The following is a 72,089-nucleotide window of genomic DNA, read 5'->3' on the forward strand; positions in this document are numbered from 1 at the left end:
TTCAATCTCATCTGCAGGGTCTGACATTCCATCTTCATCACAGTCATTACATCAGCCTGCTACGAAAGACAAGGACTAGTTCCCCAGAGGACAAGAGTGGCGAAGCTTTTAGTACACTCACCATATTCACAATGCAGTATGTATTTAAATTGCTATGGGTGAAATGTTACTTTTCAAGCTCCCAAAGCCCTGCTTGATCAGAGGTACTTACTGATTAGTTTCTGCATGAGACATCATTGCTCAGGCTATATCTCCCTCTCCCCTTTTATTAGGCTGTTCTCTTTTGAATGACGGCAGTTTGAAATACTCTGGCCAGAGTTTTATAGCTATGTACTGCTGATAGAAAAATCAAACATTGCTGCCTTGTTTAACACCAAAGCGGCAATTTGGCCATATAGAATGCTAAAAACAGAAGTTACGGAACAGGCAGCATGCAAAGAGGAGTCCTTTACTTCCACTGCATAACTTGGGGCTTTCAACAGTAAAGAGTTTGTCTATGGCAGTAGTGCAGTACTTGGGTTCCTTGCTTTGTGGGGCAGTTGCATCACCCAGCAGTTAGACGTAGGGGTCTTGAAGGGTTTCCAGGAATAATGCTCAGGCAAACCAAGGTCGCCAAAGAGGAATTATATAGGAAGATACAGCCGGAAGAGAACCTAGTGCAGAAGTTTATTGTGATGGGGCGAACAGAGCCCCATCTTTCACTGGAGGCCATTCAGCACCCTGGCCAGCATCGGGGACAGTGGAGAGGGCCTCCAAGAAGGGCAGAAGGGCAGCTGGCCTTGCAGCCAATCAGGGTTCAGCAGCCTGGTATATAAGGAGCTACTGAGTGATGGTCAATTAGTTCCTTCCTGGAGCTCAACCTGGCCAGAACTCTGGGCTGGCTGGGAGCATCCGCATGTGGGCCAACTCAGAGTGGGAGCTGGACCTTTTCAATGAACCAAGGCTAGATCCTGCAACAGGAGGCTAGCCTGTGGTGGTGTGGAAGAACCCCAGGCAAGAGGGGAATCCTGGACCTCGACCACCAAGTGGACTGTATCTCACCCTGAATGTGCGAGGTCATTGTTGTGAGCCCCCTGTAGCCGGTAAGGGGCTCTCACTGACTGGACTGAACCTGTTACACTTATACAACAGAAGTTACAGCTATTTGGGCATACCTGCAGAATGAACAATGTGCAAAAAGTTAAGACCCTGGTATTTGGCATAATGGATGGTCTGAATAGGAGAGGCAGACCCCACAGAGAATGGGTAGATGGTGCAGAGCTAGTCTACAGAAACTAAGCCACTCTGCACTGGACAGAGAAAGATGGAAGGAAATAGTGAGGGAGGCATCAGACACCAATGGGCGTTGAGCCCATGGTTGTTGATGATGATGATGAAACCCTAAATTAAGATAATGCAGAACAAAACAATTTAAGAAACAAACCTTACTAAACTCAGGGTGTGTCTACACAGCACCCTAAACTTGAAAGGAGATACGCAATTTGTGTTATGCAAGTTGTGTATCTTAGTTTAAAACAATTTCGAAATAGCTTATTTTGAAATTTGGAACGTCTACACAGCACCAAATTTCAAAATAACATGCTATTTCGAGCCATCCCTTAATCCCTGGTACAATGAGGTTTACCAGGATGGCAAAAGAGCGCGCCCGTTATTTTGAAAAATATTTCAAAGTAACGGGTGGCATGTGTAGATGCGGGGTAGCTATTTCGGGATACCAAAGATATCCCGAAATAGCCATGCAGTATAGATGTACTCTTAATCAAGATAAACTATCTACCTAGGATATTGTGAGATTTTAGATATAGTGGTTATTAACTGAAATTGTGATTCTGTCATTTACTGGGGGATTTCTTTCTTTCGCTCTCTCTCTCTCTCTCTCTTTTTTTTTTAAGGCTGTGAAATGTGTTATTTAAAGTGACGTCTGGCAAAATGGAAAACATACAGCCACTTTTTGTTTCTCATTAAATATCACAGAAACAAGATAAAGAAGATTCAAAGCAGTTTTCTAAGGACACGGGATGAATTTTCATCTTTGAATATGAAAGTATTTCAGTCCCAAAGGCCTAAATAGAACATGTTCCAATTAGTTCCAATTCTATAGCATGTTGTGAAATAATTTTGGGATATGAAAAATGCTACTAATATATATATTTTTTCTTTTATGCAACAACACTTAAATGTATCTGCTGCAATGAAATTATTGAATCACCATGGAAAGGGGAGATGTGAATTCTAGGGTGACAATTTGACCGTGTAGTTATACCCATTCATCACCACAGGAGAAGAAACAGGGTTACACCTAAAATGTCATACTTAATTCATTAACTGGGTGTTCATAGGAGTCTCCAAGTTATGAGTCATCTTCTGTTACCTATATGAGCTATCCAATACAGCTGTTATGGCTGCTGGACACTGAACAACTGATAGATTCCAGTGGATTGCAAATATTTAGATGGGGGAAGACCACTTTCTAAAAGACACACTCCATTACCATATTCAAAATGATCCAATAGGTTTATAACTTTATATTGGACATAGGGAATGTTTTGACCATAATGCTTAAATTGTAAGACAGACACAAAGCATTCTTTCAAATGTAATCAGGGAAAGGCATGCGGGGGCAGGAGGAGAGGGGAGGAGGAGGAAGTTCTAAAAGCATAAGACCTATTTACATACTAAAGCAGTGTTTCTCGACCTTTTTTTTTATAAAGTACCCCCCCTTTTTTTTAAAAAAAAAAAGGTAAGTACCTATAGTTTTCAGACACACAATTTTTTTCTACCATTTCAACACATTTGTTTAAACAACTTAATCGTAGCTGGGCGGGCAATGAAATTTTTGGGTGTAAAAAGTACAAACATAATAAAGCACTGTAAAGCTTAAAACAAAAATTCAGTTTTCTACAAATTTCAGTTGTGTTGACGTACCCTCCCAGACTTCTCTCGAGTACCTCTGAGGGTACTCATACCACCGGTTGAGAAACACTGTATTAAAGCAACCAAATGTGGAATTGGCCTGGCCAATTTGTTTGGGAGACCAAAATGTGAGAAGGTGGCCTGCATATATATTGGTACCACTATGGGAAACAAGTATTGAGGGTACAACTGGACTATGACTGTTTTCGTACTGAATGAAGATCTTGAGCAACAATGCAGTTGATAGAGGGAGAAGTACAGGAGTAAATGATACTTGCAAAATCTCAAACAAAATGGTAAACCCAGCAAAATGGTAAAGCACATTCAGTGTAACCCCCTTTGCAAAGGGGAAAGAGAGCCTTTGAACTGTATCTGAACAAGGGCCACTGCCCTACAATTAGGGTTGCCAGATGGCTTAATCAAAAGTACTGAACACCCCTCTTCCCCCTCCCCCCCAAAAAAAAACTGGAAAAAAAATTTGGTTGAAGAAAAAAAAGGGGGAGACCAAAGTTGTTGAGAAAAAAAAAGACCCCGAGTGTTATTAAGCAAAAAAATTAAATTAAATTAAACAGCATTAAAACACATTAAAACAGCATGGCCCCTTTAAGAAAAGTCTTTAGGCTTTTTGCCAGTGGACATTTTGTTTTATTGATCGGAGCCAGAAAGCAGCTTCCCTGCAGAACCAGGTAAGCAGGGTGTGGGGGAGACCCGGAGGGGCAGAGGCTGGGTCCAGTTGCTGAGTTTGTGTAGTGTTGCCAGGTGTCTGGTATTTTCACCTTCTGGTAGAGAAAAAAAATCAGAAAATACTGGACATTTTAGGTGTCTGGTATTTTCTGAATTTTTTTACCGGACAGGAGGCAAAAATATCAGACTGTTCACGTCAATAGCGGATACCTGGCAACCCTACTTACAATAGGCCACTGAGTTTCTTAATAATATATATACTTAAATATAAATATAAATACTTAATAATTAACATATAACCAACTTCTCAGCATTGCATTGCTTCCAATGCTGCAAAACCACCCCATTCCTCTGGGGTATTACAAGTGTATCAACATTTCAGCTTCTTTGGGAAAAATAAATAGCTTGCCTTTTAAAAAAAAAAATCTTGTATGAATTTTAAAAACAGATCATATGCTTTCAGAGCTCAGTTTAATAAGGCCACTCCCTACTCTCCAGTGATGTCAATACTGATGATTCTGCTTTATTCTATGAAAGATAAAACACAAAAAAATTCAATGTGCTTCTTCCCCTTTAGGAATTCATTTGGTGATAAATGGCTGGTCTGCCAAGAGTTATAACAGTGTAAGGAGACATCAGAAGAATTTTTTCAGCTTTCTTCCTTTGCAGGGAGTACACTTGTAGTGACTGGGCTTGGCAGGCTGTTGTTGGAAAATAAGTGAGAAATCACACCATGAAGGGCAAGTGTTGTGATTTTTTGCAGTGTACACAGCAGTGCCATGCTGTGTAGCACCTTCACAAGGGACATACAGGCTACATCTACACTACGAGTTTTGCCAGAAGAGGCAATGCAAATGAAGGAGGCATGCAGGCACTCATCCTTATGCCTCAAAAAAGGAGGTATAATGATCTTGCACAAAAGGGGGCTTTTGTGCAAAAAGGAAGCATCCACACTGCTTGGTTTTGCACTAAAGGGGGCTTTTGCACAAAAACAGATTGGACGAGATTATGCAAATTAAGCACGAGAACATGCTAATCCGTGCTTCATTTGAATTGCCTCTTCCGGCAAAACTCATAGTGTAGTCGTAGCCTCAAATAGAAATTGGTGCTAGCCAACCCTAACTTCAACAACAACCCCTGTTCAAATTCTCTAATGGGTCAGCCTTCTCCACACCTCCGAACCCACTGCCACACCCTAAGGTACTCCTCAGGCAGCTTTATTTTACCAAAATAGAAAAAATTATTAAAGCCACTTCCTCATCCCACCCTGAGGCTTCTCTTCTCAGTCCTCCCTGCTTCAGGGCTTCCTGCTGGAATTTTACACATTTTATTCACTAAGCACTGCCAATCAGGCAGTCCTTCCCCCCTGCTCTGCCATCAAGCTAACAATGTCTCCACACCTATGGAACTCCCTGCTCCTGGAGGCACACTAAGTCCCTCTCTTCTAGGTGAGTGAGGTTTCCAAATATTTGGCAACCTAGCCTTTTTTGCTTCTCTGCAAACAATAACGACAGATTCTACGATCTGTCACGCTTCGTCAGTGAAGATGTGCATGCAAATTACCCTAATGTTTCTGGTAATCAGAATTTAGAATAAATCTACAATATTCTGCCTCATTCAACTGAAGGAGTTCCCACACATAGAACGCTTTTCATCTTAATTAACGTGTGAGAATATAAAGACATGAACAGCTTGAAAATTAAAAGCACTGTTAAAACATTTTACGAAGGAGATAAGCATCATTATCCCCACTTTGCAGATGGGGCAATTGAGGCACAGAGTGATGAAGTGACTCGTCCAACATCACCCAGCAAAATCATTGGCAGAGTCAAGAATAGGGTCTGCATGTCCTGAGTCCCATTCTACTATGGCAATGGGTTACCAGATATTTAGAACAAAGACACTATGGGTATGTCTACACTACAAAGTTAATTCGAACTAACAGACGTTAGTTCGAATTAACTTTGATAGGCGCTACACAGGCAAACCGCTAGTTCGAACTTAATTCGAACTAGCGGAGCGCTTAATTCGAACTAGGTAAACCTCATTGTATGAGGACTAACGCCTACTTCAAATTAAGTAGTTCGAATTAAGGGCTGTGTAGTTGCTTAATTCGAACTAGTTGGAGGCTAGCCCTCCCCAGCTTTCCCTGGTGGCCACTCTGGGCACCACCAGGGAAACTCTTCTGCCCCCCTCTCGGCCCCGGAGCCCTTAAAGGGGCACGGGCTGGCTACAGTTCCCGTGCCAGGTGCAAGCCTGCCAGCACCCAGCCAGCAGACCCTGCACCTGGCACGGTACAAGCCAGCCACCCGCTGCCACCCAGCCCTCCGCCTCTTCCCGGGACCAGGCAGGCGGCTCCCAGGAGCCTGCCCAGGTCCGCAAGAGGCAGGCGCCTGCCTGGTCTAGTGCAGACATCGTGGACCTCATCCACGACGTCCGCACTAGACACAGGAAAGTGGCCATCTAGGGCAGGATATCTGCCAGCCTGGCCACCCAGGAGCAGGTTTACATGAAAATCAAGGTGGTCGAGTGAGACCCCCGACCCTGAGACCTGAGCTTAGAATGGCCGTACTGGGTCAGACCAAAAGTCCATCTAGCCCAGTAGCCTGTCTGCCGACAGCGGCCAACACCAGGTACCCTGCAGGGGATGGACCGAAGACAATGACAAAGCCATTTGTCTTGTGCCATCCATCTCCAGCCTTATACAAACAGAGGCCAGGGACACCATTTCTACCCGCTGGCTAATAGCACTTCATGGACCCAACCTCCATGACTTTATCTAACTTCTCTTTAAACTCCCTAGCCCCCCTTCCTGATGTAAAAAATAAAGGACAAGGTTTTTCAAAAATATAAACTCTCCTTTTATTTAACAAAACTGGGGGGGGATGAAACTCTGGGGAGACTGGAGAAAGGAGGTGGGAGAGGGGAGGAGGGCACCTGGGAGGAGGGAGCTGGAAGGGGGAAGCAAGAGGAAGAAGGGGGAGGGGAAGCTCATGGGTGGGGGTCTCGCCGGGCCACATGTCTCCCAGCACTGTGGGTGCAGGGGCCTCGGCATCCCCAGAGGGATGGGGAGGAGGATGTGGAGGCTGAGGTGGGGGTTGTGGAGATAGAGGAGGAGGAGGTTGAGGAGGCAGAGACGGGGGGGGGGGAGAAGAAGTGGGACGAGGAGCATGCACTTCAGCGGCATGGGCCAGCATATTCTGCACCACGGTGTGCAGATCTTCAAAGAGGGCACGACCCTGGGCAAGTAGCTCCTGGTGGAATTCCCTCTCATCTTGTGCCCACTGCTCAAGGGTGCAGTGCATGGGTCTCAGGGCCCCCAGATGCTGTTCACAGTATACCTGGCATGTGGCGGTGGATCTGCTGAACCCTCTGGTGCGGAAGGAGGTCCCGGGCGGGGTGGTGCACCCTGCACCCTCAGCTGGTGCAGCTGTGGAGAAAGAAGAGAAGTGGTCAGTTCTCCCTGGGGACAGAGTGGGTGAAGCGCTGTACCGTCAGAGCCGGCGTGCTTGCACAGAGGCCCTGGTCGGGATGTCTGGCTCTCCCTGGGAGTGGCAGCTGCCCCAAGACTGCACCCAGACCCCTGTGCCATGTATAGTGCGGCCAAGGCGGGGGGGGAGACGTCCCCACCTCTGTGTAGACGGGGCGTGTGAAGGGAGGGCGTCCTGCTGGGTCCTGCCCCGCGGTCGGGAGCGTGTCAGGTCTCTTCACACACACGTGTGGCTATCGGGCCATGGCCCCTGTGTGGCACGTAGCTGGAGCCACCTGGCTAAGGGTGGCATGGCACATGCCTGCACATGCACAGGTGGCTGCATGATCCGTCGGAGGCATGCCCACGCGTGTGGTCCTTGGTTTCCCCTGCTCCTCCTGGTAGGGGACACTTACCTGGTGTGGCCTCTCCTGACAACCCTGCTGACTCCGGTGCTGGGACAGCTCGGGGGTCCCGGTGGCGTGGCACCCTCCATGCTGGCTCCTCTGGTCCTGGCTTGCTGGCCCTCGGGATGGTGCGGACCGTCCTGCCCCCCAGGATGCAGTCGAGGGTGAGGAAGTAGGGGCAGGTGTCAGCCCCTGCAGCGGCACCACCCCTGGTGGCCCTGGTGAACTCCTGCCAAAGTTCTTTTATTTTGATGCGCACCTGATCCTGCGTCCGCCTGTGGCCCTTTGTGGCCATGGTGGCCGCAATGCGGCGATAGACGGCCACGTTCCTCCACCTGGTGAGGAGATCATGGACATTGGGGGCCTCCCTGCAAACCTCAGTGAGGTCCACAATCTCCTCACCAGTCCAGGTGAGCGCGCACCATCTACGGCCCCTGGCTGGCCCCTGGGAGCTGGGGAACTCGGGGGGGGGGGGGGGGGACACACTGGGCTGGCACTCCCTGTGTGGCTCATGACGGGGCTGGCAGTGCTGGCTCGCTACAGGCAGGCCTCTGGCTCACATGTGCCCAGTAGCCTGACTCTACCCCTTGAAGGGCTCCGGGGCTGGGGGAGAGGAGAGTAAGTTTTCCTGGTTGTGCCCAGAGTGGCCACCAGGGTACCCTGGGAAGGGCTGGAGGCCAGCTAATTTGAATTAAGTGTCTACACAGCTCATTTGAATTTGGCGTTACTCCTCGTAGAATGGGGTTTACCAAATTCGAATTAAGCGCCCCGCTTAATTAATTTAATTTGAAATAGCAGTTTGCATGTATAGACGCTATTAAAGTTAATTTGAAATAACGGCTATTATTTCAAATTAACTTTGTAATATAGACATACCCTTAAAGTCCTGGCACTTAGACCACTAAGGCTGTGTCTAGACTACATGCCTCTGTCGGCAGAGGCATGTAGATTAGACACATAGGCAAAGGCAAATGAAGCCGCGATTTAAATGATCGCGGCTTCATTTACATTTACATGGCTGCCGTGCTGAGCCGACAAACAGCTGATCAGCTGTTTGTCAGCTCGCGCGCTAGTCTGGACGCTCCCCTGCCGACATCAAAGCCCTTTGTCGGCAGCCCCGTTATTCCTCGTGGAATGAGGTTTACCGAGGCTGCCGACAAAGGGCTTTGATGTCGACAGGGGGAACGTCCAGACTAGCGGCGAGCCGACAAACAGCTGATCAGCTGTTTGTCGGCTCAGCGCGGCAGCCATGTAAATGTAAATGAAGCCACGATCATTTAAATTGCGGCTTCATTTGCCTTTGCCAAAAAAACAAATCTACATGGCTCCCTCGACGGAGCCATGTAGTCTAGACATACCCTTACAGACAGAGAGAAAGTCCAGTGATTTCAATGGGGATGAGGGATAGGTGTCCAAAAGCTTTTGAGGATCTGGGTTTCCCTGTCTGGTGGATTAGAAATACCTTTATGGGTGAAACACACTCCCATGGAGAAAGAGTCAATACAAGGCCAACGAAATCCTGAAATCTCATGCCAGGCCTCACAATATTTTAAGACAGACACATAGGCTTGTGCCACCCTCTATGCAGGACACAGTCTCACTCTAGTAGAATTAATGGCATGGTGTCTTGCACAATTTATAGTGAAATAAGATTAATGGCTCCAATCACTTCCTATTAGGACCAATGCCCCTGCATCATACAGATCTAAAAAAAAAATAACTTCATCAAGGAAAATTAAACAAGGAGTGACAGCATTTGAAAGAACAACAAGAAGTCCTGTGGTACCTTATAGACTAACAGATTTATTGGACCATAAGCTTTCGTGGGCAAAGACCCACTTTGTCAGATGCATCTGACGCATGCCTCTGATGAAGTGGGTCTTTGCCCATGAAAGCTTATGCTCCAATAAATCTGTTAGTCTATAAAATGCAACAGGACTTCTCGTGGTTTATGCAGATTCAGACTAACACGGCTACCCCTCTGAGCATTTGAAAGGAAACTTGTCTTTCACTTTGTTAGACTGATTCGGGTATTGCATTTAATGTGAACAATTTCCTTGAGTTTATACTATGAAATATCTGAGACATACAACATATGCCTTAATCGAGTGGATCAGCAGCACTTTAGAATTATTACTTTGGAAAAGATAATTAAAACGACAGCTGTGTTCTCTAACCCAGCTTTTGCCCCACTCTCCCTGTTGTAATTTTACTGTTCCATATCCATTTCTGATTCATTATAGACCTTTCAATCATAGAAAAAAGGTGCACATAGAGGCACACTAGTTGAGAAAAGAGTAATAAAAGGTCAGGGAGCTGTACATTTTAAAAGCTTAGATTTAAAAATGTTTCCAAGGAAGCTTTGATATCAGATAAAATTTTTCTTATCAAATTCAGCTCCTCGATGAAGTGCGTCTACCAATGAAAAGTGACATAGGGAATATTTGACAAAGAGCCAGGACTATCCCTACATGTCAGAAATCATGTGATTCATATTTCACAACATATCAAGAATGATTACTTCATTATACATTTTAAAATATCCTCTGGTTCATACAGTCTTACCACCAGAAGGGATATATTCATCCAGAATGATGCAGACCCTAACTGCTTACATCTCTTATAATTTAAGAACATTGAGTCGTGCATTAGTGTTTAAAATGATCTCCATTTGGTTTAATAGAGAAAGAATCATAGAATAGGAGGACTGGAAGGAACCTTGAGAAGTTATCAAGTCCAGCGAAGCACCAGCTAGATCATACCGGATAGGTGTCTATCCAACCTGCTCTGAAATATCTCCAATGATGAAGATTCCACAACCTCCCTAGAAAATTTATTCCAGTGCTAGAGCACCCTGACAGTTAGGAAGTTTTTATTAAAGTCCAACCTCAGCCTCCCTTGCTGCAATTTAAGCCCATTTCTTCTTTGCTCTATCAAAGGTTAAGGAAAATATTTTTTCTCCTTCCCCCTTTTAACACCCTTTGAGGTACTTGAAAGCTGTTATTCCCCTCCCCTCCATCGTCTTTCCTAGACTAGATCATCCATTACTAAGTTGACATGTGTCAGAAATTCATTATTATCCACTTGTATTTAATTTTCCTTAAATGGTATTGAAACGTAAACATCCTTGAACATTCTACAGCAGTGTTTCCCAAAGTGTGGTCCACGGCCCAGTACCGGTCCTTAGAAAAAAAATACCGGTCCTCAGAAAAATTTGAGTGCACGATTCTTGGGAGAGAGTCTGCCGCCCGCAGCATCTCTGCCAGGCATGCTGCCGGGTGGCGGGGCTAGCTCCTGCAGGCGCTAGGACCCAGGGAGAAGGCCGGGTGCACCGATGCAGAACAGGAGCTGGTGCCGGCCGATAAAGTGGCCAGGATTGGGGCCAGCAGGGGGGCGGCCGCGCTGATGCTACCTCCAGGGGCCATGGAGGTATCGCAGGCTTCCTACGGAGTTGGGGGGCAGTTCTGCAGCTGAGTGCCAGGTCCTGGAAGTGCACGGGCTGCTCTCCCCCTTGCCCCAACAGCCGGCGCAGTACCTAAAACACCGCTCCATCACGCACTGGGAAGGGGGTGGGGATCTGGGACTGCGCCGGCTCTGGCTGCTCGGGTGGCACATACTGCCATGGGGAGTGGAGGAGCAAGGCGTGCACTGTCCCAACAGTTGGGGCTGGCGCAGTCCAGGACTCCCCTTCCTCCTGTGCAGGAAGGCATCAGGCGTGCGACAGACCCACATTTCAGGTACTGTGCTGCTGTTTGGGGGACAGGGGAGCAGCCCGCGCACTTCCTGGGGCTTGGCATGCAGCTTCAGAATCCCCAGGTATCGGTCCCTGTCCCCTCCCACTAGACCCCTATGGGTACTCTGCCCCAGCACCCACCGGCACCCTGTCCTAGCACCCATTGGCACCCTGCCCCAGAACCCTGTCCCAGTACCCACAAGCACAGTTGGGGCCACACTAGTGAGGTTTGAGGGGTTTGGAGAGGTTGTGTTTTTGTATCTCAGGGTATGTCTACACTACAGCACTAATTCGAACTAAATTAATTCGAATTAGTTAATTCGGACTAAGCTCATTCGAATTAGTGCATCTAGACCTAAAAACTAATTCAAATTAGCATTTTGCTAATTCGAACTAGCATGTCCACATTGAGTGGACCCTGAACTGAAGTTAAGGCTGGCCAGAACCAGTGCCGGCAGAGCACCAGGTTAGGACTTAGAGTGTGGAGCTGCTGCCTCAGACTAGCCGAGGGCTGTGCTTAAAGGGACCTGACCCCTCCCTGGACAGACAGTTCTCAGGGTTCCCCCTTGCTTGTCTACCTCGATGAGGGACAGCAAAGCAGTCCTGTCTTGGAGTGCCCTGAGTGCCCACACTCGGCACATCACAGCACTCGGCCATCAGCCCGGCTGCACTTGCCGCAGGCTGCCATTCCGAGGGTATGTGTGTCAATCGGGGGGCTGTCAGGATCCAGGAGGCCCTACAGGAGAGCTTCCACCCAAAGGAGCCCGCAGAGCCTCCCCAGTCCACCCCATCGGGGGCTCGTGCCCCATTCCTCCCTCACCTCCTTCCACTTACCTTTCCCTAGCTCCCCTTCCTGATGTAAAAAATAAAGGACACGTGTTCAAAAATAGAAACTCTCTTTATTTAACAAAACTGGGAGTGGAATTAACCACTGGGGAGACAGGGAAAAGGAGGTGGGAGAGGGAAACAGAGAGCGTGGGAGAGAGGAGAGGGAAACCTGGGAAGAGAGAGCTGGAAGGGGGAAGCCATGGGAAGAAGGAGGAGGGGAAGTATAAAACTATGGTACGCCATATCTTCAGTACTGTGTACAGATGTGGTCTCCTCACCTCAAAAAAGATATTTTGGCCTTGGAAAGGGTTCAGAAAAGGGCAACTAAAATGATTAGGGGTTTGGAATAGGTCCCATATGAAGAGAGGCTAAAGAGACTGGGACTTTTCAGCTTAGAAAAGAGATTGAGGAAGGATATGATAGAGGTCTGTACAAGCATGAGTGGTGTGGAGAGGGTGAATAAAGAAAAGTTCTTCATTAGTTCCCATAATAGAAGTACTAGAGGACACCAAATGAAATGAATGGACAGCAGGTTTAAAACTAATAAGTGAAAGTTCTTCTTCACACAGCACATAGTCAACCTGTGGAACTCCTTGCCACAGGAGGCTGTGAAGGTTAGAACTATAATAGAGTTTAAAGAGAAGTTAGATAAATTCATGGAGGTTGGGTCCATGGAGTGCTATTAGCCAGGGGGTAGAAATGGTGTCCCTGGCCTCTGTTTGTGGAAGGCTGGAGAGGGATGGCACGAGACAAATTGCTTGGTCATTGTCTTCGGTCCATCCCCTCCAGGGCCCCTAGGGTTGGCCGCTGTCAGCAGACAGACTACTGGGCTAGATGGACTTTTGGTCTGACCCAGTACGGCCATTCTTATGTTCTAAGCCCAGGGCTCTGGGTTGAGGGGTCTCACTGGACCGACTTGATTTTCATGCAAACCTGATCCTGGGTTTTCATGTGGCCTTTGGTGGCCAGGCTGGCAGCTATCCTGCCCTAGATGGCCGCATTCCTGTGCCTACTGCGGAGATTGTGGATGTTGGAGGCCTCCCCCCAAACCTCGATAGGTCCACGATCTCCGCACTAGACTAGGCGGGCCCCCGCCTCTTGCAGCCCTGGGCAGGCTCCTGGGAGCCACCAGCCGGGTCCTGGGAAGAGGCGGAGGGCTGGGTGGCAGCAGGTGGCTGGCTCATGCTGTGCCAGGTGCAGGGTCTGCTGGCTGGGTGCTGGCAGGCTTGCAACTGGCACGAACACTGTAGCCAGACTGTCCCCTTTAAGGGCTCCGGGGCCGGCAGGGGGGCAGAAAAGTTTCCCTGGTTTGGCCCCCAGGGCAACCTGGGAAGGGCTAGCCTCCAACTAATTTGAATAAAGTGGCTACACAGCCCTTAATTCGAACTGTTTAATTTGAACTAGGCGTTAGTCCTCGTAGAATGAGGTTTACGTAGTTCTAATTAAGCGCTCCGCTAGTTCGATTTAAATTTGAACTAGCGGTTTGCATGTATAGCCGCTATTAAAGTTAATTTGAACTAACAGCTGTTTGTTCGAATTAACTTTGTAGTGTAGATATACCATCCCTTGTGTGGCCCCAACTGATTTTTCTGTGGGCCAGTGACCCCTGACTCAAAACAGGTTACCTGTCTGTCTCATAAATAAAGATGATGCTGAAACCTTTTGGCTACGTCTACACTGGCCCCTTTTCCGAAAGGGGCATGTTAATTTCACAGGTCGTAATAGGGAAATCCGCGGGGGATTTAAATATCCCCCGCGGCATTTAAATAAAAATGTCCGCCGCTTTTTTCCGGCTTTTAGAAAAGCCGGAAAAGAGCGTCTACACTGGCCCCGATCCTCCGGAAAAAAGCCCTTTTCTGGAGGATCTCTTATCCTACTTCAAAGGAATAAGAGATCCTCCGGAAAAGGGCTTTTTTCCGGAGGATCGGGGCCAGTGTAGACGCTCTTTTCCGGCTTTTCTAAAAGCCGGAAAAAAGCGGCGGACATTTTTATTTAAATGCCGCGGGGGATATTTAAATCCCCCGCGGATTTCCCTATTACGACCTGTGAAATAAACATGCCCCTTTCGGAAAAGGGGCCAGTGTAGACGAGCCCTTTTGTGTTTGACAATATTTTATTTAAAAATGAAGCCTGGCCAACAAGCCCTCAATTGGGGCCAAGTCATCATCTGGCTACAGCATCATAACACTCCTGTACTCTCCACCCCGACTCCAAATCTGAGCCTATCATACACTGGAACCCCCTGTCCTGAGCCTCTCTCATCTCCAAACTCCTGCATCCCCATATCCTCAGTCTTCTGCCACAACACTCTTGCACCATTCACATACTGCAAATCTGTGTCCTGAGCTCATCAGTCTCCCAACCTTTCTGCCCTGAGCCCCTCACACCCCCAACCCAAACTCCTGCACCCTCACATCCACAAGTCTGTAGCTTGCTCAGGACCCCAACCCTCCATCTGAGCCCAGCACTCCCCAGCCTGGAGCCCCCTCCCTGAGCCAACGTCCCCTTCTTCACATCCTCCTGCATCCAAATTCCCTCCCAGAGCTTGCACCTCTCACTCTTTCCTATACCTAAATCCCTCATTCACACCCCAGATCCCACACCTCCTGTCTCAACCCAGTTTATATGTGTTTATATTTTTGGGCTGCAAAAAAGGTACTAAAAAAAAAAAACGGGTTCCAACTATATAAAGTTTGGGAAACCCTGGGCCCGACAGTCTCTAGCCAGCTTTCTATCCATCTTACAGTCCATTTATCCAATTCATACTTCCTTAACTTGCTGGCAAGAATACTGCGGGAGACTGTATCAAAAGCTTTGCTACAGTTGGCACTGGGGGCTTTGGGAGGACCAGAAACAATTTATTTGCATATTCATCATTTGCTTAATGAATATGTAAATATGCAAATACATGTTACTGGTCCTCCAAAAGCTTGTGAATGGGTTTACTGGTCCCCAGTATCAAAAAGATTGGGAACCGCTGTTCAATAGGAATTTGGCTGAGGCATAGTGCTGAGACCAACTGTAAGGATGTCATTGTCAAGGTTTGCATCAAACTGGGAGCCAGCTCTAGGCTGAATCTGTGGCTCAGTGAAGGACCTTAGAAAACTCCTTGATGTCTCTCTGCCTCAGCTTCCCCATGAATACAGGGGTACCTATAGTTCCAAAGCATTTAAGCCTTAAGGAAGGAAACAATCATTTTAGCTGTCAAACTAGCAATTTTATTTTTGCCCCTCAAAATAATGCTCCAAACTCTTTCTAGCAGATATGAGATAGGCATCATCTAATGTATTACAGAAAAGTTATTATATCCACTGAAACACGCCACCATCACAAGTAGCATTAATTTGCAATACCTCATGATAACATGCATGTGTTGACCCAGAAAACAGCTAAAAATAATTGTCACTCCTGTGACTCCTTCACATGTTTTATGCTCTTTAGATGTAATCGAAACAGCAATATTTTTTGCTGAATGTACATCAGTGTTATACTTATGCATAAAAGATAAAGTCAAAGTATTTTCTGATTGGAGTGCACTTCAAATTCAATCTCTCTCTATACAGGCTTTAATGCTTCTCTTGAGGACAAGTGAATTAATCTGAGGCTTCACTGTGTTGGTACTGTACATGTAGCCAATATAAAATAGGTGATGTGGAAAATAATTCTCATGTTCTAAAGTTATATTAAGAGAATTTGAATAGTTTCAATTGTTTCTGGATGTGTAAAACCCCAGTTCTGTAACTGAGAAATATTATCTGTTACTCTGAAATGACTTTAAACCACAGCAGAATCCAAATAAGTGTAGCAGTGTTATTTCCCAGGTTCAAACTCTCAGCCCAAAAGTGGTACTGATGTAGGTAAATATAGTTCCATCACAGAGCATCCTCTGAAACAGTCCATGGGTTCTGGTACTTAGAGAGGAAGTGATTGAAACAGCATGACATGCAGGCTGCGTCTACACTGGCATGATTTTGCGCAAATACTTTTAACGGAAGAGTTTTTCCGTTAAAAGTATTTGCACAAGACAGCGTCTATACTGGCATGTGCCTTTGAGCAAAAGATTTGCTTTAGCACAAAAGCATCCGTGCCAGTGTAGACGCTCTCTTGCGCAAGAAAGCCCTGATGGCCATTTTAGCCATCGGTCTTTCTTGCGCAAGAAATTGATGTTACCTGTCTACACTGGCCTCTTGCGCCCTGAGCAGGAGCGTCAGAGTATTTGCGCAAGAAGCACTGATTTTATACAGTACAACATCAGTGTTCTTGCGCAAATACTCACGGCCAGTGTAGACAGGCGGCAAGATTTTGCGCAAAAGCAGCCACTTTTGCGCAAAATCTTGCCAATGTAGACACAGCCTGAGGGTTCATCTACATTGCATCCATAGCTCGAAATAAGCTATGCAATTTGATCTATGCAAACTGTGTAGCTTATTTGAAGTCAATTTTGAAATAGCTTATTTTGTAATTTGGCGCTGTCTACGCAACAACAAATTTTGAAATAACCCGCTATTCTGAAATGTCTCTTGCTCCTCATGGAATTAGGTTTACAGGGATGTTGGAACAGCGAGTCCATTATATTTCGAAATAACAGGCTTGCTGTTAGGACACGGGATAGTTATTTTGGGATACGTCCGGTATCCCGAAATATTGCTGCAGTGTAGACGCAGCCTGAGTGTCAACTCAGCTGGTTCTGATGGCCAATGATAATTTTTTGTGTTCATTCCATCGTCAATGAAAAGCACATCACATTCAGCACCATATCAGAGTAAGCCTTCTCTTTCAGATTCTGCTGACTCACAACACCTAGTCCTTGAAATCTTCTGCAGGTTGTGAGAGCAATTTGGGTGGAAGGAACCAACCATACATGTGATGTAGGGAGATGACAATACAGCCGGTCCCCAACTTACGAACGAGTTACGTACCAAACACTAGGTCGTAACTCGATCTGTTCGTAAGGTGGATTACATTCACTTACGGATGGCCGCGCTGTTCATAAGTGCAGATTTCATTCGTAACTTGGGTTCCGGCTGTATAGGAGGCTGATCGTAAATATGAACGGTTGTAAGTTGATGCATTCGTAACTCAGGGACCAGCTGAAGTCTGTCCTCACTGTCCGTGACTCCTAACTTTTAAGCGATGAATAAGCAAAGTCAGCAAACAACTCTGTAGCTGCAGAGTGTTCAAGGCTCTTATTCACAGAAGCTATTTACAATGGCCTGTGGTTCATACTCTGTCACAGATTAATTTTTCCCCTCTACAGGATAAAAATACAGGTCAATTTTAAGGTTCATGGCAGAATCACCAGGCAGGTTTGCTTTATGGGTTGTTGAAGTTTCTCAGTCTAATAAATAAAATTTTAGCCAAGTAGGTGTGAGCTAAATAGCCAATTCCCTTCCCAAAATGGGCATGCATATTGGATGCAATGTTTCAGTTCAAGCCCATCATAAAATATTGTGTAAGTGCATCACTTCCCTCTACCAGCAGGGGTATGAAGTGGTCTAATGGATACATGTGGTCATTTCAGTAACTGTCTGCTCTGTGATTCTGGAGCAGAAGCACCTTGAGTTGCATACTGTCCCAGTGCTACTTGCCACACCCGGCTTCTGTCTAGCCACGGACCTCAGTTTCTCTTCATTCTGGGCAGGTGATTGGACCCTGAATCTACATCATGTGTGAGGTGCAGGCCTGTCTCCCTAGCCCATGAAGGACATACCGACTTTCTCAGTCTTTCAGGATCTTGCTCCAGGGCACTGTTTTGTTAATTCAAACAAAACTCACCAAGTAACACCTCCATCTATGCTAACAGCGCCCAGAAGCCTTTAACTTGGCTTCCCACTTCCCACCTACCTCTGTGCTCCCGGGTTAGTCACACTCTCGCATACAAAGCCCCTCAAATATTATAGGGAATATCTGATCCCTTCCCAACTGGGTCTGATCATCAAACAGCAGGGCAGGCCCACACCATCTGGCCCTTTAAAGGAGCGGGCTACCCTGTTACACATCCGCTGTATGGCTGGGAAGTTCTGAGCGGCTGTGGTGTACATTAGTATCTCAAATGTGAGTTCTTAGGTAGTCTATGATTTGTTGCCATATAAAGTTTTCTTAAACTTTAGTGTAAAAAAAATTGTATTAAGTACAGCAGGGAAGGGAAAAGTGAATGCGTCCCACAGTGCTCACTTCCTTAAATATAATGGACCCTGTCGGCTACACTGATTCACATTTCTATTAGCTCTGTAAGTAGAGCTGCCAAAAAGATGCAATTTGTGAGCATCTAGATTCATTGTAGTCATCTGTATTCAGTCTATAGGGTTCAAAGAATATCCCATGTGGCTTCTGAAATGCCACAGAACCTATGTTAGTTGGTAGGATTATCTAGCTAGTGAAGGAAGTCTATAGTATTTCTTTGCATACAAGAGATCAACTTTGAACTTTAGGACCTTATTTTCTGCAGTTGCAGCTGACTCACTATTTCCTACATTACTTTAAGTTCTAAAGCATTTCTGCAGGTGATACAGCTGCTCTAATTGTTTGTTTTCTTGACTAACAAGGCAATATTATTCAAAGTCAGCATGGAACGTAAGAAAAGCAAAGGCCTAAACATATATGTAGTCGTGTCACGGAGCGGCCTTTCCTGCCCCCTCCAGAGGGCGGGAGTAGGACTCCGAGTTTCTATAGACAGTCACGGGTCGGCCCTTTAAAGCAGGTCCCGCTGGTCCACTGGCCAGAGTCTTTAGGCAAAGCTGGTGACTGTCCCTTTAACACAGGGCCCACTGGCCTGAGTCTCTATAATCACTGGTTGGCCCTTTAAGGTAGGGCCCGTTGGCCCACTGGCTGGAGTCTTTACACCAAGCTGGTCTTTTAACGCAGGGCTCACCAGCCCAAGTCTCTATTCCCCAACACTGGTTGGCCCTTTAAGGCAGGGCTGAAGGGCCTGTGACAACTAGTTGCTGGAGGGACAGCACACCTCATAAGGGGACCCAGGCCCACCCTACTCCACTGGGTCCTGGCCCAGGGCCCTGTGAGTGGCAGGACAGCCCACCACTCCCTCAGTGGGGAATCCATCCAAAACGCACAGAGGTTCCCGGGATGGGAGAGGCTGCTTCTGCACCCTCCCTGGGGCACTTCCTACCTGGTCCAATGGGGTATCTTCCCATGTTCTCGCAGGGTTCTCTAATTCCGGGGGGCTGTTCCTTCCACGTAGGCAGCAGTGGAGACGTCCCAACTCGCACGAGCGGTTCTGCTGTCTCCCCTCCATGTGCCTGGCTAGTACTGGTCAGGAGCTCCCCTCTGAGGTCCTTCTCCTTTGGCAGTCAGTCCAGACTGAGCTTCTCCACAGGCTTTTATAGCTGGGCTACAAACAGAGCATGCCCAGCAGAGTTGTGGGGGCAGGGCTCCTTTAGACAGAGTAACCTGGCTAAACCCTGTGGCTGTGTCTAGACTGGCCAGTTTTTCCAGAAAATCAGCCGCTTTTCCAGAAAAACTTGCCAGCTGTCTACACTGGCCACTTGAATTTCTGCAAAAGCACTGACTTCCTACTGTAAGAAATCAGTGCTTCTTGCGGAAATACTATGCTGCTCCCGTTCAGGTAAGAGTCCCTTTGCACAAAGCTTTTGTACAAAAGGGCCAGTGTAGACAGCTCAGATTTGTTTTCCGCAAAAAAGGCGATTGGGGCTTTTTTGCAGAAAAGCACATCTAGATTGGCACGGACGCTTTTCCGCAAAAAGTGCTTTTGCGGAAAAGTGTCCGTGCCAATCTAGACGTTCTGTTCCGAAAACAGTTTTAACGGAAAACTTTTCCATTAAAAGCATTTCCGGAAAATCATGCCAGTCTAGACACAGCCTGTGAGTTCAGTGCAGGGTTGGTTTGCCCCGTCACGAGTCCCCTTACTATAGGAGCCTCTGACTTTTACTGGGAGGATCCTTTGTGCTGCAATCTAGCCCTAGAGACTACAACTCCTTTGGTCCTTGGGGAAAAGGAGGGGAAAACTCTTGCTCTCTTCCAGGGAGGGAGAGAGAGGGTTGATGGGCTCCATTTTTGCAGGAGAGGAGCCAGATTGCTGGTGTGGAGCCTTTTCTAGTCCAGGAGTTGCTGCTGGAAGCTAATGCTTGCTGCCGAGAGCCTGCTGGGGCTTGGATCTAGCAGGCTGCTTCAGGCTGTGCCTGTGGCTGAGAAGGGCCTGCATGAACCTGCATAGAAGGTATTGTGTATTGGCTGCTTGGGAAAGTGCTGCCTGGGACAGAGCACAGAAAACAGACTGACTCTGGGTCCATAGAGAGGCAGAGTGATCTGCCCAGTGAACCTGAGCCACTGCACCGCCTTGCCTGGCTGCTCAGCTTGGACTGACTCACACAGAACCTGCCCACTGCTGTCGCCACTCCAGCTGCAGACCTTCAAGCGTGCCCATGTAAGCATCTGGGACTTTGAATCCAGAGGAGGACACGCTCAGGGATGGGATAAAGGGGGGCAGTGTACATGCCAGGTAGATACGTTTCCTTTCTTTCTGTACTTTGATAATTGATTTTATTCACTTTTAATCATTAAGCCCTGTTTCTTTAAGTTGTTGAGTAAAGGTGTGTTAATTCTAATTTAATCAATTAGATGTATATTATTTATAATTGTTGTTTTGGAGTTAGATCCAGATTATAACTGGAATCATTTTATTCCTGGAGGCTCCCAAGGCACACCAGTAAGTATGTACTGGGCCAGCCTGGTCAAGGCACTGCAATTGTATATTCCTTTAGGAGCAAGAGACTGCAACAAGCGGGTGGATAGGGAATCCCCAACTATACAACATCACTACTGGGGTACTCAGGATCTCCTTTTATATTAAAAACATCAGGCACCCTGGCACACGTGACCATGGCCTGCTCCAGAGTAACTATGGGAGGAAAGAGGGGGTTACATATTTATGGCTATGTCTACACTAGAGTTTTTTCAGCAGAATATATGCTAATGAGATTTATGCTAATGAGTCCATCATTAGCATATTTTCTGCTGCAAAAACTCTAGTGTAGACAAAGCCTATGGGAACACAAAAGGAAAAATAAAGACAGCTAAATGTTTGGCAGTATTATATGATGGTACATAAAGCACTTACATTAAAAATCACATGCATCACTTAAACATTAATGTCCTATGATTTGCTAACATATAAGCACATACAACCCCATAACATCTAACAGGGATACTTGTAGTATATAATGCTAAGTACAGAAAAAGGTTTTGTATGGTCAGGTCCTAAAAGTTAAAAAGGGACTTACTGGAGCATATGGCCTTGAGAAAACGTCTGCTCTGGGGTTAATCTCACTCAGGGTATTCCACTTCAGCAAAAAATATAAACTTCCACTGTGTTCCTTTTTGAAATCTATAGTGTACAATTTCTACACAGCCTATAAAAGACAAAAATATACATGGAATTTAGTAAAGGAAGCCAAATATTTTTCTTCAACCAGTTCTTATGTTTAAAGGGCAAAATTAAGAGCAAGTGTACAAGTGGCTGATACATGAGTGAATAGGAATGGTGTGAAAATTTTCAGGGAAGGTACCCTATCTTTCTGACTTTGATGTCCTTATTGTGCCCTTTTTTTCCCTTCACCACAGCCCCTATGCTACGCATCAGTGGGGACTGTGTGTCTTTATGCCACCCAAGTATTTCCCTGCATTGGGGGAGACCTCCACCAGCAATTAGTTATTTTGACAATATTTAGTTCAGAAAGCAAGATACTCTGAAAAGAAATACTTTCTAGATAGCATCCTTTGAAACACAGTGAATAACCTTGTTGGCTTTTGTAATGCACTGAGGTTAAGTGTGACAAAATAAAATGGTGATTTACTTAATCTAAACAAATATGAAGTCTCTCCTAATGTAGACGGATGAGAATAAAACAGACATCCTGACTATTTTGTTTATTAAAGCTAAGATGACATGTTTTGCTAGAACAAGTGCATTAACACCAGTGTTGAAGCCAGATATAAAAATAAAATAGTTCACATCTAATCACATCAAACACGTGAAGATTTATTCCTTATTAGCTGGCAGTTCAGAGGATCATTCTGTACTTCATTCAGATTATTAGAGTGGATGCTCCAATTTCTTCAGCTGTTCCTGGAGTAGACTTGCTCTAAGTATGGTCTATTTACTTTAATCTTGAACCAGTGAGATGACAAAAGGATTAACTGAGTATGTTAAGCACTGCTTTATGAAGGACAATGTAATTCTACATAACACATTTGTAGCTCTGTCACACCTATGCTAGATCAAACAAAATAAAATGAGATAAAAATAAGAAATGTCAAGTTTCATGAGTCTACAGGGACTGGAAAATAATTTCCTTCCATCTGTTCTAACCGTAGGATGGTATAAATGACCCAGCATACAATGGGTTTCTCTCACCCCCTCCCTCCTCTATCTACCTTTTTTTGAAGTTCTCAGCCACTGCTGGAGGGAAAGTAATGTATTAGAAACACTCATCTCTAGTGAAGTTCCTTTTTCTTCCTTAGATATGAAGCTTGAGGTCTTATGTGAGCATTAACTGGTGCATATGAAAGCCAGCTTTGGAAAACCCTACCATTTAATTTGATAAATTTAATGGGTACAGGAGATGCCTGAAAAAGGTTAACTAACAATGGTTACCATACATTTACTTTAGATATAACATTGTTCTATTTGTACAACAAATAACTGAGGTATTTGAGAGACAACAGTGTGATAACATTTCTTAGATTTGATTTTTAAATGGTGACCACTGACTAATAACTTGGTAATGAAACCAAAGAGAAAAAAGGGAAGAAATAATCTTTTTCCTTGTATTTATTTCCCCCGGGAAACTAATATGGTACAGAAGCTGTAAACAAAAATATAACATTTCTGCAGTGGTAATTCTTCACAAGTTTATTATTATTTAAGCTAAGCCATTATATGAAAAATAAAATGCTGAAAAAATCAATATGGTTCTTCTATTTATTTGCTGATAAATGCTTATTCTGTCAAGAACTAAGTTAGTATTAGGAGATATCAAAGGAAACCATTTAAGCTTTTCTTCATGGTGGGTTTACAATGGCCAGTACAGTTTAGAAATATATATACCCAACATACTGGAGTACATTGCTTATACATCTCAAAATATCAATGCAATACAAAAGTTGTCAACATGAAATGTTTGGATTAAATGTGAAAGGAATCCTAACACTTTTCATAATGGAAATGTGTACTTACTTGGAGCTTGTAATACGGTCGCACTCACCTCTCATGGGTCCCTGTGCCAAGTGCGCATGCCTGCACACTTACTGTCTCTCCTTGTGGTGGGTCTTTGGTGACTCAGTCACACAATCTGTCTGTGATAAAAACAAAGCAAACCCCCTTTAGGGGTACAAGTCCAACAGGGGCCTCTCCAGTGCTCTAAGTAATGTCTCCCACCAGTTGTTCCAGCTCCAGGACAGAGCAGTACCCAACGCCCCATCCCTGGTGACAGGCCTTTCTGGCTGCAGCTCACTATCTGGGCCGCTGAAGTTCATTTCCTGCTTCTGGGGTGCTCAACGTCCAGACCATTTCTCCCAGTGACTAATGGGGAGGAGAAAGACCCAAGCTCATCCATTACTTCAGGTCCCCCAGCCCAGGGACTCTATAGATAGCAGCAGTCAACTGTGTCCCTTTATCTAAGTTGCATTGTTGCTTTAATTCCCAGGGCAATTTCCTCACAGCCCTGTGCCATCTCCACCCTTACCCAAGGGACTTGTCCTGATGGAGAACCCACAACCAGCTCAAGGCTCCTTCTTGCTCACTTTGGCTTCTGGCAGCATACATTGCTCAAGGTCCTGTAGCACCCTCAGCCAGCCCCACATTATCCATGCTCCTCCAACTCTAGAAAGGAACTGACTTCAGTTAGATCCTGCAGTTCTTATACTAGCCTGATGGGCTCTGATTGGTTGCTTTCCACACCACCACTCTAGGCAGCTTGGAGGATCTCTCTACTGCCCTCTTCTGAGACAGGGCATAGCAGGGCCACAAGGCCTCCAGGAGGGGGCCTAACAACTATTCCACCTCTTTACAGAGCCCAATTCTGTTTGGTGCTGAACAATTCCTGAACAATACAGATCTCCCAATTCCCACTGAGAACCCTTTTGAAAAAGTTGGCCTGAGTCATCTGTTTTCTGTCTTTATTGAAAAAGTAATGTGTGTACCTAAAGTCTTCATGAGAGTTCAAGTACATTAAAAAAAAAAAAGAGATGCCTTCATAACTCAGCCTTCAAGGGTATTACAGGGTTCTGTCAAGAAGGATACCAATTAATATTTTTCAACTTAAGAAAGTAATTAATGCCAGCCAGTTGCACAGGTATGACTACTGTAAATAGCAAATGACAGCTATTGATTGGTGAGCATACGACACAGTGCTGAGTATATCAAATGCAATGAAGCCTCATAAAGAAGGGTTCATCTAAAACAAATAGCTATGCTGGCACTTAGAAGAAGTGACTCCATAGTTCCCATTGGCCAGAAATGGGAGCTATGGGGGTGGTGCCCGCACCTGCAGCCTGTGGAGACACCCCCCCACATACACACGTACTGAGGGACCACTGCCAGATGTGTGTGTGCTGATCATTTCAGGAGCTCCCCAAGGTAAGTGCCAACCCAACCCCTTCTTGCCCCTCCCCCCCGCCCAATCGTGCCTTCCCCAAACCCAGAGCCCGCATTTCTCACCCAAACGCCCTCCCAGACCCTACACTCCCTCCCACCCTCAAACTCACTCCTGGAGCCTGATGCTTTCACTCCTTCTTGCACCCAAACTCTCTCCCAGAGCCTACACCTCAGACCTCCGTCCACACCCAAATTCTCTTCCAGAAAGCAATCCCTTAACCCTTCCTGAACCCCAATCCCTGCCCCAGCCTGGTAAAAGTAAGTGAGGGCTGGAGAGAGTGAGTGATAGAGGGAGGAGGGATGGAGTGAGCAGGGGGTAGGACCTCAGAGGAGTGGGGCAGGGATATGGCCTCAGGGAAAGGACTGGGCAAGGCTTTTTGGGTCTGTGCAATTATATATTTGGCAGCTTTTCCATGTGCAAGCCCTGGCCATGCCAGAAGAGTGCAGACAGCACCTCGCTGGGCTCCAGTCAGTGCACCCAGAAAGAGAGAAGAAGAGCATTTGTCGCTTGCACATGAAGAGGGCCCATTGCTTGTTCTGCCCCGTGTCTCGGAATTGCAGTTGGCAGGCCTGGTTACTAGAGTTGCGAACTGATACTATAAAGATGCTTCAGGGGTTAGCCGAGTTAGTCTGTACAGGATAAACAACAAATATTCTAGTAGCAATTTATAGACTAACAAAACATGTAGATGGTATCATGAGCTTTTGTGGGCACAGCCCAAGTCTTCAGATGACCGGAGTCACTTGAGGGGGGGCTCTCGGGGTCTGGGAGGGGCGGGATGGGGGATCACCTCTCATTAGCTCACACAACTCCTCTAATCTCCTGTTATGTGTGTTTGTATTTGTCCCTTTCTGCAGGTGGTGACGGCCATCAACTCAGAGCTGCTTCACAGGACTGTCCGCCTCGGAGACCTGCATATCATCTTGGCCGGATTTGCGGGGCTGGGTTTTCCGAACTGCGGTGGAGCAGTCGACGGGACTCATGTCCCGATCCGCGCACCACCCCATCAAGCAGCACAGTATATTAATAGCAAGGGATACTTTTCAATGGTGCTGCAGGCCCTGGTCGACTACCGGGGACAATTCACAGACATTTGTGTCTGGTGGTCAGGCCGGGCACACGATGCCTGCATATTCCGGAACTCCTACCTGTACCGCAGGCTGCAGACTGGGGCATTCTTTCCGAAGAGGAACTGTGCAGTCAGGGATGTGCAGATGCCTACATGCATCATGGCCAATGTGGCGTACCCCCTTATGCCCTGGCTCATGAAGCCCTACACTGGTCATCTGGATGTGAGCAGGGAACTGTCTAACTCCTGCCTAAATCAGGCTCGCTTCCAGGTGGAGTGCGCCTTCGACCAACTGAAGGGCAGATTTAGATGCCTGGTCACTAGGCTGGACATGGGGGAACACAACATCCCCGATGTGGTTGCAGCATGCTGTGTGCTGCACAACCTAGTGGAGAGGAAAGGGGAGGCCTTTTTCCCTGCGTGGGGGAGGTGCTTTGAGCCGCCCTGGACAGCTGCCATCCGGCAAGCCCACCAGCTGGGCTTGCGCATTCAAGAAGCCCCGAGGGAGCAATTCTCCCAAGGAGGCCAATGATTTTCCCCAGGGCATTCCAAATGTGGGATTGCCCCATGCCCCCCGTGTCTTCCTCCCCAAAACCCGCCCCAGCCCCACATTCACACATGTACTCATTCATCACACACTGAGAACAGAGACAGGTGTTGGTGAAAATTTTTTTACAGTTTATTTCACTGTTGGTTTTTTGAAAAACTAAAATACTCTTTTGTTCAGAAAAATAAATTGTTTGTAAACAAAATAAAGTGCTTCCCTCAGTGACTCTCACAGGTGGGAAGGGGGAATGTCAACCTGGATGGAGGGAGGGAGGCTCAGGGCTAAGGGTGCTGCCCTGATGAAGATCCACTGGCACTTTGGCTGTGGAGGCCTTCTCGCACACGGCCATGCATGCAGGCTGGAACAGTAGGGGGCTGGGCATGAGGTGGGGCTGTGCCTTGATTTGGGATGGCAGGGATTGGGGGGGGGGGCAGGGGCTGAGGTGGGGGCAGACTGAGCAGGAGGAGCAGGACCGGGCAAAGGACTGGGGAAGGCCATGGTCTCCCGGATAGTAGCGCAAATCTCAGTGGGTTGCTGGACAAACTCATCCAGCAAGCGCCTGCGCCACTCTGCCTCTGCCTCCATCCTCCGGTTCATTGCATCCTGCATCCCTTGTAGGACCGAGATGTGTTGGCGCACCAGGTCCAAATACGTACACCAGTGCCGAAGGGTTCCCTGCAGCCGTCTGGGTGGTGGGGCAGGTGTGGTGCCCCCTCCTGGAAGCTGGTTTGGCTGTGGAGGACAAAAAGGAAAAGTAATCAGTCATGCATGCCCCCACTTTCCCGAAGAGGGCATGCCCTCCTTCTTCTCAGCAATTAGTGCCTGTCCTGGGGTCAGAGGATGCTTATGTGCAACTCAGGAAGGCATGGTGTGGCCTGGGCAGCAGCCACGGCCTCCCTGGAGCCCAGGAGGTGGGGAGACCACCATCCTGCCCCCCCCCACATACACACCATGGCCAAGCAGCACAGACAAGTGTCAGGCCACAGTTGGGGTTCCCGCAGGTTGCTGAGAGGCCTGAAGCTGTGTGGCAATCCCAGCGTCCCCAACCCATGCCTCCACCTGGCATCACTGCCTGCAGGAGCAGTGCCTCGCAGCCATGTGGGTGCAGGGGTAGGACGCCCCCCCCCCCCCCCACAGGCTGTGATCAGCATGACATGTCACAGGACTGCACCATCCACTTTGCTCCTGCCTGCCCTGCCCTACGTGTGTTGGACCCTCACCTGCTGTTCCCTCCCTGGTGTCCGAAGTTGTCTGGGAGGCCTCCTGAGTGTGGGCGTCTGGCTCCTGGGTCGTCCTGGTGCTGTCTTCCTCCTCCTCCTCCTTTTGGAGCTCCTGGTAGTCTGCTGCGGTCTCATCCTGGAGTTGCGGCTGCTGCTGCACAGGGGTCTCCAGGCCAGTCTCCACAACCCTCTCGGGAGGCAGGGGTTCCCCTGCCTCCAGGATCCGGTCCAGGTCCTCATAGTAGGCACAGTAGTGTGCCGTTTCCCCGGAGCAGGAGCTGCACTCACAGGCCCAGACATACCCCTGCTGCAGCTCCTTGACCTTGGCTCTGACCTGGGTTAAGGTGTGGGGGTGGTGGACTTTCCTTGCCAGGCCATCAGCCAGTCTGGCATAGTTGTCCGCATTCCTCCGCCTGGACTGTGGGGCCTGAAGAACCTCCTCCTCAGAACACAGCTCCGAGAGGGCTTTTATCTCAGGCCCAGACCAGGAGGGTGCCTGGAATTTGGTGCCCCTGGTTTCCTACGGGGGTGTGTCCCTGGAAGGGCCAGAGGGATCTTGGGGGGCTTGTCCCTGGGACATGGCTCCGAGTTGCCTGACTGGAAAGAGCAGCGCGGTCTCGGGGTCCTGGCTGAAGGTGGCTTGCTGCCAGAATGCTAATCCTGAGTGCCTGTGCCTTTTGAAAATGGCTACAGGCGGGAACAATGGAGTTGAAAGCTCTGGCAGGAGTGTCCACCAGGGCTTCTTCCTGGAGGCCTTTATTATCGACATAAATTCTTCCCCGCATCCACACTTACCTTTTGTCGACAGAACTCTGTCAACAAAGGAGTTATTCCTCATAGAATGAGGTTTACCGCCGGTGACAAAACTGCCGCATTCTGTCGACTTACTGTCGACAGAATTCAGAGGTAGTGTAGACGCAGGTATAGTTTTGTCGACAAAAGTCCATTTTTGTTGACAAAACCCTGTAGTCTAGACGCACCCATAGAGCTGGAAGGGACCTCAGGAGGTCATCAAGTCCAGCCCCCTGCCCAAGGCAGGACCAATCCCAACTAAATCAACCCAGCCAGGACTTTGTCAAGCCAAATTTGTCAAACACCTCCAGGGATGGAGATTCCACCACCTTTCTAGGTGCTTCACCACCCTCCTAGTGAAATAGTTTTTCCTAATATCCAACCTAAACCTCTCCCACTAGGGAGCTCACACTGTTACAGCACCTTTGCTAGAAGTAATGGAAAATATCATCACTAGGCCAGGCACAGTGATTGACCTTAAATAACCCCCCTAAAAAATATAGGGCCCCTATAGATGACAAACTCATTTTGGGATTGAAAAAGAAAATAATGCAAAAAAAATCTCAGACATTCTTTCATTTGTGAACATAAACTTGCCACCATCTTTTAGTTACATAAATAAATAACAAGGAAATCACTCAGTGAACCTGGAAAACACTTACAAATAAATGTTGGATTGCAAAAAACATTGTTCCAGAGACTGTGCAGTCAGGGCAGACATGACTAAAATGTAATCATTGTTCATTCAGACACATAACCAAACATATATAGCCTGCAAAGCTCCTAAGTGTTCAGTGATAAATTCCATGATCTTCTTTCTGCCCATTTCAATTCTGGGTGATATTTCTCTCTCTCGTGAGAGAGATTCTGATCTCAGTTATATTGTACCTGCATAAATCTGGAATAACTCCAGTAAAGACTGGAAAACATTTTTATTTGCTTGCATTAAAAAATAGATCTCTTCAGCTATACACACAGAGATGAGGATTAGTCTTGTTGTTAAAGCACTAGGATGACACATGGGTAATCTAGGTTCAATTCTTGCCTGTGCCATAGGTTTGTATGACTGCAGGATTTAAAATTTCTGTATATCAGTTCCCCTGACTTTGCCTATATTGGCCCTGATCCTGCAAACACACAAGCTCAAATTTAGGTATGGGAATATTTCCATTGAAGTCAATGGCAATACACAGGTGTGACGCATGCCTATAAGTCTATGTCTAGACTGAAGGCTTCTTTCGGAAGAACCATTTTTCAGAAGAGATCTTCCAAAAAAAACTTCTTCTGAAAGAAAGCGCCCACACACAAAAGCACACTGAAAAAGTGATCTGCTTTTTCAAAAGATAGCATCCATTCAGCATGGATGCTATCTCGCACTTAAGTTGTGATTACTATGGACAGAATAGCCACCAAGACACCTGTGGTTTTTCCTCTTTCCTTTTCTTTCAAAAGAATTCTCTCTTCCCTGTCCACACACGCCTTTTTCCAAAAGAGCTCTTTCAGAAAAAGGCTTCTTCCTCGTAGAAAGAGGATTACTAATGCCAGGAAAATCCCTCTGTTCTTTCGATTTACTTTCAGAAGAATGTGATTGCAGTGTGAATGTAACTCAGGTTGTGTCAGAAAAATGGCCATTTTTCCGACCAAACTCTGTAGTGTAGACATAGCCTAAGTCATAGGAGGATCAGGAGCTTTAGACTTTAATATTTGTAGCAGTTAACATCTCTTACTATTTGTATAAACTACTGTGCTGTACACACTGGGCCCACTTGTCAATTGGGGTTTCCAGACCTTACTGCAATGCAAATATCAAGATAGCTGTTTTGTGCAACTTGGTACAAACTATTTAACAAGTTATATTCATTTGCAAATTTTAATTTTTGCTCACTTCAGTCCACCTTCTGCCCTCCCCCAACTTTACTGCGGGGCTAGAACATGGAGTTACTCAACACTTAGGATGTCAGAGAAGGTAGGTGGTAGGTTTCTGAGGTTGCTGGGATGAATGTAGCAGGAGGGGGAGAGGTTTGATTTTGGATCCAGAAGGGGGGACCTGAAGCTATTACTGAATCTCCCTCCCCCACCTTCTGACCCATCACTGTGCCAGCTGCCAGCTACTGTTTTGCCTCATCAAGCATCTTGAGGAGAACCACGCAAACTAACAGGCAGAAGCCAGGCTGTTCAGTGGCATACAGTGGCCAACAGAATGCATGGAATTGAGGCTATGATGCAGGGAGCAAGGGACAGGTGACTCAAAACCTCTGAGAGCCTGAAGACAAGAGACATTCAAGGGAGGTGGTGGAATCTCCCTCTCTGGAGATATTTAAGAACAGGTTAGATAGACATCTGTCAGGGATGGTGTAGACGGAGCTTGGTCCTGCCTTGAGGGCGGGGGGCTGGACTCGATGACCTCTCGAGGTCCCTTCCAGTCCTATTATTCTATGATTCTATGATTTAAATGAGTCAGTTACTACTGAGTGTGACTTTTGCAACTAGCATCCTACTCACACATGTAATGACTTCATTTTAATGTAATGGTAGAAAGTCCCTTTCAGGCTCAGTATCGAACCAATACATTTGCAGCACCCTAATCTTTCTAGGGATGATGTCTCAAGCAAGACCAGTTGGGCCCCGAAACTCATTTGACTGTTACCTCTCTCCATGAGATTCAGACACCTTGTGGCTTTCTCATTCTCTTCTCTCAATCTTGGGCTCAACTCCCATTTAAAAAAAATCATGTAAAAGACTCCCAATGTCTTGAATGGGAGTTAGGTAAGGTTCTGAGTAAAGATCTTCAAAACAGGAACATAAAATGCTATCTGATGGTATGTGACCACACACTACTAACCAGCTCAGCTTGAATGTCAAGAATCAAATACTTTCGGGCAATGTCTACTCAGCAGTGTTATTTTGGAATAACTGATGTTATTCCGAAATAACAAAGAGTGTGTCCACGCTGCGAGCCATTATTTCAAATTAATGGAGAGCTAGAGGAATTCTTACTCTGAATCCTATAACCCTCATTTTATGAGGAGTAAGGGAAGTCAGAGGAAGAGTGTTCTTCCTTCGACTTCCTGCTGTGTAGACAATGCCAAAAGCCAAATTAAGCTATTTTGACTTAAGCTATGCAATTGACACAGTTCAAGTTGTGTTGCTTAATTCGACTTTTGCCCTGCTGGGTAGAAGAGCCCTCAGTGATCTGGATGTGGGCACCCATGGAGTAAAATAACCATTGACTAAATCACTGCAGTTCATGTGAAAAATTTGTGACCTGCTTGAGTATAGTCTTTGAGCAGAACTATAATTAGCTACATTCAGTAAGGTTAAGTCTATACTGCAACGCCATTTCAGGATATTGGAGTATCCCGAAATAGCTTGGCCGCATCTTCTCAACAAGCCCATTATTTCGAAATAGAACAGGCTTGTTATTCCAACGTCCCTGTAAACATCATTCCACAAGGAGTAAGGGACATTTTGGAATAGCAGATTATTTTGAAATTTGGCACTGTGCAGACAGCACTGAAGTACAAAATAAGCTATTTCAAAATAAAATCAAAATAAGATATGCAATTTGAGCTATGCAAATTGTGTATCTTATTTTGAGCTACAGTGCAGTGTAGACGCACACTAAATAAGTTAGACTGCTATTTATTTGCTCCTTTCTATCTGAAACCAATTGAGTTTGGATTTACCTTACATGCAGAATTTATTGGTGCAACAGGATCATATCTCCTTTTATCATTTAAAATTGTTCTTTAATTTAAAAGTTTCTATAAGGGAGCTGGGTTACAAATGATAAAATATTAACAGACTGTTTTGTTCAGTGTACATTTCTAACATCATTTGATAAACATCATGCAATCTGTTCCTTCTCCTAAAAGAGGACTTTGGATTTCTATGAACATTTTCATCCTAGGATCTCAAACACTTAAGCTCACAGCATCTCTGTACAGTGGGTAAGGATTACTGTTCCCAAACTGAGACACAGGGAGGCTAGATGCACGTGTTCAGGGCAGTGGTGCTGGAACTAGGGGGGGTTAGGGTTGCCAGGTGTCCGGTATTGTCTGGTATTTTCTGATTTTTTTCCCTGCCAGGAGGCGAAAATACGGGACACCTGGCAACCCTATGACACACTCAGCAACTGGGCTCAGCCCCCAGTCCTTCCTGACCCCACCACCGGGCCGCCCAGACCTTTTGCCAGGCCCTCCTGGACCCCCTGCCAGGCTCCCCCCACTTACCTGGTTCCGCAGGGGCTTGTCTTGTGGCTGAAAAGAAAAATAAAATGGCTGCCAGCCTCTTCTTAAAGGGGACATGCTGATTTTTTTTTCTTAATAACTGCTGTCAAGGTCCTTTTTTTTTGCTCAACAACTTTGGTCTCCCCCTTTTTTTCCCCCTTCAACAGAATTATTTTCCTGATTTTTTTGGGGAGGGGGTGTTTGGTATTTTTAGTTAAACCATCTGGCAACTGAAAGGGGGCAGCTGTATCCCCTGGCTTAAAGAAGTAATAATAAACACCAAAGAAATGATGTCCATAGTGGAACAGTCAATCAGCTGCAAAGACAAAAATAGAATTTAAGAGCATCAGTTATGTCACGTGCACAAGTAAAGGCCTTTACTTAATATGGCTCTGGATGGTACTACCAGTTGCAGGCTCAGAAATGTTAATTTGTAGTCTTCTGCCCTACCACACTAGATGAATTATTCATTCTCTAAATATTCAGAATATTATCTTATTCTTTGTTTATTTTTAGAAATTGTTAGTTGGAGATGAACAAAGGATTCATAAACAGTGTGTTTTTCTTCATGTCTTATTTTCTGGGAGCTGATTAGCCACAGTACAGGACCAAATGGGGCTACTGTTTGACAGCATTGAAATTTATCAGCACTTGCTACCTTGTGGCTTCAGGTGGCTGATATTGCTTGCAATCTGTGAAATGTTTGTTGAGCCAGACACTGGTGAAGTGAGCCCCACATGGCACAGAAACCTAAAAGCCCAAAGGAGATAATTTTATTGGCTTAGCATGGCATCCACTTACCCTACAACATACATGCTTTCTGAAACCAGATGTCAACAATGGTTTTATTTTTAATAGCAGGTATACTCCCCTCAGCATGTCACTGATTAAAGAAAGTGACTATTGAATTAAGTGATTTAGGCCTAATTTATCAACAGACACTTCTAATTAGAGGCAGAATTTGAAAAGGTACTCAGCACACAGCTAATAAACTGGGGGAGGTGATTGGTACTTCTCAATAATTGAGGTTTTGCAGTAAAATTCTGGCTCCATTACTATCATGGCAAACATCCCATTAATTTCAAAGGGGCCAGGATTCTGCCTCCAGTGTCGAAAGATGGGAAACCAAAAATGACAAAATCAAAATCAATTACTCCATTGAACATTTTCTCCCTAATTCTCATTCATGATCAGCCAGTTTTCCCCCCAAGTGTTTGCCTCACTGGAAATTCCTTTTTAAACTTCTGCTTTTTTTTTTTTTTTGGTTTGGAGTTTCATTTCAAAATAATTTTTCCTCACATTTTTGTGAATCTTCAGGGAGATTACAGCATTTTTTAATCTAGCTCGGTGTTCAAAAATTAAATCATCTGCCACTGAATCTCAACAATACCCTACTTTAGATGAAAGCTTCATAAGATGACAAAAAGTGCACAACTTTTTTCTATGCCACAAGGAGTAACAACTTCTGAAGTAGCAACTATAGCAAGAAGTGGTTTTCATTTGAGCCACACGGCAATGACAACATTGCTATATCACAATGATTCAGCAAATAGCACAACAGAAAATTTAAGTTACAGGTTAATATTAGAATTTGTTGGAAACCAATAATGTAGACACTGTGTAGATTCAAGCAGGAGGGTTTATTACACACAGTGCTGGCCGAATGCCACCTTGCCACTTAGGCTTAGTGAGCACTGCTAAGCAATTGATTACAATAGATTATATGGGGAGCCAATGGGCGGAGAGAAGTGACAGGGTGGAAGTTCCCGAGCCCCTGGATAGGTTCCGGCAGCAGAACATAATGAGCACAATAAGCCAATAGTCGCAGGGTACGTCTAGACTACATGGCTCCGTCAACGGAGCCATGTAGATTTGTTTGTTTGGCAAAGGGAAATGAAGCCGCGATTTAAATAATCGCGGCTTCATTTAAATTTAAATGGCTGCCGCACTGAGCCGACAAACAGCTGATCGGCTGTTTCTCTGCTCAGCGTACTAGTCTGGATGCTCCCCAGTTGACATGAAAGCCCTTTATCGACCTCCCCGGTAAACCTCATCCTATGAGGAATAACGGGGAGGTCGATAAAGGGCTTTTAGGTTGGCGTGGGAGTGTCCAGACTAGCGCGCTGAGCCGACAAACAGCTGATCAGCTGTTTGTCGGCTCAGCACGGCAGCCATCTAAATTTAAATGAAGCCGGGATTATTTAAATCGCGGCTTCATTTCCCTTTGCTGATCAGCCTAATCTACATGGCTCCATCGATGGAGCCATGTAGTTTAGACACTCCCTAAGAGATTACATAGTAGCTCTGCCCATAGCTCAGGTTAACATATATGCTAAAACACAAGTATCCCACGATCCCTCCCCGCTCCAGGAACCACCCTGCAATGCATATGCTACATTCTAACTGGGATTCATAGGTGTGATGACGGTGCTTTCCCGACAGGTATGGGGTGTGGTTCATAGATGCTTGTCTAGGAGTAGAAGGCAAAAAGACAATATCAGGTATACACAGCAAAGCAATTGTTATAACATCATTCTGGTGTATCTGCGAGCTTGGATTGTTAGGGAAGGACGGTGTCATCTTATAGTGACATGTTAGGCCTTTCCCTGAATCTGCGGTTGGACTTGGGAAGGCAGCTGTTGTTTCTGCCCATGCCGGATGGCAGACTATGAGGCAGACTATGAGGGCCTTGGCCTTGTTTGTGCGTGAAACTCACGACAAGGGTGCTTAGTTATGGTTACCCGCCTGATGTTATGCTCCTTCGGCTACTTCCATTTGTGATACACAAGTGAGGCAGTTTTTCTGTATTTTTACTAGGGCCCATTGCCTGTTGATTAGGCCTTATGCCTCTGCCTCTGCCTCAGCTTAGCTGGAGACCGTGGTTCAAAGTCTTGCCTATATATCAATGGGCTATTTGCTATTCTATCCCTACAGAATTCCTGTTGACTCATGTGCAATAATGTAGGTCACACATAGAGTAGAGATGTGCCATAAGGTTTGGACACCATGCATTGCCAGATCCTCACCTCCACCTATTTTCATCAATAGGTTCTCTCTTGGTACAGTAGAACTCTGCTGATAACATGATGTGGTGGTGGGATGGACACCAACCATATTTTGCTATAAGAGGGCTCCACAATAGAGGTCAGACCTGAGCTGATGAATATTACAGTTGCATCAGCTCAGGTCTGACCTGTATGGTGGAGCCCTCTTATAGCAAAGTATGGTTGGTGTCCATCCCACCACCACATCATGTTATCAGCAGAGTTCTACTGTACCAAGAGAGAACCTATTGACAAAAATCTCCTATCCATTTCCCCAGGAATGGTGGCAGGGCCTCTCCCCTCCCCGCATCCCCGGCCACTCCCCTCCCCACCCCCCATGCTTATGGTATCTTTTGAGACAACGGCACCTGATTCTTGCCTTGTACCTTGGGTATCTATTTTACAAGTGAGTAAAATAAGTACAAAGTGAGTGTATAAATGCAATCTTTTAAATGTATTGGTGTAATGCTCCTACTTTGTATAGATATAAAAGGACTACATAAGATGCAAAGTAATGAAGAATCAGGCCACGTATTTTCACTCCCAGGCAGTGGGAGAGGTTGAATTACTCCAATTCAGGAATTTTGCCTTATCTTGCCCCACCATAGGCTTCTTATCTTGCCCCATCATAGGCTAGAGGCAACTTTTTTTTCCTTTCTTCAGAGGGATCAGAGGACGGGAGATTCCCTAAGGCAAATCAGCAGGGAAAGGTCTTACAGTGAAGAAACACTCCTGTATAAACTGGGTTTCACCATCATTGAGCTTACTATGGGCTAAAACCTCATGGCAGTGCCCAGGCAGGGTGGTAAGACATACACACTTCCCCTGGAAGCTGTAGCAGCCCTCCCAGCTCACTCCATAGCCCTGTCACAACACAGAAAACAATATTGCCCAAACAGCAATGACTAACCCATAAGACTACGTGGAAACATTCCCTGCCTCACACCCGTGAGTCAGCCATCGATCTTCTGGACATCAGTGGTCCATGTGGACAAAGTATCATCCACCAGAATTCACTTCTGGAACTCAAATATTGTCTCAAAAACTTTAGCTCCCTTGGCTGTAGTAATCCTCTCCAGTGTCTTAGCTATTTCTAGTCCTCATCTGTACTGCCCACTCCCTGAGCTTTTTGCCAGCAGAGCACTATGATACTTTTTTTTTGAGCTTTCCACTCTTTCTAAGATGTTCTCACCTGGGAGCCCTCTCTAATTACTGCTCCAGGCGGCTGCTCTCTCTGCCTCCCTCGTGTAACTGAAACTCGTTCAAAGATCTCAAACTTCAGCACTTGAGCTTGGCACCCGGAGAGTTAATTTGAAAGATTGAAGCAGTAAATTCCGCTGCAGGCGAGCTCTGTGCGACGGGGAAGCATCGCCATTCATTTCTTTCCCCTGCTTCTCTCCACCCGCAGGAATTAAGTATGAGAAAATATGGGCACGATTAATCATTTATGGTGCGTCCCTTCCATGAGAAATTGTTGTTCCCAGCCATGTGATTAGGATGGCCATTATAGTTTGTCTCTGTTTTCAGATAACTGCATCAGGTCAATATAGGTGCAAACTTTTGCCTATCCCCTCAGGCGGGCAGGCTAGTCAGAGCAGTGTAAGCTAACTACAGCTCCTGTCATTCTAATTGCCCTGTTGTCTGCTTCCCTGCTGAATCCGGGAGCTGCTCCCTCCAACCAACTCCTCAGAGGAATTGTTGCCTCAGGATATGCAGATTCTGAAATAGTGCCGAGTCATGAAACTATTTTCACAGTAATGAACTGAGAACTTGTGCAGAGACTGGAAACGACCCTTTTTTTCTTAATTCTCACTGTATCCTGTTTATATTTTTTAAATCTCCTTTGAGTTTACTGTTGTGTTTGGAAAGATTTTCCTGTTTTATCCTTTGGGCTAAATGTTACACTGAGTAGATTTGTGCCTATATGCACCAACTGACGATGGGGCCCCAAGACATTCCAGGTCAAAATTGACGTTACAAGGTCTGCCAGAATTCCCTCCCCTTTAACTGCTTAAACACGTGCAATGCAGGGCAGTGTCACAAAATACTGATCAAGGGGATATACTCATCACTTCGCTACCATGGGCCTCTTAAATCCCTAAGCAGCATCACCCTTGTTCATCCAACACACATTTAGCTGGTCAGCCTAGAAGGGCTATGAATTTTCAGGAATTCATCCATTACAGTTCTATAATGATGTAATGAAACCACTTCTTTTCGTAGCAAGTCCATATTCCACATAAGCTTTGGAGCAGGGATGGGCAATAATTGTTGGTGGGGGGCTACTCCAAGATTTTGGTAAGTGGTCAAGGGCCTCACTTTTCTGTGGAGGGGGGTGGAGGGTCTAGGGTGGAGGAGGTTGGGCACAGAAAGGCGCACGGAAGTAAGGAACTGGGGTGCAGGAGATGGCGTGAGGTCTCAGAGGGTGTTTGGGTGGAGGAGGGAGTTGACACCTGGGCCAGGGGATTGGGGTGTAGGGTGAGGGAGGGTCTGGGGGTGCAGGAGAGGATTCTGGCCTGGGGGAGGGGTGTAGGAGAAGGTACAGGGTCTGGGAGGGAGTTGTCACCTGAGGCAGGGGGGGTGCAGAGAGTTTGGATGGTGATCTGGGGGAGAGAGGTAGGGTGCAAGAGGGACTGGGGTACCAGCGGCGGGCGCTGGCTGGGAGGAGTTTACTTAATTGTCTCCTGGCCAGCAGCCCCAGCCCACTTGAAAATACAGACTGCATCCTCCACATGGCTCTTAACTCCGTCTGCCCAGTCTTTCAGGCTAGAAACAGCCAGCCAATCGGACCTGGGAGGTTGGCTGAGGTCAGTTCTTATTGGCTGGTTGTTTCTGGTCAATAGGAGCTAAGGATTGGGCTGCAGCGGGGAGATCGCACGAAGATTCCCCCTCCCTGCAGAGCAGAGAAACGCAGGGACTATGTTAAACGTGGCAGCAGCATGTGCCTGAGGGTCCTGGCAGGGTGGTCCAAGGGCGGGATCCCGTGGCTTGGCGGGTTGGATCTGGCCCCCGGGGCTGTATTTTGCCCAGCCCTGCTTTAGAGGGAAAAGGTTTCCTGCCATAGATAGTCTAAAGCCTACCACCCTTTTTCTTAAGTGAGATCCCCAGATGAAAATGTTGTTATTAATAAATTATACCCTTGCCTTTTTTTTTACTATTTTCCATTATTTCCATATATTCTATGACCTACATGTATGACCTACAGGCCCCATGGAGACAGGGACTTCATTGTTTTAGGTGCTGTACAGACTTGCTAAAGCATTTTCAGGCTGCTTATACAGCTGACTTTTCTCTTCCTTTCCCCCATTAAGTATGGACCGAAAAAGATCATTCTGAACACTTATATTTTAGACTAATTTAATACAGTATTTGTCCCCAAATTTGCTAATTTCTCTCTAAATTAAGCTATATATTCTTCTTGGAACAGTGTTACGCTGGTAAAATAAAGGTAAAAAGAATAAGGCATGTTTATTTTTGTAAGAGCTTGAGATAAGACCAGTTTGAATTGGGCTTGGGGTAAAGCGTTTTAAGAGATAGAATCAGGATATAAGATTGAGCAATGTGGAACAAAATGAAAAGAAATGACCATGGTAATAAATATGTTCTTGTTTAGAAACTATACAGATTTCTCAGGGGTTCTCTGAATTGGCCCTCTGGGAATTCCATCAATTGCAGTGTACCGTGCAGGAATTTTTCATCATAGTAAACCAAAAAGCAGCAGCCACTAAGGCACGTATTTACTATATGCATTATATATAAAACAGCTTGCTTTTAATACAAGCACATGCTGCTCAGCATGGACATTCTCCAATGCCACTGCTCTGCTGTTGAATCCAGCATTGCAGAGAGGAAGAGCAAGCCAGCATTCATGGACTGTTTTCTGAGCCAGGATCTGGGCGAATAGACTGTAAAAATAAAATAAGTAGCTGCTCAAGAGTCTGCCCAAGAAGTCAGACTACTGGAAATTCACTTTGAAGTGAAGTAAACAAGTGTTTTGATTTGTTCTTATAACATTTACTTTTCCACCAGAAACAGCATTAAAGGTGCCTTAAAGAAAAGGTATTAAAGGTGCCTTTCAAAAACACATTGCAGCAAATAATAATAATAATAATAATAATAATACAAGTCTCACATGCTCAAGGTCTGCAGACAGACTCTACAGCTGTCACTTTAATGAATAAAAATGCCAGCCCCGCTCACTGTTGGGTCTGATTCCCCTCTCAATTATGCATCTATAAACAAGGGAATAACTCATTGGAATTCAACAGTATTGTTGCACAGGTGCAACTCCATTCATTTCAACAGGATTCCTCCAGATTTACACTGGTGTAAGTGAAGGGGAACATAATGTATGCCAATCTGCCTAGTGCAAAATAACCAGTTAGAAATGAATCTATGCACAGTATAGCACCAAACATTTAGAGAAATGATTGTTTGAAAAGAAACCGATACAGGTTACAGGCAAATGCAGAAAATGACTATCAGGATAACATATCTCTGAAGTTTTCCAACATGAACAACAGAGGGCAGAAGGAACCACTCTTCAGGAAAGCAATTCTCTTCAGGTGCACCCTCTACCCCCCAACTAAACAACAAAATGCACTCTTATTCTCCTGCAAATTATCAGAAGGATAGCTGGGTTAGGCTGTAGCTGCAAAAAGGAGTTCAATGACAGCTTAGAGGCAAACAGAATCTGTTCACCTCCAAAGATACCACAAGACTCTCATTTTTACTGCAAATACACATTTCCATCAAAAATGATATTCTACGTACACTATGTGTTACATGTATCCAGGGAATCTTGAAAACTCCTTTTGTATTTCCATATGACATCTACTTGAAGTTACATACATGGTCTATATTCAGTTAATGAGACTTCTGTGTGTCTTGTGTGGGACTTTCCATGCATCTGACCCAAACCTCTTGAAACGAACCTAAACATTTCAGTGGGCTTTGGAATCTGCTCTATAAGGCCATTCATAAAATGGCTGTCATTTCATGCAATTCTCTATTCCATTAAGAGTCACTGCCTTGAGGATAAGGCATTAGGCAGGCACTAGATAACAATGTTAATTAGCAGTTTACTGATCAGTTTACTAATCAGCAGTTTACTCTTCTGTTTATTTTAATGTTTGTTGTCTAAGTGAAAACATCAAAAATGTCTTCTGCTAGTGAATTACTTGCAAACATCAGGGCTCACAGTCAAACACAAAATAGGATATCCTAAAATTAATTGGCACTAATAATATTTTATAGCCATTCAGGATCACTGCCAGAAACAGAATGAAAAAGAAAGCAGTAAAAGCAGTACAGATAAAGAATTAATCCAATATATATATAAACTGATTTTTTTTTCAAAACCACCTGGGAAATAACAACTCCCAGTAATTACGGTGGGAATTTTGCATCAATGGTGGCTCTGAAATACTCGACCACAATCTTACCTTTGCCACTAACTTTATCTAATTGATGTCCTATCTCCATGTAGCTCAAGAGTGACAAGAAGCTGCTACAGGTCATAAAAAACCAGCTATAGAAGGAAACAGAAACTATCCCTTTATGTGTTTGACTCCACTCATGAGAATAGCAGAGGCTCATGTGCCACATGCAGGAACTTGCTGGCCAGGGTCTCCAACTCAAGTGCTTTGGGTCCACATACACTAACTGGGAAATATATATCATTATAATTACTGGAAGGAAAACTAATGGTAGCAACACACAACACACAGCCAACTTGTGGAACTCCTTGCCAGAGGATGTTGTGAAGGCCAGGATTTTAACAGCGTTCAAAAAAGAGCTAGATAACTCCATGGAGGTTAGGTCCATCAATGGCTATTAGCCAGGATGAGCAGGAATGGTGTCTCTAGCCTCTGTCAGGAGCTGAGAATGGGCAACAGGGGACAGTTCACTTGATAGTTATCTGTTCTGTTCATTCCCTCAGGAGCACCTGGCATTGGCCACGGTCAGAAGACAGGATATTGGGCTAGACAGACCTTTGATTTGACACAGTATGGTCAGTCTTATGTCCTTATGTTCTTATGTAATAAAGCATAACGTAAGAGAAAAAAGGATTTCACAACAAAATATCTGTATGCATGTCTATCATACCTAACCTCTCCCCCCAGTGCAGAAAGTATAGGAAGACTTAGCTTCTTCTGACATCTTGGCAATTGTTTGACTGTGTCAGTCCCTTTCCCAACAATAAACTGCAGCAGTAAGGGAGGGAATTCCTTCTCCGTTCAGTAGAGAGGTAAAGTTCCTCTTTTATCTGGCCAGAGTTCTTGTGTTTTCTTCCCAGGCTTTTTGGCCCTGCCAGTCCAAGAGTGCTCCACAGAAGACTAATCCAACTTTCTCTGGGTCAGTTGCCATCTCAGTATCTGGGGATCACTCCTATAAGCATTTAGATGACCACCTGAGATGGGGAGGAGGGCAAATCAGCAGTTTGACCTGAGTCCTTCATTTGGACCCCCAAAATCAAGAGATATTGCAATGTGGCACAGGGGGTCACAAGACCACACAGGTTCAGTCTGGATGACTTCTGTCATGACTGGGTGGGAAACACTACTCCTACCCTCAGATCTCTGTGAGGAGGGTTCAAGAATGTGCACTTTGGGATGGAAGAAAGGCACAAAATTTTGCAGGAAGCATGCACACCTCTGTGTCACTGCTAGGGACTAGTCTATGGACAGAAGGTTGTCTTCCATTCCTTGTTGCATGTATCTCCCTTGCTGGTAAAACTTCTTATTTATAAGTGTTAAATGCGAATGAGATTAGCAATGAATGATGAAATATGATACCTTCTCCTGTCCACAAAGACTCTATGCATATTGTATATAAATGGAGGAATTATAACATCACTAAAGACAATCTGGAACCTTTCAGAAGCTCCAAGGTAGTTGCAGTTGCTTCTTTAAATCTTAAGGAAAGTGTAAACCATGCTGAAATATAGCAGTAGTGTGCAGCGGTGCTAAAAAAAATTGCAAATAGAATGTTAGGAATCATTAAAAAAAGGATAGAGATAAGATAGAAAATATCTTATTGCCTCTATATAAAACCATGGTATGCCTACATCTTGAATATTGCATACAGATGTGGTCACCTCATCTGAAAAAAGTTATATTGGCATTGGAAAAGGTTCAGAGAAGGGCAACAAAAATGATTAGGGGTTTGGAATGGATCCCATATGAAGAGAGATTAAAAAGACTTGGACTTTTCATCTTAGAAAAGAGGAGACTAAGGAGGGATATGATAGAAGTCTATAAAATCATGACTGATATGGAAAAAGTGAATAAGGAAAAGTTATTTACTTATTTCCACAATATAACAACTAGGGGTCATCAAATGTATGTTTACCATACTTGAACTTAAAAAAAAAAAAAAAAAAGGATGCACCTGAGATGGAGTGAATCTGTATCAGCATCTACCAAATCATGTTGTATTAATGTAAAACAAAAGGAAAAAATATGTTGCACTTTAAAGACTTACAAGATAGTTTATTAGGTGATGAGCTTTCGTGGGCTAGACCCACTTCTTTAGATTAATAACACATTAATACAACATGAGTTGGTACAAGCTGATACAGATAAACTCACTCTCAGGAGTGTCCTCTTTTTTGAAAGTTCAAATATGGTAACCCTACCAAATGAAATTAATAGGAAGCAGGTTTAAAACAAACAGAAGGAAGTTTTTCCTCACTCAGCATACAGTCAATCTCCTTGTCAGAAGATGTGGTGAAGGCTAGGACTTTAACAGGGTTAAAAAAAGAGCTAGGTAGATCCACGGAGGTTAGGTCCATCAATGGCTATTAGCCAGGTTGGGTAGGAATGGTGTCCCTAGCCTCTGTTTGTCTGGAAATGAGTGACAGGAGAGGGATCACATGAGGATTACCTGTTATGTTCCCTCCCTCTGGAGCATCGGGTACTGGCCACCATCAGCAGACAGGATACTGGGCTAGATGGACCATATTTTCTTATCAATGCTTTGAAATATTTGACCTTAAACAAGCTTTGGAATCTTTCACAAGATAGGGAACATAGCTCTGATCAAACGAGTTTAATTTCAGCAGCGTTTGAATAAATCTTACCCTTAGGTTTACTTAATTATAAACAAGATGCTAGAAGTGAGATGAGATCACAAACACCCAGTTTAGAGAACTGTGCTAGTTAAAATTCTGCTTCTAACAGAAAAGAAAGAGTCTCCTGTGAGATTCAACAAGGATACCCTGCAGAAATTAGGGTAATGTGCACATATTTATTAATCAATGCAATATACAGTGTCTTGTAATTTTCCACGTATTTACAAGAATGGATTCTGAAGTTTTTTAAGGTTTTATTATTATTGAAAATATGTATTATAATAGTGCCTTCTGGCCTCCTTTAATATTAGATCCCTACCATTTTAGGAAATGCATAGGCATACAGTGTGAAACAGTCCCTGCCCTCAGAGGTAAAGAATGGGATGAAAGCATGTCACCATTTCAGTTATAGAGAACTGAAGTCTAGAGAGATATAGTGACTTGCCCAAAGACATTATGGTATGTCCACACTACAGGAAAAGCTTGAATCAAGTTATGCAACTTCAGCTATGTTAATTGTGTAACTGAAGTTGAAGTATAACCTCTCGAGGTCCCTTCCAGTCCTAATATTCTATGATTCTATGATTCTACCTTAACTCGACTTCTGGTGCTGTCAACACTGCAGGAAGTCAAATTAAGAACACTCTCCCTTCAACTTCCCTTACTCCTTGTGGAAGCAGGACTTCCGCCATCGACCAGCGTGCCCCTCTCAGTTGGAATTAGCCGTCTTAACTAGACCCGCTAATTCAAATCCTGGAAGATCGACAGCAACAGCTTCGATCGATCTCTGTAGTGTAGATGTATATTATGGAAGTTGATAGCAGAGAAAGGAACTGACCCCAATCTCTAGTGTGTCAGTCCAGGGCCTTAACCACAAGATCTCCCTTCTTCCAAATGTTCCCTTTTCAGAACTGGACTATGTAGCACTTTAAAGACTAACAAGATGGTTTATTAGGTGATGAGTTTTCATGGGCCAGACCCACTTCCTCAGATCAAATAGTGGAAGAAAATTGGCGTGACCATATATACCAAAGGATACAATAAAAAAATGATATTAGAGGTGATAATCGGGGAAGCTATCTTTGTAATGGGTAAGATAATTAGCGTCCTTGTTAAGACCTAGGTGTAAAGTGTCAAATTTAAGCATGAATGACAGTTCAGAGGATTCTCTTTCAAGTCTAGTATTAAAATGTCTTTGAAGCAGGATGCAGGTAGTTAAGTCCTTGAAACAATGCCCTTTCTGGTTGAAATGGCAAGAAACTGTTTTTTCTTTGTGATCCTGTCTAATATCTGTTTTGTGGGCATTGATCCTTTGGCGAAGTGTCTGAGACGTTTGTCCAATGTACATAGCAGATGGACACTGTCAGAACATGATAGCATAAATTATATTTCTGGATGAGCAGGAATATGTGTTCTTGATCTTATAACTCAATTGGTTAGGTCCAATAATGGTATCAGCAGAGTGAATATGTGGACAAAGCTGGCAACGGAGTTTGTTGAAAGGGAAAGTTCCAGGGTTGGTATTAGCGTGGTAAGAATCATCTTGAGGTTAGGTGGTTGTCTATAGGAGACTATGGGTCTGTCTCCTATTAGCTTCCCCCAATTATCACCTCTAACATCATTAGTTCACAGACATTTACTTCCCTCCCTCATCCCCCTTCTGTTTTGAAATTTGATTTGTCCTTTTCATATGTGTTCATTTTTTTGATTGTATCCTTTGGTATATATGGTCATGCCAATTTTCTTCCACTATTTGATCTGAGGAAGTGGGTCTGGCCCACAAAAGCTCATCACCTAATAAACCATCTTGTTAGTCTTTAAAGTGCTACATAGTCCTGCTTTTTGTTTCAGCTAAACCAGACTAACACGGCTACATTTCTATTCCTTTTCAGAACTGGTATTTTCACAACAAATGGAAAGAACATGCAGCGATCCTGGGCTTTGAAGCAAAATATATTCTATACTTTCACAAGCCTTTAGGAAATGGTTAACTTGAAGTATGGACCAAATTCTGTTCTCAGATATGTTGGTTTAAACTGAGAGTATTTCATTGGCTTTAACAGTTATTCTAGATTGATAGCGGTGCAGAATTTAGCTAATGTAAATGAGAGCAGAATAAGACTCTTTGGATCTGAAGCCTGTCTCTGATCCAGGATTTAATGTTGCTCATACTGCACCTATAATCAATGTAACCTTTCCCAGGAGAGAACAAGAGGAAGAAAAAACATCCTTTGCAGTTGTGTTTTTTTATAAATAAAATAAGAGCCCTGGATGAGGTTTTTGCCCCAGTCTGCTCTGCTTAGAAGTCAGGCTGCTGTTAGCCTCAGGTAGTGTAAATCACAATAACTCGGGTACGACATGACATATGCATTGATCATTTTGCATGATGATGCAAAGCATAAATCAGTCCTGACTGATCAGAGAGTTCCTTTAACCTTGGTGATCTTTTCAACAGTCTAGAGTTGAACTGAACAAATAATAAATATTTTGGGTCAGGGTCAAAATAAAAAATCTTCCCTAAGAATGCAGTTTGAATTTAGCCTCAACCAATTTTTTCATCAACTACAAAAACTAAAACTAATTAAAATAATAACAATTTTTAATTAATTGAAATCTCAGATTAACTCAAAACTACTTTTTTTCCAATTTTAATCAACTTTTTGAGGAGCTGTTTTCATTACACGGTTCTTCCGGAAAAAGCTACACACATTGCAAACCGCATTTTACATAGATTTTTCTGCTTCTTTTTTCAGAAGAGGCTTTTCCAAAATTTGGCCCGTCTACACTGGGCCAAATGTCAGAAAAAAACTCTTTTTCGGAACATCCCTTCTTCCTCATAAAATGAGGTTTACAGGGATGCCGAAAAAGCACATCTGCTCTTCCAAAAAAAATGTCATGGACGCATGTATAGACATAGCCTGTGTGTGTTTAAATTTGACCAAATTTGAAAATAAAATGCAGTTTCAAATAAACATTTCTGAAGTGGTCAGAATGAAATATTTTCATCTTTTTCAGGCAAAACTATTGATTTAACCTGACTGATTCACAAATAGTTTTGGAGACCCTTTAAAATAATACTTTATGGTGAAATTTCTATTCTCAAAAAAATAAAAAATAAAATCATCCCCAGTTTTACTGGAAGATTCAACTTTTGTGGAAAAACACAAAGTCAGAACATTTTTTATGGCTTCATTTTTGATTCATTAATTTGGCAGAGCTTTAATTAACAAATATTTTAAAAGAATCAGAAAGACCATTGATTTCTCTCATCTCTTCCAATATTCAGCTGTTATGATTGGGTGTGTGTTTACATTATTTTAACATGGACCCTAAAACTAACCCTCTACTCCACGTGGTTCTGGTTACACTTTCAAAGAAGTGCTTCAACAATGGTGAGATTATTTAGTCCTGCATCTTCCTTTGCTGCAACTCAGCATTCTATATTTGTATGGACAGTATTTTTATGCTAGTAGACATTATTCAGAGCATATTTTGAACTGATTCAAGTGTCATGGAAGTTCTTTCTCTATGAACTGCAACATTTTTTTTTGCTTCAGTCATTTTTTGGACTGGTCATCAGTAGCTATTTTTTGGACTGGTCATCAGTAGCTGCACTGTTTAAAAAACTGCAACGGCATTCAGACTGAAGGAGAAGAGGGTGAATTTCTTGTCAAAGTGATCTGAGGAACTGAAGACTTTGCAAAGAGAGCACAGGGAAGCTACCATTGTACACTTCTGTCTAATGACAGTCTGCTGAAAAGCTGATCAATCATTGGTAGAACTAGGATGAAGGTGCACCATAAGATGACATGCTGTCCTGAAAACAGTTCAGCAAAAAGATAGCAGATCTCCACTACTGGAATCATAGAACCATAGGTTAGAAGAGACTGCAAGAGTATCTAATCCAAACCCTTGCTAAGACACAGGGTTTGTTATGTTGACACTATTCAAGACAGACCTTGAGGTATAAAAGGACTTAGTTCGAGTTAACATTTGACTGCCGCGTGTCGCCGCGGGCAGTTAGTTCAAACTAAGGGGATTTAAAAATGGCACCGGGATGGGAAGATGCAAATAAAGGCTGGGATATTTAAATCCCAGGCTTCATTTGCAACTTCGAATGCCTACATTAGCCTCCTTAGTTCGAACCAGTCTACACATACACTGGGCCACTTATTCTGGAAAAGCAGCCGATTTTCCGGAATAACTTGAAAGCTGTCTACACTGGCCGCTTGCTTTTCCGGAAAAGCAATGACGATCTAATGTAAAATTGTCATTGTTTTTCCGGAAAAACTATGCTGCTCCCGTTCGGGCAAAAGTCCTTTTCCGGAAAAACTGTTCTGGAAAAGGGCCAGTGTAGACAGCCCAGTAGTCTTTTCCGCAAAAAAGCCCCGATCGCGAAAATGACAATCGGGGCTTTTTTCCGGAAAAGCGCGTCTACATTGGCATGGACGCTTTTCCGGGAAAAGTGCTTTTCCGGAAAAGCATCCTGCCAATGTAGATGCGCTTTTTCCGGAAATACTTATAACGGAAAACTGTTCCGTTTTAAGCATTTCCGGAAAAGGGTGCCAGTGTAGACGTAGCCTAAGAGAATGAAGACATTGCCTCCAGGGAAGGAGCCTTGTGGCACTGCTCTAGTTCGGAATGGGAAGAAACTGGAAGACAATAGAAAGCACTGAGAGAGGCCCCTGTTGTACCCCAGAAGGGGCTTGCTGTAGTTTTCACCAGAGACTGATTGTGTGTGACTTGGCTAGAGAGCTGAGTCACCAAGAACAGCACAGAGAAAAAGTGTGCAATTACATATACTCATCCTGGAGGCACTCACGAGTCGTGTGTGTACCCTGTTACAACTCGACTTCACATTAAGTAGTTTAATTGGGTTGCTATTCTTTCTAGCCCTTTCCACTAGAATTGCCTTATGACTAAATGAGAGGTGTGTCCCAATCTTTTTCTCTGCCACATATTCTGGGAAGAGCCCCCCATCAATTCCTGCACCAATCACCTCTCCTCAGTTCCTGCAAATCATTCCTGCAAGATCGTTGCTTACCCACGTTATGTGCTGAAAAGTTCCTTACCAACAGGCCGTTTCATCATTACCATTACTGCTACTGTAAAATCTCAAAATATGAACCAGAACAGCAATCTTATCCAGGCATTTTAGTTCTCTCGATCACCTTATGCATGGTGTGCTGCATAAACTGAAATTTACTTTTTTCAATGACAGATAAAAACATAGTGTTGAAAACATTTTATTTTAGCCATGGTGTGTTAAATAAGAGCACGACTGAATAGCTTCAAATCATAGTACTGGTATGTGAATCACAAGGTAGCAGAACAATTGAAATTTTCTACTGATTATATGAAGTAATCCACAGAGGGACAGAGACAAGACTAAAAGAGATGGAAAACTATACTGACTGCTTCACCACTGCTCCTGTTCTCTGAATGGTAATCAATAAAAGAATAAATAAGCTGCCAAGTTGAGCACGTCTTATACCTGGATTTCTGCCACAAGTCTCTAGAGGATGTTTAGGGAGAGAAATAAGTTGATTTCTATTGAATTTTTATCCAAAGTTTAGTTTTTAAAACCAATCTTGAAGAATTCATTTTCCCCTGCTGCATCCAAAAGGGTGAGTAGACAATTCTTACTTCTAACGTGGCCAAGTGCATAATTTTCTCTTTGTGCTTAACTAATACATTAAAAGTTCTTTTTACTGTTTCATGAAAAGCTCTGCACAAGATCTATACAGAAAAGGTACAGTATTTTTCCATCAGCAACAATAAAAGAATAAAAGTAAATGACCAGTAACTATTGAAAGTATGATTAAGTTTCGAGGGAGCATTTGCAGTAGGTGAATACTTTCAAAACATTTCCAACAAATATTTCAATAAAAAAAAACCTGAATTTGCTTTCTTTCTGATCATTTCATTCACTTTCATAAACATTTAAACAAAATAACAATGTTCACGAAAGCAGCCAGTGTTAAGCAAACAGCATCAAAAGATTCATGGGAAGTAGAGTTTGAACTATTAAGCCCACACTTCCATACACCTGAAATTAAGACTTATACTCAAGGAACAGAATCAATATCATGTGACCTATATGTCCAATGAAAACTAAATAATACCATTCAAATTTCAAAAATCTTAACAGTTCATGATCAATCTACAGAGAAATAAATATGGTTAGAAGCACTAATACAGGGTAATGCAAAATACACAAAGTAAATATGTTGTAGTTCCATAGTACAGGTTGAGGTGAATTTTGCTCTTGCTTTTTGTTATATACGAAGAACACAAACAGAGCATTCTCTGCTAAAATGACAGCACTGAATACAAAATAAATTCTCTGATGTACAAGTAAGTTAATTAGTTACAAATAATTAAAACTAGCTTCTTTAAAAAAATAGTATCCTGTTTCAGATCATGCTTTGGCCCTGGATCATCTTAATAATGCAGGTTAACTGCTTGCATAATAACTACTCAGAAATCCAGTGCATTGTTGCATTTGCAGAATTTTATTTAAAATTAGTCATGTTTGGCATTGTTCTTCATAACTGAAAGTTTCTTTTTAAGAAAATTTCACAAAATTCTTTCCACAAAGCTGCAATCTCCTATTGTTCTTCATGGGACTGAAGAAATAGGCTACTCTCAGGAAAGACTATGTCTGTGTTATGCTATCAGTACATGCCCTGTAAGTCTTTGCAGGGTTGGTGCTTTACTTTGTAAGAGGAATTTGAGGAGACTCAGGCTTCATCTAGACCACGGTGTTTTTCCGGAAGAACTCCACCGCACCCAGAGAACGCATCTGTGCTTTTTTTTTTTTTTTTTTTTTTTGCAGAAGAGCAGACACACTCTTTCAGAAGCCCTGTCTTCCTCCTTCCACAAGGCAGAAGGGCTCTTCCAAAAAGGGAGGGGTTTCCGAAATTCGGAGCGCATTTTGTGTACCTTTTTCCAATAGATCTTTGTAGTCTAGACATAGCTCCAGCTTTTAGAACATTTTCGGGGCTGAAATAAAGGCAGTGGCTGAACTGGGTTAAGTGTTACGGTTTAGGAATTTCTAGAAATCCTTCTAAGTTTGTGGAACAAACTACTTAAGAGAAAAAGATGGAAAGGAGGAGTCACCACTTCAAAATACAGTCTCTAAATTGGTTTTCTACCGACTAGACAGGTCATTTTCCTTAGCAAAAATCATTTAATGAGCAGACAGATTTCAGCTTTTAATGAAAAACTTATTGTCCCATGGTTTGAAAGCATGACCTTTAGCTGGCAATAATTCCTGGAGTCTGCAGCACTGGTATGTTGTATTTCCCATTGTTGACTCCTTTTATAACCTTTGCAACAGTAACTTTTGCTGTATCCGCCTGAGCTCTGTTGTCTGTATATTTCTTATATACACAGCCTTAAGGCACTATTTTAACTACAATTCTAGCAAGGCTTGTGCATGAGTTTTGAGACTCTGGGATGCTTCCTTTTAATATTAGCCTACGAACAGCTTTCCTGATGGTTAATGAAGACAATTGCTCCTCCTAGCACGATAGGTGGTTAACGACCATTTTAGCTACTGCCTGAACATAAACATGCTACAAGTCAGCTAGTTTCTATAGAAACTACGCTGAGTACGAGAGACACTGCAGGTCACTGCTTTGCCAAAGACAAACAATAAACAAAGAATGACTAAAGCACAAAACGTGAAATTATTTTCTCTCAAATTATTTACTCTAAATGAAAACACCGTCAATCCCTCCCTCAACATTTCTTAGATTAGCAATAGTATACGTAAAAGCATTGGCCTACATTTTCAGAAGCAGCTACTGATTTGGGGTGCCCCAGTTGAACACCTTAAGGAACCTAGTTTTCAAAAAGTGCAGAGCATCTTTCCCATCGGAATTCCAGGCCCCTTTAAGGTGTCTCAAGATTGGTACCCAACCGAGACATCCCAAATCACCAGTCACATCTAAAAACTTATAATGTAATTTCTAATTTCCAGACTGCCTTAAGCATGTAATGGCCCCTTATAGCTGGTCCACCATGTCACTAGCCACTCTGCATTGAAAACTCCCCTAGAGAAGGGCTCTGTTTCTTTCACAATGCTCACAGGAAGCATAGGCATGGGAAGTAAAGCTGCTGCAGCACATATAGGTGTTGCACTCAGGGCAAGCCCCATTGTCAATCATCTAATGGCTTTGCCAGCCCTGGGTTCTAGCTGGCACCTGCAGGGTTCCACTGGCCCTAGGGGCGTCACCATCCCATGCGGTTCTGATGCCTGCTGGCTTCACTGGCTCCACCAGCCCTGCCCCCATGGGTTCTGCAGCCCACTGGCCCTGGATGTTCCACTACTGCCCAGGGTTCCACCTACAGCCCAGGGCTCTACTCCTGGTCTCAGCCTGGGGCATCAAGGGACTAGGGTTGCCAACTCTCCTGGACCAGACAGACTGGACGCAATTGCCGCAAATGTCGTCTTGTTGGCCCAGTCCAGGAGAGTTGGCAACAGTCAGAGAGGCATGAACAGATGTAGGGGGAGACATAACTCTCCCGTCCCCCCCGAAAATTGTTCCAGTGCTTCTGAGAAGTGTGGCAGGACTATACAAATATAGACCGGGATTTTCAAAGGAGCCTAAGATTTGAGTGCCCATCTTTCTTCGGCTCATTTGAAAATCCCTAGCACTAGCCTAAAAAAAAAAAAAAAGATCACAGGAAGGATTTGCGCAGTGTTGCTTTAGTTGTATTATTTATCTTTCCTGAGTGGATGACACACAAAGCTAACCAGCACAAATGGTATGTTTCACAGTAAAATAGACAATTTAAAGATCTCAGCAAATATTCCAGGTTAAAAACTTCTTTTCCTGAACGTTCTTGTTAGTACAATGTAAATCAAGAGACTCAAACTCACAGCCCCGGGGCCACCTGAAGCACAAGCAATTCCACAATCTGGCCCACATATGGCAATTGGCCTGTAAATTCCTGTGGCCCTGGGTTGTATGTGCCTGTACTCTTCCCCAGTCCAGCCCCTTCCCTGCCCCCTTACCCACCTCTTCCCACACCTGCTCTGCCCCTCCCCCTCACCCTCCCCATCACATTCCTTCCCTCAAGCCCCCTTCCCTGACGGATGTGGCCTTGAGGATTCCTGGGAGGCCTAGTGAGGGGCCCTTGAGTGGGTTTTAAATTACATAGGTTGGCAGGTACAGCTGAGGTCCTGCTTGCTATGCAGAGTGTGGGAGGGAGAAGAGGGGAGCTCTAATGTCACGGTGTCCCTCCTCCCCCACTTCCGAATCCTGTCTCCACACAGAGAGAAGGGGACGGAGGGAGCTTGACAATGCAAATCTCTATCACTCTCACATGCTGTGTGTGTCTGTCATTCTTACAAACACACAGGCTACATCTAGACTGGCATGATTTTCCGGAAATGCTTTTAACGGAAAAGTTTTCCGTTAAAAGCATTTTCGGAAAAGAGCGTCTAGATTGGCACGGACACTTTTCCACAAAAGCACTTTTCCGCAAAAAAGCCCCAATCGCCATTTTCGCGATCGGGGCTTTTTTGCGGAAAACAAATCTCAGCTGTCTACACTGGCCCTTTTGTGCAAAAGGACTTTTGCCTGAACGGGAGCAGCATAGTATTTCCGCAAGAAGCACTAATTTCTTACAGTAGGAAGTCAATGCTTTTGCGGAAATTCAAGCGGCCAGTGTAGACAGCTGGCAAGTTTTTCCGGAAAAGCAGCTGATTTTCCGGAAAAACTGGCCAGTCTAGACACAGCCACGCTGTCCTTCACTCTCCTCTCCTGACCCAACACATACGTGGGGGGTGGTTGTTACTTCTTTTACTGCTTGCAAAGTGGGTTATTTTTGGTTTTTGACTGGTCTGTGCATTTCATCATTTTCATTTCTCTTATGCCTAAATTTAATTCTTTGAGCAGTGAGTTCTAAAATGTCGTGGCTGGAGTCATTATCCCTGTGATAACTGCTGATCCTGGAAGTGGCTGCCATGTCCCTGCAGCCCCTCCACATATTGTCCTTGCCTGCAGACACCACTCCCGCAGCTCCCATTGATCAGTAACAGGGAACCGTGGCCAGTAGAAGCTGTGGGCTCAGTGCCTGTAGATGAGGACAGCACATGGTGCCATGAAGCCACTGCTGTAAATGCCAATTGCTTTCAGGAGTGGTGCAGGGCCAGGGCAAGAGTAACCCTGCCTTAACTCCACTGTTCCACTCCCCGGAAGCCATCTCAGTTAAACGGTGCCCAGCCAGAGCCTGCTTCCTGAACCCCTGCCCCAGCCCTGAACCTCCTTCTGCCCCAGACATGAGACCCTCTACACCCAAACTCCATCCCACAGCTTGTACCCTGAAACACCTCCTGGACCCCAATCCCCCACCCTGGGCTAAGCCTGGAGCCCCTCCCACACGTGAAACACCCTGGCCCAAGACCAGAACCTGCATCCCAAACCACTATCCAGGCTGGTGAAAGTGAGAGAGGAAGGGGGATAAAGAGGGATGGAGTGAGCAGGGTGAGGCTTGGAGAAGGGGTAGAGCAGGGGCAGGGCCTCAAAGAAGAGTCGGGAAGGAAGTGGGGCCCGGGCATTTGGGTTTCAGGTAGCTCTTATATCGTACTTAAATTGAAAAAAGTGATCTTGTGGTTAAAAAGGTTGGAGACCACTGCTTTAATTTATTGTAAGAGGAAGTTGCATACCAAAGCTGGTGATCCTAGCTCTTACCGTTTAGGAGTTCTTGAACATGCGGACAAACACACAGACACACAAACACTCTCAAATATACAGTAAATCACACACACACACACACACACACACACTCTCTCTCTCTCTCTCTCTCATACTCAGTTTTGACAAGTATCAGAGGGGTAGCCGTGTTAGTCTGAATCTGCAAAAGCGAAGAGGAGTCCTGTGGCACCTTATAGACTAACTGAAGTGTAGGAGCATAAGCTTTCGTGGGCAAAGACCCACTTCGTCTCATGCATCTAATGAAGTGGGTCTTTGCCCACGAAAGTTTATGCTCCTACACTTCAGTTAGTCTATAAGATGCCACAGGACTCCTCTTCAGTTTTGACAGGCATTATGTATATTTTGCCACTCAGGGAAAGATCATGCTTTGGCAATTCCAAAAGAAACATTCTATGGCTTTTGTAGTTCACATCTCCATGATTTTAAGACAGGTGGGCCTCATCACTCAAGTTCTCACTTCATACACAACTAATAAGAAAGTTTCATCTGTAGAGAATTTAAACCAGAAAAAAAAAATCAGTCCAACATTTTCAAGTGCAGACACTCATTTTGATTGCCCCTTTGTCAGACAGAAGAGCCTCAAGTTGGACACCTAAAAAGAAGCATCCTAAATGAATCAATACTTTTGGAAATGTCATTCTTAATGCTTATAACAAATTATTTAAAACAAAATGTTTTTCTCTTCTGTGTTTGACCAAGTGTTCTGCAAGGCTTTCTACAAAGTATCTCTTCCCCCTTTGCTCCTATTCCCAGCTTTCTCTCTGCTACCGGATGAGTTTTTCTTTTTCCTTCCTTTCAACCTGCAATACCTTAGATATATTTTTAAAAATGTAAGCCCTCTTTCCTATTGTTCTGAACAAACAAGATTGCAAAATCCCTGACTAACATTAGAGCACCAGCACTAGTTTAGGACCAGTGTTATTTATATTTTCTAGCTAGCTCACTAGCTGCTGGCTGTTTTTCATGCTTACTTCTATTTATCATAATTTAAAGAGAGAAAATTCCCTTATTATCTCTCTCATTTTGCCCAAACACCTGCTTGGTATCAACACCTACTTTGAACTTAGCCATTCTTTCAAAACCAAGCTCACTTGAGGAAATCCCAGTTTCCCCACAACCCAATCAGATTTGCTAGCAATTGCAGAAGGGAAATAGGCTCTCATTAATTAGGCAAATTTAGCACATCCTTTTTAATCATACTTACAAACAGTTTGTCAAGCTAAAACCCCAGAAACCTTTTATACAACTTTACTATTAAAAAAAAAAAAGCCGCAACATTATCATCAAATGCTTATTTCTTTAGTTGGATCACAATTAATCATCTATTTTTTAAATAAATTAAAGCATAATGTAAAGACCTGACTTTATTAGGGTACAGCTGGAATCATTTATACATGCAGTTCTGTTTGTACAGGTTTCTTCCCTTTAGCAAATACTTAAAATGTATCAAAATTATAGAATCATAGAACTGGAAGAAAATTTGAGAGGTCATCAAGTCCAGTCCCCAGCTCTCATGGCAGGACCAAGCACTATCTTGTCCATCTCTGATAGGTGTTTGACTAACCTACTCTAAAAATTTCCAATGATGGAAATTCCACAACCTTGGTAAGTAATTTATCCCAGTACTTAACCACCCTGAGAGTTAGGTAGTTTTCCCTAATGTCCAAACTCTTGCCACAATTTAAGCTCACTGCTTCTTGTCCTATCCTCAGAGATTAAGGAGAATAATTTTTGTCCCTCCTCCTTGTAATAACCTTTTAGGTAATGAAAGCTGTTATGTCCCCACTTAGTCTTCTCTTTTCCAGACTAAACAAGTCCAATTCTTTCAGTCGTCCCTCATCTGCCATGTTTTCAAGATCTTGAATAATTTTTAATGCTTTTCTCAGGACGTCTAATTTAACCACATCTTTTCTGAAATATGGTGCCCAAAACAGGACACAGAACTCCAGTTGAGGCCTAATCAGCGCAGAGTAGAGCAGAAGAATTACCTGTCGTTTCCTTCTTACAACACTCCTGCTAATACAATTTAGGATGATGATTTTTTTTTTTTTTGCAATAGTGTCACACTGTTGACTCATATTTAGCTTGTGGTCCACTCTGACCCCTCCAGACTCCTTTCGGCGGTACTTCTTCCTAGGCAGCCATTTCCCATGTTGTATATGTGCAACTGATTGTGCCCTCCTAAGTGGAGTCCTTTGCATTTGTCCTTAATTAATTTCATCTTATTTAACTCAGACTATTTCTCCAGCTTACCCAGAACATTTTGAATGATAACCCTATCCTCCACATCACTAGCAACCCCTGGCTTGGTATCATCTGCAAATTTTGAAAGTGTACTCTCTGCCATTATCTAAATTGTTGATAAAGATATAGAACAGAACCGGGTCCAGAACTGGTCCCTGCAGAACTCCACTCATTATGCCCTTCAGAATGACTGTGAGCTATTGATAACTACTCTCCGGGAATGGTTATCCAACCAGTTATTCACCCACTAACTCCCTCTAAGGTATATTTCCATAGTTTTTTAATGAGTTGCCATGCAAGACATTATCATATGCCTCATTAAAGTCTAGCTATACCACATCTACTGCTTCCCCTTTATTCACAAGGCTCATACCCTGTCAAAGAAAGCTATCAGGTTGGTTTGACACAATTTGTTCTTGACAAATCCATGCTGACTGTTACTTACCACCTTATTTTCTTCTAGACTTTGCAAATGAATTCCTTAATTATTATTATCTGTTCTGGTTCAGAAGTTAAGTTGACTTGTCTGCAATTTCCTGTGTTGTTGTCGTCATTTCCCTTTTTATAGATGGGCACTTTATTTGTTCTTTTCCAGTCTTCTGGACTCTTGCCCATTTTCTAGGATGTTTCAAATGTAATAGCTAATGGCTCGACTATCTCCTCAATCAACTTCTTGAGTGTTCTAGGATAGATTTCATCAGGCCCTAGTGACTTGAAGACATCTAACCTGTCTAATTTTTAACTGGTTCTTTCCCTAGTTTAGCTTTTGAACCTACCCATTTTCACCAGAATTCACTATAGTAGGGGTCCAATTATCACCAAACTTCTTGGTGAAAACCAAAACAAAGAAGTCATTAAGCACCTCTGCCATTTCTACATTTTATTATTTTTTCATTCTTCATTGAATAATGGACCTGTCCTTGGTCTTCCTCTTGCTTCTAATGTATATATAGACTGTTTTCTTGTTACTTTTTATTTCTCCAGCTCATTTGAAATTCATTTTGTGCCTTAGTCTTTCTATTTTTGCCCCTACATACTTGTGTTGTTTGTTTTTATTCATCCTCTGTAATTTGATCTACTTTCCACTTTTTGTAGGATTCTTTTTTGATTTGTAGGTCTTTCAAGCTCTCCAGGTTAAGCCAGGGTTGTCTCTTGCCGTACTTCCTATCTATCCTACACAGTGGCATAGTTTGTTCTTGTGTCCTTAATAATGTCTCTTTGGAAAACTGCCAACTATCTTTAAATGTTTTTCCTTGTAGACTTGTTCACTTACCTGCAAAGGCCTATATATTACAGGATACAAACCTGTAGGTGCCTTTCGTTACTGCTGAGTATAAGAAAGCAGAGTATATTGCAAAACAGTGAATATAATACAGGTAAGCTGGTCCACTGGGCTGCAAAAGAAATACCCACACAATTCGCATTGGAGTGATTTACTTGTTTATGCATTTCTGCTTTTAAAATTTGCACTGTGAATGCACTATTTCTTAATTAAACACGCACACAAAATTTTCCCTATTCTGATTCCTCTATGAATAAGCACCTAAATTAACATGACCCAGTGAAACTTGTGTGAGGGATGTGAAGCTGCTATGTAAGAAACTAAGAACTCTGAGATGCAATAATTTTATGAATACTGATTTGGTCACCGAGGTAGAGTTATCAAGATAGATTCTACAATTACTTAAAGGTCAGCAGAACTTTTATTATACATCTCTACTGCTTTAATTAAATGGGAGCTGCTGGAAAGAAGAAGCACAACATAAAGACTCTCCAAACAAGGTACACAGTTGAAAGACAACAGGGAAAACTTTTAGCTTCAAGTATCCTGTCTTCAACAAAGATGTAAACCAGGGGCGGGGAACTTAGAGCCAGCAGGCCAGATCCAGGCCGTGGCTTACTCGGATCTGGCCTGTGGTGAGGCTCAGGGCTTCCCTCAGCAGCTCGGTGAGCCAGTGCTTGTGCTACAGCCCTGCAACAGGTCTCAGAGTCTCTGCACTCATATGGAAGGCTGGAGCATGAGTGTCAGCCCCAAGCCTCACCACAGGCCAAATCCAAATTAGGGGGTTTGTTTTCATTTTTCGCTTGTTGGGGGCAAGGTCAGTGAGTATTGGGGTTGGCGGGGTTGCTAGTTCCGAGAGGGGTTGCTTTGGTTTTTGCTTCTCACTTGTGTGTGGCCTTCGACTGATTTTTCTGTGGGTCAGTGGCCCCTGACAGAAAAAAGGTTCCTCACCCTTGATGCAAACCTTGTTTTGCAAGCTGGGAGTCTGGAAATCAAAAGGCACTAGACAGTTAAAAACCCTTCTCGGCAGAGGAAGAGATGGTGCAAGTCCATTTTCAGGGGCGGTGTAGGAGGATAAGCTGACCAGAGAGAGAAGGAGGTTCTGTAGAGGGAAGCTGAAGCAATTTGGCCTGCCAGGCTAACACTGAAAGTACAGTATAGTGAAGTCTAGCTTGAGAGCCCTGAGTACACACTGGTGTATTGTTTTCAGCTCAGTTTTCTCTATGGTGCTATTGCTCTAAAATAGATACTTTGCTTTAAGAAGGCTGTTTGGTTCCTAGTTAGCACTGACCCCTGGAGGGAAATGAGCTGACAGTATTAAAGATAAGTCAGGCCTGCTAGTTATTGCTGATCAGACAGGACTCCAGCCCAGAGACAGTGGGAGAATTGTGTGATTCCATCCCAAGAGAAGCGAAGGGAGAATGCACCCAAGGAGACCCAAGTGACGGGAGAATGCACCCAGGGAGTAAATGGGGGTGAGGGGAAGGCACAAAAGGTGCAAGTAGCCGGGTAACTGTGACACGTTGGTTTAAAAACTCTCAAACATGCCGAGCAACAAGAGTGCTGTGGGTGATCCGCACCTTTCTAAATCTGGTTGCTTTTGCCTTAATGCTTAAAGTCATAGCACCAGGAGGTGTAAACTAACTGATGCAGAAAAAACGGGCCTGATTCTTTTCTCCCATCCGTGAATGGCCATTCTAATTTGACAGCAGTGAATTTACGCCGGCGGATAAATTGCATGAGTGATCAATCAGACCTGCTGGATCTTTATTTTCCCCAGCTTTAAATGGTGAACATGAAAAAGAAGAGGAAGAAGAATATAAAATTAAATGACGGTAGATAGGAAAATATCAAAATATTGGCTTCCATAAAAACAGACTGGGGCAAGAAAAAGTTTATGTTACCAAACTGTGATGATAATCAGGGAATCATATTGGTTTTCCAGCATGTTTAATCCCACAGTGTTAATAACGGGAAGATCAAAATTATTTCTGTCAATCCAACAAAGCTTTTGTAGCAAGAGGTCCCTACAAAGAACTCATTATACAGTCTCAAAGCCACACAGGGAGGGCATACAGGCAATTTGTAGTTAAATAATGAAAGGGGATATTGTGTCTTACTCATTGGTAGCATTTCTTTCACAAGACTTGGTCAGAATCTCAGCCACTGTCTTGCCCTTTTATGATACTCCAGCGGTGTAAAGGGCCATAAAGCTCATGTAACTAGCAAGCTGGTCACACAGCTGTCAGGAGTGTTCAGTTCATGGCATCCGTGCAGCAAAGGAAGAAAAAAACATCAAAATCCTACCCTACAAGCAGGATCAGGGTTTTTTTAAAACACACACACACACCCTGGAAGGGATGGCTTAATGGCTCCTAAGAGGATGTTCCAAAATGGCACAAGTTAGAGCAGTCCTGTGGCTGCTCTTACTTCAGCTGGGAATTGGTTCTTGTTGGTGGCATAAAGATGGCATACAATTAGAGTCAGTGCTAGGCATAAGTAGAGTAGGCAGTTGCTCAGGGCCTTGTCCAAGGGGACCCCCTATTAATTAGTATGTGTTGGAGGGGCAAAATATTCTTGCTTGGGGCCCTGAGTGAGCTAGCACCAACACTGCACAGTGACCTTAGTGTGCCCCCCTTCCACATCCTCTACACACACTGGACACTACAGACAAGTTGGCCATACCCAACAACAAGGGCCACTTTGATTAGATCAATTTGTGGCCTACAGGGCTTCCAAGGAAAACTTAAAATAAGGTTTGAAATAAATACTTGCCAGGATGAAAGTTATGAAAAACCTTTTCATCTGTACCAGAACGAGAAAAGGCTGACTGACATATCCATAAGGGCCCATTCCTGAGAGTTGTTGATTCATACTGAAGCTGTGGTAAAGGAATATAAATGGAGAAGTAAGTCCCTTTGTGGTTAAATGAGATTTCAAACTCTCTAACAAGGCTCCACTATGTTGACTTTCTGTGTCCAGTTCTTCTCACTAATAGGTGAAATTTTGTAGTCATTGTCTTCAATGGGATTATCTGGATTTAGTATGAATATTTTTGCTTTAGACCTTCCCAGTTGACCCACTTGGAAAGTCAGTCATATCACTGATAGTACCAATGCACTCGATCGTTCTATTAAACCCCTCTGTGCAACAAAAATAGCTATTCAAGGGTGATCAGCTACGGGAAATGAATACTTCACATGCATGGTACATAGCATGGCTGCCCAGACTCTCTTTCTCAGACCTTCATGACAACATGCAGCTGATATTCAGGACATGTAGAGAAAGCAGATCTCCCCCGAACACCATGACGCCATTAGGAGACCTGTCCTGTAAGGAGAGCAGAATATCAATATTTACTGTACTCTCACAAGGAGGAATTTGAAGAGAATTATTTATATACTATGGTACACACTGAGGTGCAGAAGGAGTAGATGGTGGTGAATAATATATGGTCCTAGGTATTTGAAGGGTACCAACAGGCAAAACCAAAGCTTAAAGTTAGAAAGGGATCCAGAAGCGATCTGCAGTACACATTCCAGATTAAGGAAAACTTCAGCGTATTGGTGGCAAGCACCTGAACACTGGAGGTTAACTAACATGCTCACCAGCTAGGAACATGTCTGAATAAAATCCAGGTGCACAGTTTGGTTATGTATTAATGAACAACATGGTTTTCATGATCTATAAGCCTCTATTAAAGACGTTTGTGGCATTCAAGTGGTATCATTTTAAGATAAAATACATCTGCTGTTCTAAAATCTGAATAAAGTGGACATTTGGAAATCTTCATTCCAGGTGGGTGGACAATTATCAGTTTAGCATTCAGCCAGGGTTTTTCTGGGAATAAATCAAAATGGAATCCATCAAAACCAAGATGCTATTCCAACCACTCCTTTTGGACTAAACAAGCCAAACATTCTCTTGGTGAGACTCAGTTTAGTTCCACTGAACTCAAAGGAGATAGGTCTATGGTCACCAGCTGAGAATCCAGCCCACAATTCCACCCGAGTCCAGATGGATCTTCTTATCTTATTGTCTGAGAAGCAGGCTAGTGCAATCAGTCTTACAGAACTTGATTTTATGTTTTCAAGCTGTTGCTCTACATGCAATATAATTCCTTGTTAGATATTTGCATGGGGAAGCAACACCCCCACTGCCTGAAGCACAGTGATAATGTATCTGGCAAAACAGAGTTAGTTTCCACTGATACTATTTTTATTATGCTTCACTCAGTAATTTTTTTCAGCATCTCCCACTAGGATGTTGGAGTGACTGTCAGCTAGAAAATTATCAATTAGCCAAGTGAACTCTTCCCTTCTCTGAAACTCTCCTCATTAGTGAAGATAGAAATAATTGACTGGCTTGGTATTGGTCCATATACTCTAGCTACAGTTGTAAGAAACTGCAGCAATGGCAATCAGACTGTGCCTTCCTCACTAAGTCCATGCAGGATTTTAGAGAGCTTGTGTAAGGCTTCCATGCTCCTCATTATAAGTAAAGTTATAGGAACCTTAAATCCAACAGTGGAAATGGAAAAAAAAATTACTACCAAAACTCACCAGCTAAGAGCAGAATGCACCAACATCTCCATTCCTTTTCCTCTTTCTCAGGGCCACGTGTCCCAGGATAGATGTTGTTGAGGTTGGCTAGCCTCTTCCCACTGTGGGACCATGGAGCAGGATCACTGAGCAGCCCTCTGTTCCCATGCCCCTCAGTCTGCCTTATGACTGTGGCTTCAGGGAATTTCACAGCCTGTCTGGATTTGTCTGTCTTCTTCCCTTCAGGATTTTTTTTTTTACCTCATAAATTGGGGCTCCTTTTCTTGTTCTCCTAAACAGGGAGAGCTGAAGAGGAGGTAGCCCACAAAGACAGGGAGCAGGCCCAAGAAGGACAATAGGCCTCACAGTCTTGTTCCAAAGGAGGAACCATGCACCGCCCACCAAAGTGAAAGGACGGGGAAGGAGGAAGCCTAGCCGTAGTGAGGGAGAAAGCAAGAATGAGGCAAGGGGCTACAAGCAGAAACCTATTAACATTGGTCAGTTGAGTGTAAGGGGCAGGATGCTTCATTGCAGCACACCCCATTGGATTGCAGGTGCATTCTGGACAGATTTGCTCCAGGAAGTATACAGTTCTGATCCAAGACATGACTGCAGTTCCCATGGATTACAAATGCATAATTAATCAAAGAATTTGACCCTATAGTAATACTAAGCAGTAGCTCTACACCAACTGTTCCAAAAAACACCCCTCTGAATTAAGGAAAACAACATTGACTATCTCTTACCTCATCGAGACCCACAAATCTGTTCTGACTGACCCACGTTGGCAGGGATGAAATGCCTTCGAGCAGATATACACTACTGAAAGTGTAGCCTCATTTCCCAGACCTCCAGCGGCTGATCGTCTAACATTCAGATAAATCATTGTTTATTTCACTATCATATTGAACTGTGACTGTGCTGTATGGTTTCTGTATCTAAAATGTAAATTGCAGCAAGACACAGTTAAAGATGCCTGTTTAAGAACACCCACTCTCATCAGGGCTGGCCTTACCATGAGGCGAACTGAAGTAGCTGCCTCAGGTGCCAGTCTGGGGGGAGGGGAGGGAGGGGCACTAGGACCCAGAGTGTAGAAAATTGTGTCTGCTGCTGGTACATATGTATTCTCTCTGCTCTAGATGGTGGAGTGTCATGAGAGGAGTAGAACAAGAAGGCAGAATTGAGATCTTTCAAAGTTTTGGCTCAAGCAAAGAAGCATGGGGGCGTCATTTGAGCTCCCCACCTCAGGTGCCAAAATGTTGAGGGCCGGCCCTGACTCTAATACGTAACTCAGAGTTTAATTTCAAGATTTCTTCTTTTGCTCCCTCCCCCTTTCTTTTTGCATTCTGAGAATTTAGGGAAAACCCCCACAACTTACATTTCTGTTCATGTTATTAAATGTACTAGCTTCAACAACTACTAGTAAAGGCTTCAAAAATGTTCACCTCTGGAGGTTAAGTATGTAAAATACTGCAGGTGTATATCAATAATTCATTAAGGATAATCAGTCTAGCAGTACACTAATTAGCAATGTAATATATGCATGTATTGAAGGAAAACAAAAGGTAATAAACATTTACTAAAATACATATTGAAATGTGCTGGAAGCACCTACCCTTTTCTAACTAAATATTATTTACTTAACTTGAACTTTAAAAAAAAGAAACTGCTCCATCATCATGCACATGTGCAGTGGGTCTGTAGTCTATGCATACTCCATTTACAAGAATATTACTGGAGAATCATGGCCTAAAGGCATCAAAATATAACCTCCAAAACGGTAGACAGACTCCAGTTTTTGCAAGCCCCCAAAGTACAATCAGAGCTACATGGCTAGACCTCTGAACTCATGAAAAATCCCTTATTGATGTCAGTGGAGCCCATGTGGAGATGTGGCTATTTCTTCACAGATTAGATTTCAGGCTCAGGGTTATGCTTATTATACCAATGGTGTTAAGATTTGCAAAAGACTCAGTGCTAGTCACAGTATAGTGTGAATATAATCAAATGAGCTCTATAATCACTAAATAGCATTAACAAGAAAACAGTTAAAAACAATGAATAAAAAACTGGAACATTGAAGAGTCTGCCAAAACAAGGAGGCATGAAACAGACCAAATCCTGCTCATACAAACAGTAATGGGATTACTTTGGTCAGTAAAAGAAACAGAATTTAGCCTCAAAACATATTGATCTCAAGTATGTATAAGTTTAAGTGAAATTAAGTAGCTCTAGGGGAGATCTTCAGCTGGTGCAAACTGTTGTAGTTCCAATGAAGCTATGAAGATTTACAGTAGGTTAGGATCTTTTATAGTCAGGTTTTTAGTGGTGCATACACCTGCCTATAGTTTCAATGTTTAAAAACTGCACTAAGATATGGTAGCTTCTGTTACTCACCAGGGTTTTGTAGGGATAAATACATTAATGCACAACAGAGACATTCATATATTCTTGCAGTTAACACTAGAAAGATGCTGAGCTATAACCCAGAGTGACAAATATATATTTATTGAATTTTATAATACATATAGAAAGCTTTAAATAAATAGCTTACTTTTTTCTTTTCATTTGGAGCTGCTAACATGATACTTCAAGGCAGCACCAGACTCCAAGTTCCACAGATCCATTACTTTGCTGTTTACTTTTTAAACTTTAGAAATCTCTTTTTGCACTTGTTTGGCCTAATAGTTCTAAACAAGGTGCTTAAATGTCTGATTAATTAATAGGCAAGATTTGTTTCATATTATTTAGGTATTGCCAAGTTCTGTTGGTAAACTGCACTCCAGCATTGAGGTTTTGCAGGGCTAGTTATGTCATGCCCAGTTTAACATTAGATAGATAAGTGTTATTAAATGGAGCCTAAATGTAATAGAATTATAGTGGGAAATGTAGTAGTAAAGTAAATTATCTCTCTATGATCACAATGTGGAAATAGGTTTTATCCATTTTATATTTGCTTCATGCCATGTTTAAGCACACACTTTACATCTGGAATTTTAAAGAGAACTCAATGTCTGTGTACATGGAACAAATATATTTTCATTAGTGTTTTATTTATTATTTTTCAGAATATATATAAACTTTGAAAGATTTGCCATGTGTTAATGACAGTAATCAACAAATTCTTATACTATTTCAGTTTATTGGTAGAATTGCTCTCTGCATGGAAATAAAAATGAGACACACTTAATTAGCTTTGTGATTTCAACAGGAATTAATTGACAACATCAAGTAAAATCCCTGATACTAATAAGCCAAGTAAATAGTTTAATTGACTAACTATTTGCAGTGTTTTCTCATGTCAAAGTTTTATAATGAAAAGACCATGTTTTTTCCTTTACTGATACTTTCAAAATATAAATGAAAAGTCTCCCATAAACATGGTTGGATTAAGAAAAGGGCTGCAGTCCAGGGCCCTGGTCTAAGGGGGGCCTGAAAAAAGATTTTCAGGCCGCCAACAGCACAGATCTTTTTTAGCTTCATGTCCATGGGCTGCAGTCACTAAAGCTCCTGTTTTCCGGCCCTGACTGGCACAGAGTAGGGGGCACACAGCTCCCCGTGCTGCTATTCCCCTTTACCCTACTGAGCTGGAGTTGCTAGTGCCCGGATACTCCATCTGTGCGTGGCCCCTGCCTGCAGGCTCTGCTCCTACAGCTCCCATTGGCCAGGAATCATGGCCAATAGGAGTTCCAGCGGGTGGTGCCTGCAGGCAAGCATAGGGCAGCATGCAGACCTCCCTTTCCCTCTCTCCCCCAAAGGCCACTGCCAGCAAAGGGGAGTTTCCAAGCTAAGTGCCCCACATTCCAACCCCCTCCAGCCCCAGGTCCACCAACAGGGAGAGGCAAAAGGAGTGAATGCCGCAGGGCCTGGCCATTCAAAAGGGGCTGGGTCTGCAGCAGTGGTTGGAATCCCAGGCCCTTTAAATCACTGCTAAAGCCCCAGGCGGCACACTCTGGTCAGTGCTGAAGGGTTGGCTGGGGAGAAGGTAGCCCAGCCCCACCCCTTCTGCCAGACACCTTCCAGGAGCATGGAGCCAGGGTGCGTCTCTCCACGTGGCCCAGGGAACCGCAATTCTTTCCCCATCCCTGTTTGCAGCCCTGATCCTCCTACTGCACCCTAACTCCTGCCCACTCTCTGCACTTCTACTTCCTGTCCTGAGTCCCCTCCTGTACTCTAAATCTCTTGCCCCAAGCCTGGAGCTCCCTGCTGCACCCCAAATACTTCATCTTCAGCCCCACACCGGAGCTTGCACCAACAGTTGGAGCTCTTACCTCCTTCAGACTCACCCCACAACCCCCTCCCCTGCTCTGAACCCCTCATTTTTAGCTCTACCCCAGAGCCTAAGGGGCCTCACAAAAATCTAGCAACCCTGGGTCCCCAGAAGAGTTAATCCAGTTCTGCTTATAAGTACCATGGAAAACAGTGCAATAGAATACAGTTTGTTTGCTAGTGTATCATAGCCGGACCCTGATCATTGCTCAAATTGCAAGTTTTAATGTTAGAATTGTTCTCTCAAATGCGGCTAATACTTACATTTTGCATTAATAAAGGAGGAGCAAGATTGTTGACACCAATTTCCCCAGTTTGACTATTCAGGTTTATCATAAAACCTAACATATAGTTTGCTCATGCATAGAAAAATGCTAGTTACATTATAGAATGTCCATTTGAGTACTTCAGATACTACATAATCATGAGTCTATCTTGGGATATCTGCTTCAGTTTACAACAAGTGAAAGGTGGTTCACCTATTTAATCATGCAGTCCTACTAACCCAAGTTAAGCATATGCTTAAATTCCTCTTTTTATTACAGGCTGGTTGAAAATTTTCCATCCTGACTTCTTTTCCCACAGAAACAAAACAAGGTATATTTTTGTTGAATGGGATCGGATTACCCACAGATAAAAAAAAAATTGATTTTTCACTTAAGACCTGAATGCTTTGTCTGAAAGTCAGAAGATAGAACTCATGAAAGATGTCTTTTAGGATGTAGTCCTCATCGAGCATGGTTGTAATGGTTTAATAATACCTTATAGATTGTGCATTTCAGACTTTCTCTTCAATATGTTCTTTTGTATCTGAGTGCCTGACTGTACATAACAGATTTATTGGTGTGTCTGGGGTGATGGCTGGAGTCATAAGGTAAGTGTGGTGATTTATTGTATATAGATGTCTTTCAGGTGTCATGGTTGAAGCTGCTGATCATGGTCTCTAGGAAGCAGATTGTGTGGCTTGGGGATGCCCCAGATTGAGTTGAAGTTCTGAGTAAGTTCTGCTATGAAAACCTTGGTCTCAGGGACACCTTGTTTTATTGGCTCATCAGAACAATTTGTAACTGACACGTAGCCCTCTATTGTCCTCTGATTGCAGAGGTGTCATTTCCCCACTTCTTTTTATATTGGTTGGTGCAACATCTGTCCCACCTTACGTTTAGCTGTGAAACTCTGGTTACCTTGTCCAGACCTGAAGAGGAGCTCCACGAAGCACAAAAGCTTTACTTTCCCACCAGCAGAAGTTGGTCCAGTAAAATATGTTACCTTGCCCACCTTCTTTCATCCCCCCCGCATAGTTCTGAAACAGACTATAGTCACGTTATAGCAGGACAATATTTGAGATGGGGAAAACATATCACATTTTGTAAATAAATATCTCAATGCTAAATTAGACCTTATTCTTGAAGATGCTGCACACGCTGTGTATCATAAAAATGTATTCATGTTTGAATAGTTTTAAATGCCACAACTTCAACCACTCAGTCACTGACCTTCCAGTGATCTGCTACACAACATCTGTCTCTCTCTTCCCTGGTCATCCCCTACTATGATTACCCTCCACCTTTCCATCCACAATAATGTTCTCTGTGTTATTTTCATCTCTATATCTAATGTGATCCAAGTACACACATCTGCATCTGTTGATTTCCAGCATTAGGATTTCTTGCCATACATTAAGGAAAATAGAAGAGACAGGATAACGAAATAAAATATAGTGTTAGGTATAATTCAGACAACTTGAAGAAGAATGTAAATACACAGGATATTAATGGCAGTGCATGTTATAAGTATTTTTACGAGTACACATATGTACTGTATGTATAGTACAAAGTTCCATATCACTCTAGGGGCTAATAAAAATTGTGTCCTTCAATTCACCTCTTGCTTCTCTAAACCTCATGACAGGAATCTAACAAGTCCAGTCTCTTGTGGATGGGAGCTGGTAAATGAACTACATTGTGATGAGTCAGAATGAGCAGCAAGTGTTCTAATCCTGGCTCTGACATTATCTTGGCTTATGACCTTAGGTGCATCACTTTGCTTCTGTGTCTCTCCTTTTCTTTGGGATTCTGATCACAAGCAGTCAAGACATGGGCTTAGTATATCATCATATACAAAGTATTATATGTCTCTCTTCATTCAGGATGGAAAATTTAACATGGACCATGTTTCTCTGCAAAAAAACATTTTCTTTTATTAAGTATCTGCCTTTTTTAGAACTTTGAAATCAGATTTTTTTCCCCTTCAAGTTCCTTTCTTGTCTTCAGCACAGCAAAATGTCAATTAACTAGCTGGCATTTTTGTCTGAGCTGAGCAATCCCTAAGTGGGGGATGGTTATTAGTGAAGATTAGATCTCCACAAATACCATGGTATTTGCATAGCTCTGTCATTTATGTCTCCAATCCCCAGGGGCTCCCTAGGATTTTCAAATTCCTGTTTGAAGGTAGAAGTCAATCTAAACCCCAGTCCTATTCTTTGTACGCATCCTCCTGATCCCTACAAGTATTTTAGGATTTAACCCCTGATTGTTTCCCCAATATGATTAATTATTCATATTACTTACTGCCATTTTCAAGAGAGAAATTAATTAACTTCAGAGGAAGGAGTGGTTTGGGCATTAGTCTGGGTCTTAGGGGATCTGAGGTCAGTTCCATGCTCTGGCACTGTCTTCTTGTGACTAGCTAAGTCCAGACACTTAGCCTCCCTGTGCTTCACTTTCCCAACATAAAATAGGAATAATAGTGCTTCCCTATCTCAAAGGCTATGTTGAAAGGATAAATACATTAAAGACTCTGAGACATTCAGATACTGGTTTTTCATTCAGTTACCACATTCAGATACCATATTTCTATGGCCTCCAGATATAGTGGAGGCCATAGAAATACCAATATTACAGCAGTGTGTAGAATACAGACTCTGCACACTCAGCTAGCATGCGTATAAATACCAGTGTGGACTAGGAATGTAACTGTGTAGTCGATTAACCGATAAGTGACAGCTTATAGGTTAATGCTGTAGACCAGTGATTCCCAACTTTTTTCCCCATGGAGGAACCCCTAAAATAATTTGTCATATCCCAAGGAACCCCTACCTATGAAAACGTTTGCTTGGCCAGAAAAAGTTGGCAGCAGGGAGAGCAATTCAATTACTGCTAAATTATTGTCAAGAAAATGTATTTGTAAAGAACTGTTATATATATGTCAGCTTACATTGTAAGAAAAAAATATTTATTTATTCCACGATTTCTCACGGAACCCCTGACGATGGTCTGCAGAACCCCAGGGTTCCGTGGAACCCTGGTTGGGAAACACTGCTATAGACTACATGCATTATGCCCCCACCCCCTTGCTAGTAAATTTTTTTAGCAGGCTGGCTAGCAGCCCAGCTCAGTCCTGGCTCTGCATTTAAAGTGCATTAGGAGGCAGGCAACCCAGCTCAGTTCTGGCATCAGAGGCAGCAGTGTGGGGCGACAGGCAGCTAGTCCGTGAGGGGAGCTGGTTTTTAAACTGGCTCCCCTCATGGATCAGCTCCCACCTGGCACCCCGCGCTGCTGCCTCTAATACAGAGGCAGCAGCGTGGAGTAGCAAGGGGCTCCTTAGTGGCAGGCTGGCTCCTCACTGGCTGCTGGGCCCACCCACAGGGAGTATAGACTAGTCGAGTAACCAATAAGAATTCATGAGGTTACTCGACTATTCACTTAACCGATATTACCATCCCTAGTGTGGACATGAGCATGGCTTAGGGGCAAGTAAAGCAGAGCACCCTACACCCTAGAACACATCCTACATACTCAAACATTGCCTCCCACATCCACACTGCTATTTTTAGCAGTGTATTGTCTGGCCACCAGAGCCTTTCACTGCCACAGCAAAAGATTCCATGGGGGAGAGGCAGGGAGGATGGAGGGGGAGCAGGGACAGACTCCAGCTATGGAAAGTTGCCTCTCCCATTGGCAAGCTGGTGCAAGACTTTATTTCCCGCTGTACCTTCCTGCAACCTAATCCAATCTTTGCTTATCTGTATGTCCAACCAACAGGGCTGGGCAATTTGGGGGAGGGCTCAGCTCTGGGTCACTGGAAGGGGCGGGGCCTCAAGCAAAAGAGGCGGAGCTGGGGCATCCAGTGCTCAGTGCTGCCCCTCCCCCAACCAACTCTCAGCACCACATAGGGCCTCTGGCAGTGATTTAAAGGGTTTCAGGCCCCCTCTCTCCTTTCAGTCTTGCCGCCAATTCTTTTCCTTGGAAAGCCCTGCTGAAAGTATCTTTTCCCTTGCCTCTTCATGGTACTTTTCTCCCTCCACTAGAACCTCTTTCTTGTTCTTAAATTGGTAAGGCAGAAAAGCCCAAATTTTATTCTTGGAGGGATGGTTAGGTTTTCCCACTGAAGTAAATAGAAGCCATGTGTTTATCCAAAGACAGAATGTGACCTACAACCATGTTTTCTATCTAAGGCCTGGGAAGTGACATTAAAAAAAAAAAGATACTGTAGAACTACTACATTCCTCTTTCCCTGAGTTCTAATCAGATCTGCATTTAGCTCAACTCTGGACACAGAAACTACAACTAGATTTTCCTGTTTACTGATTAGCCTGGAGGATTTGCCAAACACATCTCAATGCTTAATCAGCAGATACGAGCAGAAAACACAAATTATGTGCCATAAATTCATTTGCAACCCTTCAAATCTAAATAAAAAATGACCGCTCCAAATTTCTGCACATGCTAACATGAAATTCACAAAGTAATTCCTGTCAAAAATAATTGCAGCATTGTTGCCTGACACTGGCATGTGCTTAAAAGTGCTCAATCTTGTATTTCATTCTTTTATACGTGTATATATATTTGTGTTGTAAAAATTTTGTAAGCCACCTTGAATATTTTAATTAGAGAGGTGGGGTTAAAATATTTTAAATAAATTAAATAAATCTACTTAAAGCAACCTACCACATTTTTTTTGTTTTTCTCAAAACATGTCATCTTGAACAAATAGCTGGGTCTGTTTCTAATTCCAGATCTTAGGGCTTATCTAGACTATGGGCAACAGTCAAAAGAGGTTATGCAAATTCCACGGGAAAATGAAATTTACGCAGCTTTTCAACAAAGGGGGAGGTTTGCCAAAAAAGCCACATCTAAACTACTTTCACTTTCAAAAGCTCTGCTTTCAAAAGTGCGATCGGAAGAAGATATGCAAATTCAAACAGAATTTGCATATCCTCTTTCAACTGTTCCCCATAGTCTAGATAAGCCCTGACTGATCCTAGAGTACAGGCAGTCCCCGGGTTACGTACAAGATAGGGACTATAGGTTTGTTCTTAAGTTGAATTTGTATGTAAGTCGGAACTGGCTCCAGATTCAGCCGCTGCTGAAACTGATCAGT

This window comes from Pelodiscus sinensis, chromosome 20, assembly GCF_052426305.1.
Source record: "Pelodiscus sinensis isolate ZL-2025 chromosome 20, ASM5242630v1, whole genome shotgun sequence".
In the NCBI taxonomy this organism is placed as follows: Eukaryota; Metazoa; Chordata; order Testudines; family Trionychidae; genus Pelodiscus; species Pelodiscus sinensis.